Consider the following 72089-nt stretch of genomic DNA (forward strand, 5'->3'; position numbering starts at 1 on the left):
ATCCACATTCTTGCTTCTAGTACCTAAGTTTGGAATCCTTTTCCAAGGTCTCAAATCAAATCCTGTGCTTAATTCTAAGCTTTAGCTTACTGGCTCAAAGTTCTGAGAATTCCCTGTGTTTTGGATTCCAACAGCTGAGTTTGAGAGGTGTTGACCATGTATTTCATGTGTCTCTACTATTTGTTCAATTTGTTTAACCTTTGGTCTGGCAGTAGGGGCAGCCACACTTGCAGGATGAGCTCGCTCAGTGAGAATCACCCACTGATTCAGATCTCCCACGCCTCCTGAAGGTCTCCCTGGGCCAATCCTCACTGGTGACTGTGGCAGCCTAAGCAGCCTGCCTCATATGGGGCAGGCAGTAGCTGTGCCACCACTCAATGGCCACTTTGGTGGGCCAGTTCCATCAGGTTTTTGAGATGTATCTGATGGCAGTGAGGAGCATGAGGAGAAGGACTGCTCTGTGGAGAACTGGTAGAGGAGAAGCCTTGCAAAATGGTGCTTGGGTCAGGTGCTGGCTCAAAGAGCTGTGTTAAAGAAGCTGTACCCAGCTGTTTGATTTATCCTGTGCTCAAAGCAGCAGGGCTTCTTACATTTTTGTAAATAAACCAAACTGCATCAAAGAAGCTTTATTCCTAACTGAAGTAAGCTATTGGACACTGAGCTGGCCAACTGCCCAGTCTTCCTGCAGAAGGGAAACTGGCAGATGAAGGAGAATTAGGAATCTTGATTTTTTAAACTTTTGTCAGCTGTGCTAAAGTCATAGTAAAATTCTACTTTGAAATAGTCTTATCTGAAAATGTATTTTCTAATTTCTGTGCAACATCATCTTTCCAAAACAAACATGCCAAAGGAAAGTGGTAAAAATGTAATCTTCTTCCCTGAACAGTCTTGGTCCTTCATATTCTCTGCTATATTTCCTCATGTTAATGGCAAAATGAAGTTCCTGCTACAGTCTGCTTCAAGCACAGCTTCATAAAAACCATTTACTGAAGTTTTACTTCCGATGCAGTAGTATAGCTAAGAGCAACATGGCCTTGCAAAGCATCAGAAATAGTCATAAAGCAGGATGTCAGAAACACTTAGCACTTTGTATTAACCTTGTGTTAATAACGATGAACAAACACATATCCAAACGTGACATTCATATCTGAGGCCAAATTATAACTTTAGGGTCATGCAGATGTAAGTAATGCTTAGGTTTTGGCTGCAGGATGTTTATGACTGATAAACAAAACAGGCCAAGCTGGTTCTCCAGTTCCAGGCTGAGTTTGCACAGAGGGAAACAGAATACATTTGATTTAAAGAAGGGGGAAACTTCTAATTTTGGGCTTGGGATTGTTTGGTTTTGTTTTTTTTTTTTTTTTTGCAGAGCTATGTTTCAGAGTGGGACCATGCTTCCAGGATAAGGAGTGTTTTCTTTGCTTTGGCATAATGTCTGGTCCTGCTCTCTTGCTCTGAGCAGTGGGAGATCACCTTGCTGGGTTTCAGCCACAGGTGTGTTTTGACCATTAAGGCCAGTAAAAGCTTATGTCTTCTGCTCATGTATTTATTCTGCTTCTGCATTTGTTGCTTGGGTTGCAGTTTTCTAAAATTTCCTTTCTGAAGGGCTTAACTGTGTAGTAAACAGATGTTAATTAAAACCACTGTTTTATCCCTTAGCAAAGAGAATTAAGCTGGGTACCTAAGTAAATATTAGGGAAAGCACTTAGTGAGAAAAGGCCATACATACCAAAGTAGGACACCTTGATGCAGATGGCTGACTCATCAGTGTGACATAGTCTGTGTTAAATATGGAAAGCTCAGATGTCATTTGTTGTACCTCAGCAAGAGCAGAAAGGTGTATATATATATATAAATTTTTTCTTCCAAAGATGCCTTGTAAACCAGGCAGAGATCTTGATTTACTCTCTATGCGGGTGAAAACACTGATACACTGTGCAGCTCTTCTCACTTCTCTGCTGCAGCCAAGGGCCTCCCTCACGGATGCATTCCTGTTATTTGGAGGTTCCTGCACCACACCAGGGCCACCTTTTTAGGCTGCTGGATGTATTTTTATTACCAGTTATCAACTGAGTTTCTCCACTAAGATTTTGTTTCCAACTTCCATCTTAACTTGCAACCAGCGATAATTTAGCTGCAATCCTTTTCCATCTCTCCTCCCTGGGGAAGTCATTTGAGCCCTGAAGGTCTAATCCTGGCTTCACTGATGTAGCTTGTTGCTGTGAGCATCCCACTGCCCCAGGAGCTGCGGGAGGCAGATTTTTGGGAGGCTGTGTGCTGTGTAGCCAGCCCTGAAGCTGCACAGGAAAGTGATCTGAGGGTCACCTGCCACACGCTGCTGCTGCTCTAAGCCTGAGGCTCTGAGGCACAGATACCATTGTTCTGGCTTGGAGTTTTAATGTAAGTGGATTCAAGCTTCTTCTGGCCAGATCAAGGTAACATTTGCAAGAACTTAGTGCCTTTAGAAAAAAAATAAATATAATGATCCAGAAGTAAAAGGCCCTCCGTCTGACACCAGTGCACCAAACTGAACAAGTGATGCAAGCACTTTTTCACACTTCCTTTCCTTTTCCCCCTAGATACAAAAAAGAGTTTTGGGGAACCACTCTCTTGCCAAGTTTTTCAAGACTGTTTTTGTCAGGCTCAGTGCTGCTGCATGTCTGGGCATGCAGGGAAATGCACCAAGCTGCCAGCTCACTCTGCAGCCAGCGAGGCTTCTGGATGGAGAGTCCTCCTTCCCCGTACCAGCATCCCTAGAAAAAGAGTGAGTCCTGTAACCTTTCCAGCTTTGTTGTGTATTTCTGGTGTTGTTTTGGCTCTCTTTGCCTTCAACAGTGAAGTTTCCAGTTCCCTATCTTCTTTCTCAATCTAGTTTTCAGGGAGAGAAGAAGAAATACACTAACAGGCAGAAACATGAGCATTCTATGGAGGTACAAGGCTGATGGTAAAACCACATTTTTTTCTGAGTTTTCTGACTACTATTCAGATTTCTGCTCTAATTGAATTCACTGTGATAGCTACAAATGCTAATTTAAAAAAACAGGAGACATTCTAGAATTGCTTCACCCTGTGTCTCATAGTTAAATATTGTACTTCTCAATCCTGAGATGAGCTCAGTTGGTTAGAGCATGGTGCTAATAATGCCAAGGTTGTGGGTTTAATCTCCATGTGGGCCATTCTCTTGATGGTCCTTGTGGGTCCCTTCCAACACAGAATATCCTGTGATAATGTGATCTTTACTTAGTTCTGTAAATGTAGCCTTATGTTTGGTGCTATATTAGTACATAGCAGGAGTCCTCACACATTTGTAGCTCATTAATAAACTCTTAAATGCAATCAGGACTTATGAAAATGTACTATTCCACTGAACAGCAATAAATTTTTAATAACTGTCTAACCTTAGAAACAATGCTAAAATGCTCATGAATCTCTATTATGTAGTTAATGTCCTAAACAGCCTTGTTCCAACCATTCAAATTATCAGGCCAATTTTAATTAGGAATGTGGTCTGCAGTCTAGATTCACTTAAAAAATTCTTTGCAGATCCCCTATGAATATTTCTGTTTGAATAGCAGCTCTTTTGCAGCAGATTTATATATTTGCATAGATGGTTAAGTGCTTGCCAGTGAAATTGCTTTAAAAGCCATCCCATACAATGATATAGCAATAAAACCATTTTACAGTACAGAAGATAGATATGATGCAGCGCAGAATTAACCCCCCCAAAATATCAATCCATATTTGACTTGTTTTAATCCTTTGGGGATCAGTTCACAGGATAATACTCTGAAGCTCTCTACCTTGCAGTCAGCAGAGGCACCTGGATTACAGGTCAGCACAGGAAGGTGACAGTGCTGTGGGGTGCTCTGATGCTGAGCCTCACTTCTGAACTTCCCCAGCTAAGGGCAAGTACATCCCCTCCAAAAAACATCTGGAATTTTCTCCCATTCTCATAGTCAACCATGTGAGGCAGTTCACAGCAAGAGGGCGAGACAGAGTGCTCCCTAGGGCTTGACTTGGATTTTATTCTCCCACGTTTTCAAAGCTAACTTCAGCAAACTAATTAGACACACGTCCAGAGCTGCCGGTGTACTTAATCTACAAATGTTTATCAGTGTTTTCTGCTCCCTGGGTAGAAGGAACTACAGAAGGTACTGACATCTGTGCCAGACTTAAAAACCTTCTGGCATTCCCCGTGATCACAACCTCCTGTCTGCCATCAGGAATACAAACCACCCCACACAAGCAGGGTGTGCTACCTCTGCCAGGAGCAGCACAGAGAGTGCAATGCACTTGGCTGATTTCTCGGGAGAAAGGTAACTTGGAAATGCAGCCTTATCTCCCTTACAACAATTTTTATAGAGGCTCAGAGATGGCTGCAACCAAATGCTTCTAGATTTTTCCCCTATTTCCCAGCTGCTCACACACCTTTTCTGAGTTGATGTGACTACTAGTTCCTGGAATCTGTACTGTTCTCCCTCACTGACCCCATGGCTCTGTATTTACCTCATATTTACAGTTCTAAAATTACCACTCATTGTTTGACTCTCTCTGCATGGGTCTTTGGTCATAACCAGAGGGTGTAAACCTACCAAGAGCATTCGACATTTATTCTACGCACACACAAGTACTCTCTATTTAGACAACATGAATGCTGCTCTAATCACTATTTATCTTGTAAATTACAACTCCGTGGAAACATTTCCTTTGCGCCATCTGGCTTGATGTATTTTTTAATCAGTTGATGAGTATTTTTCTACATTGCAAGGAGCAGATAGTAAAGCATTTGTTGCATTAGGATGTGAAGTAAAGATTTTTTGAAGCTGAACTTGTAAAAAATTCACTGCATTAAACATTTTAAATTTTGCCGAAATACCAAAGACAGTTTTGGTGAAGGTTTCATAGGACTCAATGAATATGTCAAGAAAACTGCACATTTTTCCTAGGAATGCTGGTTGAACAGGACCCCTGTGTAGAAATGAAAAGACTTCTCAATTAAAAACAGCACTTTGACTAATAATTTTGTCATTATGACTTCACTACTGTAATTGTAATAGTAAAATAACTAGTACAGATCCTTGCTTCCAAAGAATTTCACTCAGATACAAGAAGGAAGATGCTATTACAATACAAAGATTTCAGGAACTAGCAATCATTTCAACTCTCCTGGAGATAAGAAAATTAGAGTATCTGGAAATACTCAAAATAAAGAATGCTTTTTAAACGAGCAAATGCACACAGCACCTTCTCATTTCTGCCTTGGTCTTCCTAAAATGCCAGTCATTCTTTTTCTAAAAATCCACAAGTTATTGTAATTGCAGATAAAAAACCTAAAAGCAGCATGTGCTGGTTTTTAACTCAAAGTTCTTTGAAGATAAATTTTATTACTAAGTGGCTGTATCTGATTTTATATGAGATCAGTGTTCAATACTGGCATTTATGCTGCTGAAAGTAGTAATTACATACACAAATTTCTGAGAAGCCTAGAACATTGTCCTTGAATCATCCTAAGGGAGAAACATAAAAAATGGGTATTGGAAAAGTTACACTGGCAAATTTTGACTTTATAAATTAACAATTTAAACAACTTCCAGGCAGTTGGGCATTTAAAGTGAAATTAGAGTTTGTTGTACAGCTCGAAACTGTAAGTAAGTGGTTTTTAACTTAGAATAATTTGCTGTTAGTGTTGGAAAACCCATTCCTAAAACCAAGAAGAAAAGCCCAGGTGGTCCACCCTGGCTACTGAAGGATTTATTTAGTAATGAAAACAACAGCAAAAGTAAAACAGGTGCAGCTGAAACTGAAAGAGACATATTACATGATCACTCTGTTCCAGACACAACTTCTATGGTCAGCAGACCATTGACTCTGGTTTCTTCCCACATACAGTATCACATGCAAGCCTGCTCACTTGTCTTTCTCTTATCTCTGATCTCCTTCTTTCATCACTCTGTACCTTTCAGCATCTTGATTCTTCTTGGCAGTGAAAATCCTGTTCTTGGAGATCACACTGATAATATTGGGTACAACAAATCTCTGACAACAGTTTGTTTCCAATTATTTGCTGGCACTAGCATCTAGTCTAGCACTCAAGAAGCATGCCTGTAATCAGCATGATATTGAAGACTTTTTGGCCTTAAGGAATTCCTATCACATTTGGTCCTGGTCCTTGGGTTTCCATATCTGTACTCCAGCACAGTGCTCCTTCAGCAATGATCCTGTGCCTATATATGAGACTGTCAATAGATCCCTGAAACCATACAGGGGAACATGGCCTTTTTCTTGGCTGTTGTTTTTAAGTCAGATCCTCACATGGATTCAGGCCATGGCTCCACCTGACACTTGCTTTTACTGGCCTAAGTGGGAGTGTCAAACTTTCACTGGGAGGGAATGGAAGATACAGACAGGAATGTAAACAAGCTTGACTGGTGAAACTGCTGGATAGTAAGAGCCATAACACAGTCAGCAGCCTTCTTCTGGAAAACAACTCCCGTTTTCTTGCTGTCAGCTTCAAAACATGCACATCCTATTAATCTAACTGTTCTTCAGGAGAAAATCTGCCCACCTATGTCTCGTGATAGTACTGTGGTAGGAGCAGTAGGATTCACCCTTTGCATCTGAAGCTCCAGAGCCTGGCACATCTGTTAAGCTGAGGTGTCTGCAATTTCTTGCTTCAACCAGCTGTGTGTCATGCTCCTGACATTCAAGCTGTGAAACATTTCCTTGTAGTTATGAGAATGTGAGCTCAGGTGTTAAATAAAGTTACTTTTTTGGGACCTGCTGTCCCAATACACACTTGGAATCAGTTTTCCACTCAGTTTTCCTGCTGACATCACTGAGGTAATCCCTGCTCCCATGGAGAAGCAAATCGTGGCAACTGCAACTAGCACAGCAGAAAGTAAGACTCTCAGATTCATGCCTTTGCATTTGTTTGAAATGACACTATTCAATTTCTGCAAACATCTGATTTTCTAGGTGAAAAAAGTGACTGTTAAGTATAAGGAACTTCACTGGACACCTCAACATAATAAAAACTAAACTGATCAACCAAAAATTATTAACCCATTAGTTATCCTAATTTGTTAGCTTTTGTAACAAAATACAGAAAAAAGGGCAAATCAATAATACGATTAGCGACTTTTTAAGAACTATTAGACCAACTATTTTAAAAGACTGATTTTCACAAAACTGAAGTAATGACGAGTCCTTTGAGGCCCTCCAGGAAAGGATAAAAAAAAAGACAAAAAAAAAAAAAAAGCTGAAAATGAACATTCCATTAGTTAACCTTTAAAATGCAATCAGGACAAAATGAAAATGTACTTAAATGCCACAGTAATCTAGTGGGAAAGTGAAAATAAGTGTAACAGCCCAAACAGTGCATTCTATTGATAAAAATGGAGATGATAAAATTGCTTTAAGATAGGAGTTAGAGAAAATGTAAGTTGTGCTTGAATGTGAATTGAATGTAGCCACAAGGCAAATTATACCAATGATATTACTAAAGTGAAATGTAAGAATTGTTAACATTCCTGTCAGAAAATGTTTAACAGATAGCTTTACATTCTGGGAGAATAGGCAAATATTATCAGGCTTGACAAAGATTAAATTCTTTCCAGTAACAGTACATGAAAAAAAAATTAAACAGCAGCACTACAGCTAAGTAATTTGTATCAGTAAGACAGGATAGCTTGCATACAGGTTTTTGAAATATCTTTTTGGAACCTCTTTTTGATCTCTAAATATGGCTCTCAATAAACCTTGTTTTTCTAAAGAACAGGAAAAAAGTTAATACCGTGACTATGTTAAAAGAAGGCAAAGGCAATGACCTAGGTTAATTACATGACTGTCATCTGGACTGTAATCCACAGGAAAATATCCAAGTTGCTCAGAGAGGACTAAATGAATAAACGTTTGAGTTTAATTACAACTCAGAAATGACATTTCCAGGAAACACATCTAGTAGTGCTATTGTTGTATCTCTTCTTTGAGCAAACGTTAATTTGATAAAAATAACAGTGATGCTATATCCTTCAGCTTTGGTTTGGCATTTGAGTTGGTACAGTGGGACATTTTAATTAACAAAAAACCCAGAAAGAAAAAAATAATCAGAATGTTGCACAGTAAATGAACTATGAATAATCAGCAGGCCTCAAAAAACCAGAAGAGGAACAATCAGCAAACATTTGTGTGAGTGATCCAGATCCTCTGGGGATCAGGACTGTCCATCTGCTATTCCTTCTTATGCTGCACCAAATTGTCATCAAGTCACAATAGGAAGGGGTGCAAGAACTGGGGGTGTGAAGAATAATGAAAGCTAAAGTCACTTTCAGAGTAACTCAGAGCTCTTGCTAAACAGGGTCCAGTAAGAAAAAAAAAAAATAAAAAAACCCCAACAAATTAAAATACCAAACAAACAACTCATTAAAACCAACACTCTGTTTATTAATGTATTTTATTGATACATTAAATACCTATTTTACATATCTTTATATTTATGTATCTCATAAATACAATATTGGTTAAATGCAATATTCTAACTGTGAACTAAAAAGTGTAAGCCATCCTCTTGCCAACAGCATGACCACATTTCTTCTGCAATAAATTACACTGCCTGAAAACTTACATGGGATTTATCCTTGATAGGAATTTTTTTACTTTTTGGTGTGCCACATGCAAAAGGGCTCAAGGTTTGAAAAGGTGCTCATCAACAGCGGAACTGAGGGACTCCATCTCCAAAATCTGAAGTGAAAACTGTTGAGAGCTCACGTGAGTTCACCTGACAGGTGTCTGTACCAAAGCGGCGCCGAGCCCCGCTCTCTCCCCGCCACCATGACTTCCCTGACACAGCACAGCTCCGGTACATGTATATATAGATTGAATCATGGAATCATGGCGTTTGGGTTGGAAGAGATCATCTCGTTCCAACCTCTGCTATGGACAGGGACACAGAATCATAGAATCAACCAGGCTGGGAAAGACCTCTGAGATCTTTGAGTCCAGCCTGTGACAGAACACCAGTGTTCTGTGTCAACCAGATCATGGCACTGAGTGCCACATCCAGTCTTTCCTCAGACACCTCCAGGGATGGTGACTCCCCCACCTCCTGGGCAGTCCAGTCTAATGTGTAATCACCCCTTCTGTGAAGAAATGCTTCCTAATGTTCAGCCTGAATCTTCTCTGGCACAGCTTGAGGCTGTATCCTCTTGTCCTGTCAAGAGGCCAAACCCCACCGGGCTACACCCTCCTTTCAGGGAGATTGCCAAGAGTGGCAAGGCTCCCCTTGAACCTCCTTTTCTCCAGACACCCCCAGCTGCTCCTTATCAGCCTTGTGCTCCAGACCCTTCCCCAACTCCATTGCCCTTCTCTAAACTCCTCAGTGTTTTGTGAGGGGCCCAGGACGGGACACTCCGAGTGTGGCCTCACCAGTGCCGAACCCACGGGTACGGTCACTGCCCCACTCGGTCCTGGGCCCCCACACCTTCCACAGCCCGGGCAGCTCACAGGTCGCCACATCCACCCCAGCAGTCGCACCCCGTTTTCTGGCTGAACTCGTATGCTCAGTCATGGGAACAGGCTGCCCCGGGACGTGATGGTGTCACTATTCCTGGGGGTCAAGAGCCTTCTGGATCCGGCGCCGGTGATGTGGTTTAGGGGTTACAGGGGCAGTTCTGGGCGGACGGTTGTACTGGATTGTCTCGAAGGTCTCTCCCAACTTTAATGATTGTATGAAACCAAACAGACTTGCGGCTGTGCAAACGAGGCACTCGTGGAAGGACACCCTGATCCCGAAGGCAGCGCAGTGCCCGCCCCGGGTCACGGCCGCGCTCCCTCAGCCGCGGGTCCCTTTCCGGCGCCGCCCCGCCCGGCGCTGCCACATCCTCCGCTGACATCAGCCCGCGCCGCCATATTGAGCCGCCGCCGCCGCCGCCGCCAGCGCGGCCGCCCCGGGACCGGCCCGCTCTCCATGACTGCCCCCGGCCGGGGCGCGTAGGGCGGAGCGGCTCCAGCCCAGCCCAGCCCGGCCCGTCCCCTCCCCGAGCCGCCGCCGAGCCCCGCTCTCTCCCCGCCGCCATGACTTCCCTGACCCAGCGCAGCTCCGGGCTGGTGCAGCGCCGGACCGAGGCCTCCCGCAGCGCCGCCGCCGATAAGGAGCGGGGCGCCGGCGGCGGCCCCGAGGATGAAGGGCGCCGGGACGAGTCCGGTGACGACGAGAAGGGCGATTCCAAGGAAACGCGGCTCACTCTCATGGAGGAGGTGCTGCTGCTGGGCCTCAAGGACCGTGAGGTGCGGCCGGGGGCGCTGGGCAGGAGGTGCCCGAGGGGACGCCGGCTTTTGGGGGTGCTGTGGGGAGCAGGAGCCTGGTGGTGGGATGGGGTCAAGGGCGCTGCAGAGTGAGTGTGGCTTGGGGCGTGGGGCAGAGGGAATGGGGGACGTGATGTGCCTGGAGCAGGCTTGGTGTTTTGGTGGAGGTGGGAAAAAGCTGCACGGATTTTGGGGAGGGGGAGCCCGGCAGAGTTTGTGGCGCTGCCGTTTGGTTGCGGGGTTCGCAGAGGGGCTGTCATATGAGTACACATGAGAGGGAATATAGAGGACCCGGGAGGACATGGATATGGGGGCCAGGGCTTCAGGCCAGCGTTGGACTTGAGGGCCTGGGTGAACCTGGCACATTTATCCTCCTTCAGCTTATCCGTGCCTCTGATGTGGGAGGGAGGTAGCTCTACTCCTGTGGGTTTTGTCACTCAGAACTCTGGTACTTGCGAGGTCCTCAAGTGCTCTAGGGTGCTGAGCAGCCCTTTTCTACTTAGACTTTGCAGAGTAATCCATGAGAAAAATATCTTAAAATTGGGGGGAGGGCTATATGACAGAAATGGCTGTGGGTAATGAGAAGCGTGTCAAAATGAAGAAATGGCATTATTATATAATTCTGTGTTTTTACTGATTTCATTGCTTAATAGTTTGCCATGATACTGTAAGTAAGTCATTGAGGAAGGTGTACTTTCTCCACTGTGTGGGATTTTTTTTTCATTTGAAAAAGGCAGTCAATATAGAAAGCACACGAACTGTGGAATGAGAGTTCTATCCGGGAAGCAGTTTAATTTGATGCGGTGTATTTGATTAAAGGGTGATACACCCTTATTTTAGATATGAGTGAGATACAGTATGGATTTGATTAAGCGACTAGCTTTTCTTTTTTTTTGTCAAGTAAACTTGCTTTTGTTTTTTAATTTGTGTGACAAGTAAATAATTTAATCCAGTTCACTGATTTGAATGGAAGTCTCTTGAAACTCTGCCTTTTCAGTATGGGAGAGAAGCTGGTAAGTTATATGTTCTTTGACAGGGCATTGCATCTGCCATAAATTTACTGGCTGATAGTGAATAAAGAGTGGTTTTCTTGATTAATGTTCACTTTTTAGCCCATATCACTGCACCAAAGCTGTCTGAGTTCAAGCAGCGTTTGGACAGTACTCTTGGGCACAGGGTGTGACTCTTGGGAATGATGCTGTGCAGGGCCAGGAGTTGGACTCAATGATCCTTGTGGGTCCCTTCCAACCCATCTTATTCTGTAACTCTGTGATCTCTGTATGTACCTGGTACAGGAGCATTGTGTTTCTCTCTCAGACTGTGTTTCAGAGCATATTCTTATACTCCCGTCATTTCAGGTGGACCTTGCCATGGTGTCCTGATAACGTCAGTAGATAGTGATCTCTGCTTCCACCTGAGAAATTGAGGGCTTGTTGAATTGAATGCATATGAGCATTTTTCTTTCTACATGCCTGAATAGTTGGGGGAAAGTAAGTTAGGAGTGGCAGGAGCAATTGCTGGCAGGACTGGCTTAGGATATACCTTATCTTGAAGAAGGCGGTATAAACTGGGTGATTTTTCAGCCCTGTTTTTTGACCAGGATTGTGTGCAAAATCTGCTGAATTAGTGGGCATTATGCTGTAAAGATCTCAGGGTAGGGCGCATTGTGTCTGCCAGGAGGAGTATGTGGCACAAGTCTTCGTGGTGCATCAGAGTTAATATTGGGTCTAAAAGTCTGCCTTTGCAATGGCGTGCATCAAAGTTATAAATTACCTGACTTTGCTAAGCACAGCAGTGACATACATTGAAAGGGATCTGTTATTCCTTCGTAGAGAAAAAGGAACTGAATGGTTACAGTGGCATGGATATCCCTGAGTCCCTTGAGATTTTGCAGTCGAGACATCAGACACAAAGAATTGTAATTTCAGCTCTAGGGCAGGGGGCTTAAATGCAGGAGCTGTAGCATACCCTCTTTGTGAACTTTGTTAGACGTGAAGCATTGGGGTTTAGACTTTGGTTTTGGGCCTGCTTGTGCCCTTGTGTACAGGGTACACCATTTAAACCATTTGTCATGTGTTTTCTTTCCAAAACTGGAAATAAAACTACAGGCTCATTTTCCAGTGTGAATGTTTTTTGTTCTCTGTTGTTCTAATGATAAGTAAGCAGAACCAGCTTACTTTACACATCTGGAATTGTTTTTTTACAAAGTCTTTACTTCCAGTAGAACTGATTTACTGTAGCATTTGAGTGAGACTTTCTTTAGAGAGCAAGCAAAGCAGAGCAACATAGAGTCTGTAAAGTGTAATTTTGAAACTATATGAAGTCTAAGGGACAGGCAAAGGCAAGTTTATGATATACAAGCTTGATTGAAAGTCTGTAAATTTAAAGCTGAGAATATCCTTCCTGTTTATTCCAACAGGAGAAAACAATTTAATGTTTACTTAAAAAAAATAAATACAAGAAGTAGACTGGATTGACCAAAGAACATATAAATAAAAAATATAAAAACAAGAACTCTGTTTTGGCCAAAGAACATATTTCCCTATAATTACATGCTTTCTCAGAACACTTACTGATACGTGTATTGATAACATAGCTTTCAGATTTTTAGGTAATTTTAAACAATAGTGATGTGACTTAATTTCATATGAACTGTATACAAAATAGCTTACATGTACAGAGCTACTTTTATAATTTCTAAGTGTACATGCAAGAGTCTTTGCTACTAGGAGACAGTTTTTAGTGATAGGAAGATATTTAGTGGTGCATTGATGAGTTCAGTGTTTCCAGGAGATTGTTAGATACTCATGTGAATCTTGTTTCTAAGGTGGTGTGAGGGTTGTAAACAACCACAGCAAGACTTTTGAGTTGTTGTCTGGTTGCTGCTGCAGTATGGATTCAGTGATGGGAATTTCTGGCAGCTGTAGAACAAACACACCACCCCTCAATCCTGTTCCTGACATCTGAACACAATTACCTGTATTTGTACATGCTTCTTGGACGTGGCCTTTTTGTTTGTTAATGTTGCATCCCCCACCAGCTTAGCCTAATTAAGTTGTACCTAATGCTTGTCTTCTGATTGCTCTCTTCCACCAACAGCTCTCCTTCAATCTGTATTTTCTGTGTACACATAACTATTTTTGTATTCCAAAGTCAAGATGGGTTATAAGGGATATGAGCTGAAATATGTGCATGCTTGCATAACATGACAGATGCGGTGTCCTTGGAGGAGCAGGTAATAAACTGGAAGAAAATACATTACTAAAATTTTTCAGGGAGCCATCACAACACCTGCATGTATTTGGAAATCCTTCAGAAACATATCTGGAAAAGAGAGTCAGGTTCATCCATTTAAAGCAGAGCAATAGCCAGTTGCTATAGGAATGAAAAACATGCACTGAAGTTAACCAGTGCTGAATTAGGTAAAAAACCAGTATTGTGATAGGATGGGTTAAAGCCACAGCAAAAGGGAGTTACAGTGTAGAACTACTGAAGCAAAGGAAGGGAGTAATAAATATTGGAAGTAATAATATAACTTATTTTAAAATGATAGCTAAGAGATGAGTACAGGGTAGCTGTTTCATGACAGGTCCTCCCGGCATCTTGTAATTCAGTCTCATAAAAACAGAGAGGTTGTGAGGTGGTCCTGCTATGTAACTTGCTCCACTAATTTCATCCTTGTAGAATTTCTTCTGGTTGTGGGTTTGGCTTGTCTTTTTTCCTCCTTTTTGAAATTTTCCTTTGGTAGTTGTTGGGAATCTAGTCAAATATAGCAGTGCACTCAGCTGCTTTTATCCTCTATACAATTGCCACAACTGAGCAAATTTAACTAGAGAGAGAGACCTAGCACCCACCAAGATAAAATATTTATTTGGTCTGTAACTAATTCCTCACTTGCTGAGAGAATACTCATGTTAAGTATGCTGAAAAATACCTGGCTACTGCAGTCTACTGCAACATTAAATATTTCTTAGATTTTTTACCCTTTCTTAGCTGAAGACTAAAGTGTCATTTGTGGGAATGAAGTAATGTTAAATCACTTCATTAGGTACAGAAATTTTCTTGGATCTTTGTTACTTATGTTTGGCCTTCAAAAATTTCATTCATTGCTGAAAATTGGTTTCACATCATAGCTTTGTGTCCAGATAGATCACATGAAGGTCTCCAGCTTATGATATTTTTCATTGTATTGAAGTAAGCTTTTAGGGAAGTAGTGTGCCTGCTTCAGATGGGCTATTTTGTATTGACCAGATTAGTATTAAAATGTAGGTTGCTTATTATTCTTACAAATATGAGTGTCTCAGTTGTAATATGAGTGTCTCAAAACTCAGTTCTGAATTTTATATTTTAATCCTAAAAGTACTTTTGTGAAAAGTGGCATAGGAATTTTGAAAACATTCAAAGCGTGGGTGGTGTTTTTCCTGCTCTTAAGATTTGACATAGTGAAATGGATACTGTGATGCAGAAGTCTTGGGAGGATTTGCCTTTGTAAGAAATTAACAGGTTTTAAAAAGTCTTCTTTGTATCCTTTTAGTCTTTTTTTGTCTCATGAAAACGGTTTCAGCAAGAGGCTGAATGTCAACTTGGAAGCGCCCAAGTTTTGCTGGAAAATTTCTGAGACAAACAAGTGTAACTCGAAGAGGCGTCCCCTGGGAATTCAATCGCATTGCAGTTGAAGAGTGATGTATGAATGTGTTGAAACCTGGACAAAGGCGTGCTTTTTCTCAAATGTTCAGGGCCTAATAACAACAAAGTGTGTAATGTCTGTGGTGAAAAGTTCTTTCTTTCATAGTTGCCTACCTTTTTGGTCTTTTTTATTTTTGTATTTCATGTCTATAGATAAATGACAGACTAGGAGAAGAAGATAGGAGGTGTGGGAGGAGGAGTATCCCAATTCTCTTTGCTACAAGATGAGTAAAGTGCCTCTTTACCATGCTGCTGAGTAAATCCTGCTTTTGGGCTCCTTTGAGGATATGCTGATTTTGAATCATTTGCATGCAGTTGGTGTGGTTATCCCTGCTTTGATAGCATGGTTAATCTGTAATTGATATTATTTTTCTGTGGATAACTTTGAGTGTGGAAAGTCCCTTTTTTATGACAAGGTGTCTGGTGTAGGGCAAAGACAAAAACATTGGGCATTTTTGGTAGTGCTTTCCAGTTTTTTAAGTGCTCTCAAACAGGGCTTTAACTTAAGTGCTCTTAAAAACATACCATATCTATTCTTCCTCTCCCTTTACCAAGCTGCTTTTATTAAACATTTTGCATAAAGTATATATATAAAAGAAAAGTTTGCTCTTTACTGCTAGAAGATAAATAATGATGAAACTGAAAATAATATTTTATATTAAAGAAGTACTGTTTTTTTCAGGTATTCTTTAATCCTAATGTAGCTAACATTTAGTGCTACATAAATAGCATTTATTTAAATTAGTCAAAGCCCATGTAATGGACTTATTTGTGAGGATAAATTGACCCGACTAAGTATTGTAAATAGTATATTTAAGAATTACTTTCTTACAGATCAAATAATTACTACAGCACATACTCATCTCTGTGTTGCATTACTGGAAAGAGGGGAAACTAGTCTGGAGTAAATGTGCTTGGTTTCCTCTGAACAACATTTTCAGTCCATTTTTTAATAATTTTTAGCAAAAGAAGAAAAGAATGTTAACTAGCCATGTGCCACTTTTAACTGTTTGGGTTTTTTTCTGGCTTTCAAGCAGGTCTTAGATCAATTTCAGTAACTTGCTTTTTCTCAGAAATATTGATAAAATGTTACTGCAGAATGATTTCACATGTGCTTTTCAGACATAAGAATTATGAGATTGCCCATAAAATAGTTCTCAACTACGCTTTTCCTCCAAGTACACTGTCTGTAAGCCTGGATGAGTAGAAGCACAAGTGAGTAGCAGCACAAAATCACTGCGCTGTTGCTCTGAGTGTGGGCCAGCATTGTGCATGCCAAGTCTTTCCCACCTCCCCCAGTAAAACCTGTACTAAACTACCATGTTTCACCCTTTTTTTTTCTTTTTTCTTCCCATGTTTGTGGTGGACTGTTGAGATAATACGCTCTATAAGCAAGGTCTTTATAAAGGGAGAGGAGTTATTTTCAAAGCTGTCTTTTTATTTGTGGATGTTACAGGATTTATTCATCACACTGGGAAATTAGTTGTCAGGGTTTTTGCATATCTTTCCGTGGCCGATACTCTTTTAAGCACTTGTAAGCTGCTTTTTGCTACATACTTTCCAGTCGTCTGCCTTTATGGTCTTACTAAATAGCACGATGTAGTTGTGTTATTTAGAGTCCTTGGCTGCCAGACTGTCTTTTGTACATGGTTTATACTGGGAGGTTTGTGTTTAGCTTGTTATTCTTGTACAGCACAGCACATTGCACTTCCATTTTTTTTGTTTCAATAGACACTTGATTTTACTGTGGCACTTCCACACTGGGCAGTCTCTACCACGAGAGAAGCATTCTGTATGTATTATGTTGTAATTTCAGTATTCTATCTCCTGCAGTGCACAGTGACCAGGCAAGTGTGTGACACCCATTGTGTAGCTTGAGGTAAATGTCAGGTGGATATTCTGTCAGTAGGAATCACTCAGGGAGGGCTAACTGCAGCTACACTGCTTGAGCTGGATATTTAAATGGAACTCCTGCTTTAGGAGCTTCTGCAAACTATGCCTGGGACTCTCAGTTAGTATATGTTAAATACTAAATGAAGGAACTTGTTCCTTTTAGTGTGAGACCAGTGCAGTGGGTGTACTTTTTATTTAACTTCATAACAAAGATGTTGACATGGCATTATTATGAGTTACTCTCTTTCTTGAAGATTGCTTGCACCTGGAGAAGTGAAACAAGTGAGGAACTAGAAGCTTCTTCTGAAAAGAACTGAAAGGAAGATGGATGATATTTAGACTAAGAATAGAAGGATCTCTCTCCATTATGTAAATGCTTTTTTAAGGACCCAAACACAACTCTAGAATTCCATCCACATTAATGACCAGATGGATATTAATAAAAATTAAGCATTGTGCACCTCCCCAGTTTGAAATAATACAGTGTTTTACACAGTGTTTTTCATTGTGGCTGCTGTAAAAGAAAAGGTAGAAGAGAGGGAGGTGTAGGTGTTTTATTTGGGTGCAGATACACTCTAAGTACTGAACTGTAATTTTAATAAATGTGGCCTGCTTAGTCAAAGTTAGTAAAACCTCCACCTCTTATTTAGTTGGCCTATAAGGGACCTGCTTTGTCTGTATCAGTAAGAATACTAGATGCAGGTTTTTCCTTTTGTTTTTAAGAGAAGTGTACTGGACCTGTCTGTGGTGGAGTTAATTTTCATCACAGCAGCCAATATGGTGCTATGGTTTTTGTTTTTGATCAAAACAATGTTGATAACAGAAAACAGTGGTGATAACACACACCCTGTGCTTTCTGTTGCTGAGCAGTGTTTGCACAGCGTCCAGGCCGCCTCTGTTTCTCACTGTGCCCTGCCCTTCATTGAGGGGGTGCAAGGGGCTGGGAGGGGGCACAGCCAGGACAGCAGACCCCAGCTGAGCAGAGGGGTACCTCAGGCTGTGCCGTGCCATGGTCAGCCATAAAAAGAGAGTGGAGAGAGCAGGTGGGTGGTCATAGCCAAGGGACCACCTGGGCATCAGTCTGCTTGTGGTAGATAGTAAGTGTTTGGCATCACTTACTTTTGTTTTTTCACTTGAGGTCTTCCTTATCTCTCCCCCCATGCCAAAGTGACTGAGGGGTTTTTATGGGAGTTTTATGGGACTTTGCTGCCACCCAGGCTCAGCCCAGCACTAGGGGACGCTAAATTCTAATTAAATATTTCTTTCATATAAATGTTAGATGTAATGTTCAGTGACAATAGGAGGTAGAGTAGAAATCAATTTTTTGAAATCAAAGGTTATTGAACAAACTAATTACATCTTAATTTTGCACCAGTATGGAGAATAGAGATTGGACACTGATGGAAGGTGGCTTTACAAGAGTCATGCAAATATTTGAAGTCATTATCTGCGTGTGTATACAGTTAATCATGAAGAAAGTTAGGCTTCTAAGTTTGTCTTTTCATTTCTAAATGAGCAGTCAGACTCTTAAATGTTGATTTAATCAGAGGTCTCATAAGGGTTCAGCAGTGTGTGTGTGTGCTAGTTGTCTGCTCTTTAGAAAATTTATGGGTTTTTTATTATCTCCATTTTAATGAGAGATGTGCCTGTGTAATGTGAGTGTGTACGTGCTTGAAAACATGGCAGTAACATCTGGCTTTAGTGCTTTCAGTGCCTGACAGCAGCTGCTGTGTGTTGCTTATTCCTAAATGCAGTGGCAGGTTAATCAAATACCTGACAAGTTACTTGTCAAGAATACTGTGCTTTGTAGTATATGTAAGCATGCTTTCCTAAAGTATTTCCATGTTTGACTGTCAGAACATTTCAGAGATTTCCCCCACTAACTTCTATTTATAACTAGAGTACAATTTATGTTCCAGTAAATGGCTAATGATTTCATTTGCATTAAAAGAGGTAATCAAGAGGGACTGGAGTAAAACATCAAAGTCCTTGCCTTGTAGTATTCCAGTAATAAGCACTCCTGCACTCTAGCTTGACTTCTCTTCTTAATTTTCAAAAGTTTCGTAGGTTAGGATGTACCATTAGATGTTCCTGCAAATTTCTGGGTTGAGAAGGTGGTGGCTTACTTGAAAGGTCAGACTGCAGGAAAGAGCTATCTAGTATAGGTTGAAAAAGAGCTAATGTAATGTGAAGAGGAATCCAGTTTATTTAAAGTGCACATGATTGAAGTTGGAATATTTTTCATTTGATGTATGAGAAAATCCAGAGTATTCCTATAAGTGTCTTACTTGAATATTTTTTTAATATTTACACATTTTGGCAGTCTTGTTTTTATCTTTTTAGTATTTTTACTATGTTTCCTGATGGCACCAACTTGAGAGGAGCTGTTGACCCCTTGAAGTCATAGAGGGCCAGCAGAGAGACCTTGACAAATGAGAGGGTTTGATACCACCAGCTGTGTGACGTTTAACGAGGGCAAGTGCCAGATTCTGCAGCTGGAATGGGGCAACCCCGGATGTGGGGAGGAGTGAGATTCTGGAGATGCCTCAGGCGTGTGGCAGGATTGTTTGGGGTGTCCTGTGCAGGGCCAGGAGTTGGGCTTGGTGATCTTTGTGATTCGCTTCCACCTAAGGTTATGGATACAGGATATGATAGATTATGATGCTGTGATTTCTGAGGGATGACTGGTAAAAGGGATTAATGTCTCCTAAAATTAGTTTGTTTTCAAAATGTCTTCAAAATTTTTTTTCCAGCTATTTCTTTTACTGTATCTGAAATTCCTTTGTTACCCATTTTAGGGATATCTGAAAAATGAAACTCATACTTTTGGTAATTAAATCTATTGTTTGTCTATATAATACGTGTAAAATAGCCTTCTCTGAATGCACCCATATCAAGTGAATCTGGGTCATGTATTTAACCAAATGTTTTAAAACAGGTTTGTCTGTAGAAACAGTGAAAATCAATATATGATAGACAGTAGGTGTAAAAACCATTTAGTAAGGAAAATAAAGGGTTAGTCTTTTAGAATTTGCTAATAATTAAGAATTTTATTGAAACATATTGTTGTCTGAACCAAAATTCAGTTTTGTGTTTCAGGATTGCTTAGTGTCTTGGAATCTAAGCAGGGGGGAAAAATAAATGTGTTCTCAGCTTAACTATCATTCTTGTATTCCAGAATTGTTTTGTGCAGGATGTTTTTTGTCTGTCCTTTTTGATAAGTCCATTGACGGGGGAAAAGATTGAAGCTATTATTGAAGAGTTGTTCAAGCAAGACACCCTAACCCTGAACATTTTATTTTATTTTGGGCTAAGCCATACAGCTCCTTGCCAAAAGAAATTGATTTGGAAGTTGCCAAAGAATGCTGCCAGAGAAGCTGGAATTGGTTTTCTGTTTAAATCTGTCTGCCATTGTGCAGTACTGTAGTGTCATGGAGTATGAGATTTTCTTAGAGGTAATAAGTTGATAGCTATTAAGAGCTAATAAACTGAAATATGTATTTTAATGTATATTAGAAAGTAAGAAGTGCTGGGTCATTAAAGCATATGCATAATTTGACTATGTCAGCTTGTATTGTTTGAGACTTACTGCCTGCTGCAGCTTCTGTGCTGTGATTACATTCAGGTTGAAATAAAGTACAGTAACCTGCATTGGAAAGAAAAGAACATATCTTTTTGGTTCCCTGAAGATGAAAATGGATCACTTCACATGAGATACCTTTGCTGACAGCAGTCTTCCTTTGCCTTGAGAATTCAATTTTGGACATTACAGCCTATATTCAACGAATGTTGCAATAGTTTTTCCTTTTCCTCATCTTCTGTAATTGTTTTCTGTTTTGCATTTTCCCCACATTCCAATAACTATGTTTAGTTAGAGTGGCAGAATGACTTTTAATTGGTTCTTGCTGGACTTTGAGGTGCTTTGTATGTTTATACCATCTAAGGCTTCTGAAGCTAAGTCAGAGGTTCACAGAGGTCTGTACAAGGACCTAGCTGAGGTGGAACAAATGGTGGCTGGCTGCAGAAGAGGAGTTCTAGCATTGACCAACATTTCTGTTTGTCATTGAAAACTTGGAAAAGTTTGTGGACTTTTTTGAATTTTGTGTTCTTGCATTCCAAGACCAGTTTGCCTCTATTAGGCTGTGAAGCTTATTGTAACAGCATGCTGGAAGGAAAGGCTTCCTTTTTTTTTTGTTTGCTTTTTAAAAGGGTTCCTTATTTCTAAGGGATAATCTAAAATTTATGTAATTGAAGTTTTTGACTGAAAAAGTCAGGTGTCAGATCTGTTGGACACTATAAAACACACTTGGGATTAAGTTAAGCATCTATAGCATCAGTCTTGCTGACTCTGACCCCATTCAAGAGATGCAAAACTGTATCAGTTGTTCCTTATAGAGTGATGACATTCCTAAATAAATTACTAACTTTTAACAGCTTTTAATAGCTAAAGAATGCGTAAACTTATTGCTGTTTTATTGCCCAGTAACTCAGTTACTGACTTTGATTTGCCTGAGGTTTCTTCTTGCCTTTGTGTTATCACAAAGAAGAGGTTTGCTTACCTGCAGCACTGTCAGACCATTTGTGTTTCTGCAATCAGCAGTTCCAGTCAGCAGTTTCACCTTCAGCTAGAAAGGATAGGAACAGAATCATGTACAGGTGTGAGAAGACAATGCTCCATACTGTTCTTTGTCCTCTCCTAGTGCTGTCAGATGGTATCTCCATTTAATCCAAGAGAACATAGTGTTTCTGTTATAGAAGAATGCTGGTGATAGATGCATTTGGAGTGCTTAAAATTAGGCTTTTGGGTCACCAGAATGAGTTGAAATTCTGTGCTAAAACATTATTTATAATAAACCAAGTGCTGTTGTTACCCTTTTTCTCTATGTTCTGCTTATATTTTAGACTTTGTCTATTTGGATTTGGGAGCAGCTCTAAGGAGATGTGTTGTAGAAGTTCTTCAGGGGATGTAACTGCTTTTGAAAATTCAAAGTAGTATTAGTAGTTGTTGAGAGACTACTTAAGGGAAACGGTGTATTAAGATGGTGGTTGTCTCTTTTGAGACTATGATAGCACAATGCCTTTCATTCCACTTGTACTCTTCATTAAAAATCAAAATACTTTTAGGCAGTGTTTGTTTCATAAGCAGTCATAGTTGTGAAGCAGATTAAAATTGTTAAGTTGCTTGTGACCAATTCTTACTTGGGAGATAGGATGTAGGGAGAAGGAAGCAGACATCTCTGACATGAAAATTGTTGCAGACCAAACTTCCTAATAACTCTTCACCTGCTGCAGGCCACCTGGACGGTGTGTGCTGTTAATCCTTTCCCTTCTTTTCTCCCCAGCTGTCTTTCTGTCATCACAAAACTACTACTTGAGGGAGGAACTTGTTGACTGAAGGAGTGAAAATTCTGTCACAATTGTGATTAAGTCCATTATGAAATACAACTTGCCACAGTTGTATTTCAAGATAAATTTTCTTTGCTTGTCTTTTGCAGTAGATTTCAAGTGGGTGACAGATGATGATTTTATTAATATTATTATGTTCTCTCTGTGCTTTGTGTTGGTTAATAATAGTCTAGTAGGTGCCTCTGAAAGAACTTGCTCTTTCTTCAGAGAATCAGAAAGGGATGCTATTGCTGCCTTGCCACATTTAAATAATGTAACTCCCAGTTTATGATCATCAGGGTAGTCATTGCTGAAGTCCAAATGGGGAGCTGCATGTTTTGTCTTTTCTGAGCATATTTTGGTCATAAGTGCCTTTAGCACAGGTATCCTAATAATAGATAATTTTTTTCCCTCTGTTCTTCATCCCAAAGACTAAGTTCTAGCTGAAACAATTCAGATTATAAAAGCTATTCAGGGTTTGAATGCAGTTCATCTATTGAAGTGTGGGTTGTCACGGAATGGGATGCTGTTACATTTTGCTGTCTGTCCCAACCACATTCTTTCCCTTCTCTGTGCTGTCTCTGAAGTTTGCTCACCTGCATGGTGAATCAGGTGAGGAGAATGTCAGTTAGCTCTCAGAAAGACCACTTGCTCATCTGGCTGACTACAAAAATGCTGCTGTGGGCTCGGGTGAGAGAACAGCATGGAGTGTGTGTCCATGGAGTGAGGAACTGCTTTTGTCTTCAACAGCAGTTCAGGCTTTGGACTTCTTCCTTGGTTTAGTCCTCAAATGGCTAAAAATGAAGATATGGGGAAGGACGTAGCTTCTCCAGTTACCTGCAAGGTTTTATGCCAGGCTAAAATGTGATGTGGTGGCATTGATTTGAAAGGTCAGTAAAACCAAAATTAATCTCTCCAAGGTAAAAAGTAGTGATTCACAAGGGTTGCTTGTGCTGGGGAAGTAATTGAACTCTGGGGTATCATTTTGTTCTGTTTCTTTTCCTGCTGTTTTTCCCCTGGTGTTTCTCCCTGCCACTCTTAGTACCTCTAAGAAAAGAAATCTGAATACACATATACATTTATATATATATAAATATAAAATATTAGTCTTTCTCAGAATTAACTACACACAGTGAGCATGCAGGTACATTTTTCTTCCATGACACTGCTGTATAAATGCTAGATGTAAGTAGACTCTTTGCTAATTGTGGTATTCAAAATGAAAACCAGCTCATATAAAATTTATACCAGCAGATGACTTAATTTACCTTTTCCAGTCCTACAGGTGATCTGAACTGACTTTGAGAAGTTTTTTTTTCCAAGTTCCACATTCACTTTAGATAGTCCATCTCAGGCTTAGATTTCTTGACGACTGTTTCCTCTTATGCTCATCTGAACGGTAGAACTGAACATTGTGGTTTTATCCGTCCCCAAACTATATATTTATTATTCTGGCATGTGCATTTGGCAAGAGCCCCTAATTGGACCTGCAAGTAATTTTCCAGTGTGTTTGTCATCTGTGATTTGTGAGAACATAAAAATAGTTTGCTGCACATTGGAAAGAATAGAAAGCAAAGAAGAAACACCTGTTTAGGAAAGCTCAACACTTGTTTGTATATAAACAAACCCACAGTTTTGTGTCTCAGAGCTTTTTTGTTGCTGCCCCCAACAGAGTGTTTGAGTGCCATCTATGCAGAGGGAAGGAAAGTAACAGCAAACTCCAGCAAGCTTGGGAAGTCTGATTTTTATTTTTTATAATCTAGGTAGAGTTTTTTGCAATTTTTTTTTGGCTGAAATACTATTCTAATAGAGAACAGGGTACCTGTAAATTCAGAATTTACCATTTACTAATGTGAAAAGTTTCTTTAACCTGGATTGTGCCTCCTAGCTGAGAAACCCAGAATCTAAGGATTTGATGTTTTCTGACAAGACTGGAAGGTGTATTACCTCAGAGCTGGGACTCCCAAACTCCTCAGGAGTTGTAGTTTTTCACTTCTGCTGTTAGTTGGCCAGCTTCCCTTCTGATTGAGCTGCCATGGCTGGAAAGAGTTTAATCAATATTTTATTTGTTTTGTCTGTACATGAAGTTTCAGAAATTGCATTGTTTACCAAATTTCAAAGTCTTTTTGTTTGTGTCTTTCATAATAGAAAAATTTGGAGTTTCTTGAGAACAGGAATTCAAGGGTTTGGGTAGCTGTAGTGGTGTTTCTCCTTTAGAAGGTTCCCTTGATTGTTTGGCTTATTTTGGTTATTTATTATAGATGTTTTAGTTTATATTTTCATAAAGGGTGCTAGGTGAGGGTCTAAGGAATACTATTTAGTTTGAATTTAAAATAAAAAGGCTTTTAGTAAGAGAAGTATAGACTGGGTGGTATTATGTGCATTATCCCAGAGAAACTTTTGTTGTGGTTCCTCATAAATGTAAATTGAGTCTGAGGCAGAGCCAAAACTTTGACCTAACACTGACCTGTGATAATAAATATGAGGCTGTGTGGATCTGAGGATAGGCCTGAGGGACCTGTTAAGTTAAAATAAAGAAATGCTTTATTTTTTTGGAGAGTAGGCGTTAGTAACCCACAATTTACCCTCACATACTGTTACATGACTTTATGATGCTTTTTTAAAAGCTGCTGATTTCCAATTGCAATGGCTCTGTGATCTGCAAAGTAATCTGCAATAGCTTGAGACTCTGTGGATTAGAATGCATTGGCAGCTGTGGTCTGTGTTCTGTAAACCGCTGCCCTTAACCACATCAGTTAAACACATCATATTTATTTATGTTACCATGTGTGTGTTTTGAAGCCTCAGAGTTGTAATTCTGCAAGCATTTTGCTTTCGTTCTCTTGAATCTGAGATATTTTCATGGATTTTTTGCTGTGCCCTGCTCCTTTCTTGTCTGTGCCGGGTATGGTAGAACTGCTGGTCACCTATTCCGAGTTACCTGAAGAAGTGAAGAAAGAATATATATTCTTGTAGTGGGAAGAGATTTTTAACAGCTCTGACAAATAAAAAAAAAATCTTGAGTAAAAGATTACCCAGTTCTTTCTGAGTCTTTTGTTCTATGTTGTATTAAGAAAGTTTTCTTTTTTTTTTTTTTAACTTTTTAATCCGTTAGGGAGTACTTCTACATAAACGTGAGATGACATCTACAGCTTAATTGCATTTTTTGCACTGTTACTGCTGGGTTACTTCAAATTGCACTTGGGAAACAGAAAATAGTGATGTTGATTCAGTGGGGTCTTTCTGTTTGGGTTTTTTTTTTAGTTATTTTTTATTTGTTTGTTTCAAATAGAGTTAGTGTGACAGTAGCCTGGAAGCTGTGAGAGTCGTTGATCTGTGAAGGTTGGCTGTTTTGTGCTTAAGTGAAATTATTTTGAAGTTTTGTGCAAGTCTTAAAGCAGCCTTAATTGTATAGAAATCACTAACATGGCACCAAGTATCTTGAGACACATATCTTGATCATTTTTTGTCTTCTCACTGATTTTTTTACATACTTACGAAATTATAGTGGTCCTGGGTGCAGTGCCCTGTTGGATCACAGATAAGGTGTTAGCAATCTTCTTTAAAGAAATGAAAAATTACAAACAACCTTATGAATTTTAAAATCTCGGGTAACAATGTCTCTAAAGAGACTAAGCAGAAGCAGGAAGTGGAAAGTAAGGTAGTTTTGGGAACTGGCCTCTGTTATACAATGGACTGTTTAATAGTTGGCAGTTACAAGTGATTAATAAAATCTAAGGGGAATACCTGTGTGAGCTAGAAGTTGGTAGAAGGCAAGTGAATAGGAGAAAGTGAATAAATGCCACAGGAGCTGGTGGGAAAGAAATGGCCTAATGAACATGGATTTTTAAATAACTTATTCTCAAAGTGGAAAGAGGATCTTAGTCTCAGCTCTGTGCTTTGCCATATCCTGGTGGAAAGTCGAACTTTCAAAGTTAGTATGGAAACAAGTATTTGATGTAAACTTTATTCTAATTTCCCTTTTTGCTTGTCTAGCAAAACTAGTTTTTAGCTGAAAGTTTCTAGGTCAGGTCTGACGAAAAATGCTTTTGTGCTGTGTTTGTGTAAATAAACATGACAGTTGTAAACAGTTTTTTGATCTTTGAGTCATTGTAGATTTAAAGTTTTGTCTTGCAAGCTATTCATAGCTTAAAGTGCTATTCTAGTGTGATTGCTGTCAGATAAAAATAATCTCCTGCTTTGTAAGTCCTACCCCCTGCTGCTTAGCAACTTTAATGAAATAAGTATTTCTTTGAGTTAGAGAGTTTGCAGGAAGAGGGATGAAATAAAAATACTTGGTATTGTATTTGTGAGAAAACTAGCATTGTTTAAGAGCATTAAATAATAGAATGAGTTGCATTTCTGCATAGTGGTGTTTGATCTTCAATCGAGTGTTTTGAGACTGCTAGGAATTGGAATAAATGAACAGTTTTAAAAACCATGTCCCTGTCTTGTTCTGTGTGCTGTAATGAGCAGTGGACAGGTTGCATTCAGGGAGAGGGTGGGAGGATGACAATTCCCCCAGTGAACATTGACTTCATCCTGGTCTCTGTGTGGTTTACAGATTGGTTGCTGTCTGTCAAACTTCATTATTGTTCTTGTTTTTTAAAGAAGTTTTAAAATTTCTTTTAAAACTTCTGCCTTCCTGTTAAAGCAATTGAGTGGAAAAACAGAAAAGAAATTGGGTCCTGACTCTTAATCTGTGAGCTAGCTTGGTTTATCATCTTTTAGCCCTTGTTTCCTTACAAATAGTGCACTTTTCTATTTTGCCATTCCCCCTCCCCATAAATTATTAATCTCCACCCCTTTGTTTCTCTTTTGAGCATCTTTTCTAGTTATGCTATATACCAATTAAAGTAGGTGTCAAGAGCATGTTTGGAATATCAAAGATAAGGGCTTCTCATTAATTTCTAGTTGCTCCAGGCAGACTGAGTTAATTTAAAGGATGATTTAGTTAGACTGTTGTGTGCTGAACTGATATTCTGTGAAAGTTCCTTCGATTGTCTGGTATCTTTGCATTAGGTGTCAAAACCAACTCATTCATCTACCAGAATGATCTGGAAAGATCAGTTAATTGGATTGAAAAGAATCCCTTTCCTGACTGTTAATAGGTGTACAATTTCTGTGTGTGGAAATATAATGTTCCTTCTCTAGAGGATCACCTGTGTGCTCTGAGTCTGGGAGGCAGAAGGAAAATAAGAAGTTGGTGACAACAGGATCCATTCTCATGGCTTCACTGTCATCTACCCCACCAAAACAAGCAGCTCCATTTGTGAAGGATGTAATATTTTTCAACTGGCTTTCAGGGCTAGTTGGTTAAAAACTTCTGGGTGGTTTTGCAGTCTCCATCCTTGGAGGCTTCTGAGACATGCTTAAATAGAGCTCTGAGCAACTCGACCTGACTTCATAGCTGAACCTGCTTGCAGCAGGAGGTTGGACTAGAGACTCAGGTGGTCATTTTTGACCTGACTTGTCTCATGAGTGAGCCTGCATTTCTCTGCAACCCTCAGCCTATGGCCATCCATGTTAACTACTGGAACAGAGGAGTTTACATCTGGTAATTGGTGCTGGGAGTGGTGAAAAGTCACTTCATTGAAAAATAGTAATTTAAAAAATAAATTCAGCTTTCATTGCTAAAAAAAGAGAACAAGCATCAGCACTTTAATTGTTTGCATAATAATCTGAAACTTTCTATGAATATAAAGAAGTGTAAATTTATTGTGCCTGTGAGTTTGTGCTGTAGATTTTTAGTTTGCGTATGTATTGTCTGACTTCAAAAATTATCATGTAAAGAGACTGACTGGAAATAGAATGTAGGAGTCATATCTCTTCCCGCTCAAGCAAATACTGCGCTTATCATGTGTGTTATTTGGCAAAAAACATGTGGTGCCAACCAAAATCTTAATTACAGAATGGCATTATATGAGTAGCTGATACCTGCAAAGTATCAGCTCTAGAGTAGAAGGCTGATTAGATAACTTCTCACATGCCTTTCCAAACTCATATGTATGGTGTTTTAAATAAATATATGGGACCTATTTTGGTAATTACCTTAGAGATTCAGGGCTTTTGTAATCTTTTCATAAGTATTGGTCATGTATGTAATACAGCTCTTGAAAGTACCTGAGTGCAAAATTGAAACAAGTATTCTCACATTCATGGAAAGCTGTAATTTATGTCATTAGTTAGGGACTGGTTTGTAAATTTAGTAGACTTAAAGTATATGCCCCTTATATCTTTATATGTTGGCAGCTTTCATCTGTAAAAATAATAAAATTGGCTTGCTCTTGTTTTAAGCTAGTCTTGGTTCTTGGTTCTGACAATTTTAAAAGCAGAGCATTCTTCTGCTCTTCCCCCACCTTGTCTTGTGTACAGCGTCTTTCTATAAAGTATCCCAAAGTTGGTATTTCCAGAAGTGCTTCACTAGAGGACATAAAGATCTTTCACTGGAAAGATCTTTATGAATCATATCAAACATTTCTCAGAACATTTCTCAATGATTTTACTTTTATCTTAGATACTCAAATATAAAAAAAATATGCAAGAACATTGTTGGCTACTCCATGTAAAATAATTACTTTTGTAAAATTTTTTTTGGTCATAATTGTTGAACAATGGAGTACAAAAGTCAATAGTTGTTTCTAGATACTGATGAGTAAATGTGTTGGGTCAAGTGGTCTGTTCTACCATTTAAGCAGACAGCTGTCAATGCAGAAGTATAGAGAAATCACAGTAGGTGAGATGTGCTTGGTGGAATAAATGTGGTTTGCAGTTTTGCAGTTTGTATAAGAACTATGCTTCAAGCTGTAAAAGCACATATTTTCAAGGGATTTAAATGACAAAGTAATAGCTGTTATAAATATTTATTTGAAAGCTTTTTTCTTTTAGTTTATTATGTTCAAGCCAAAATAATTTGTTCTGTGATTTGTGTTGATTGCCATGTTTATGTTTTCCAGTGTACTCCATAGTTAAAACTTAATATCCACTTTTAGTTTATTATTGCTTTCTCAGTGCTACATTGTTTATGCATGTAAAATCACATTAATGTTTCTTGGTCACTCATAAAGCCATGTGATGTCAGTAATGCCAAATGCTTGATGTCTTAAAGGTATCCTAAGTTTATTTTGACTGTGTATAAAACTACACTTTATACCTCACGGTTCTTGATATTGCTCTCTTTCATTCTGTATCATGTTCCTGAGGATTCCCAGTTCTTCAAAAGGCAGAGACTGAGTGTCAAAACTAACAGAGGATGGGACTGTTTCTCTTTCATGTTTTCGGGGCGGGAATGATAGTGACTAGTGACGCTACTTCAAAAGCAGGAGAACTGCTTAGCAGGAGAACACAGCAAGGCCCCTTTTCTGTTCTCTTTCAGGTGGAGATGGAGATATCTTACTGTCTTTCCTTCTTCACAGGGTTACACATCGTTCTGGAATGATTGCATCTCCTCGGGATTGCGTGGCTGTATGTTAATTGAATTGGCATTGCGGGGGCGTCTCCAGCTGGAGGCCTGTGGAATGAGGCGCAAAAGTCTGCTAACGAGAAAGGTAAGTGCAGGAGAATGGTCACATTCACTTGTCAGGCTCCACGCAATGCAGGAGCTGTAAATTACAGCCGGTTCTAAGAAAAAGCCTGGGGTTTTTTTTTCTTTATGTGAAGTTGATGATTCTGAGTAATGACCTAAGGCAGATGTGCTAAGTTAAAAGTTGTTTCCGTGATGAGATGAAGTGCCTTGGAACATCTGTGGTAGCTGTTCTGTGCCCGTGTTTTGTTCCCTGGATGTGTTTCTGGTGCTGTTGCTGAGCAGCCGTTGGCAGCGGCTCTGGCTGGGGCGTGGTGGCAGCAGTCACTGCCCGCCACCGTCTGCCAAAGGAGCTGGGTTTTGCAATGCCGGTGGGATGTGGGCTCACGCTGAAAGGAACGGATAACTGCCAGACATCAGATGTGTCCTGCAAGCCACCAGTTCACTTCTGGTGCACACAGTGTTGCAGTTTTGCTTGCATTGCATGGGAAGGAAACCATCATTGTTCTTGGGACCCCTGAGAAAATAAAACTGTCTAGTTTCAAGCATGAGGCTGGTGTGTTAAATTGGTTGTGCTCTCTGACCTTCAAGATGGCCACATCTCCACGGTCCTTTATAGAAGTGGGCTGAAGATTTGCGGGCTTAATTTTTTACTTTTACCACTGAATTTTCCCTTTGTACAAAATGTGCAAAGTCATGCCCTTGGAAGAATTTTTACTTCATGAGCGTTAGAGGACACTTGTAAAATAAGCCTATTGAAAACCTGGTCAAATGTTGTCTGTCCACCCCAAATAAATTCTCTTATGACACATTTCTCTGTCAATATTATCTTTTCTAAATTTTAAGGCAAGCTTGTGAATTCCCTAACCTTCTCCCAGCTCCCTTCACTTCAGAAAAATCGAACCTCTGTTCCAACAAACAGTCCCTACTTCTTTTAGCCTCGTTTAAGCATATTCAGCATTGATTAGTTCGCACATTTTTTTTCCTCCAGAGCTTTTGGCTCCTTAGGCATTCAGTAATCTTCTTAGGCATTCAGTCAGGAGTTATTTTCATTCTGTGAAAACCTTGTCAGTTCTGTGTACTTGAAATATTAACTGTGAGCTTGCTGGGTTTTTTAAGAAAATGGAAAAATAACCTCTATGTATATTCACTAAAGAATACAAGCAAAATTATTGGTCTGAGTTGTGATTGGGTTTTGTTTGATCGTGGTTGCGTGTTTTTTTTTAAATTTTATCATGTGGTTTGTTTAAAGTGATCTAAAATCTACGCAATTTAGAGGTTTTCTTATTCTGCTGTTGTAAGGTATTTGAGATACTTTTCAGTTTTCAGGCAGGAGGGTTCTATAAAAATAGACATTAATTTAAAATTTAGATGAAGGTTGTTTTCTGCTTAAGTACTTCCCTGCAAATAAAATCCCTAAACACAGCACCTCCATCAGTTTAGAAATCAGTCTTGTGAATGACTTGTGTTATTTTGCACCTTATTTGAAGTTTTCCATTAACACTAAAGTTCAGTTTTGTTTCTGTGTTGGCCAGATTTAAGTCTCTACTCTGTCAATTGTCCTCCTTGTCCTGCTTCTGCAGGCTTTGCTCCCCATGCCCTTAGCTTTGGCTGTGAAATAAATACTGTAACTAATAAGTGGAAAGAGCTGTCTAATAACACATCCAAGGTTGTAATTCTGGGGTGAAATAATTTACTTTGATCAGTTTAGTTTTTAATGGAACCACTCTCTTGATCTTGTCAGGTGGGGCACAAGTGATAAGGTGAGGTGAAGGGAGAGTAAACTCAAGTTTTTTGGGCAGTAGCACAGATTTATAACTAGCTAAGTGTGGCTTTAATATAATTAACTCGAAAGAATGATAGCTACTATGATTTTCACTTAAAGCCTTAAATCAGGTTGATCTCTTCTGATAGTATTTTGTACTTCAGAATGGGTCAAGATGCATTAAATCTATGATTGAATGCCCTAAAGAGTCAAATGAGACTGAGAAAAGAGTGGACAGGGACTTGATGGACCTTAGTGAGACTTTGTAAGTGGATATGGTGTGTTACACATGGCACCATCCTTGTAAATTTGGCTTAAGAATATGTAATTGTCACACCATTTTGGAGTTCTGTCTACTGGCATCAATATTAGAAACAAATAAATGAATTTTGATGTTTGTAAATGGTTATTGAGAATAGAAGATGGTACTCTACATTGCCTTACAGGCTCAGATGCAAACCAAATTGATAGTTATTAGAATCAAAAGGAATGCCAAAAAATCCTTGGCAGATTTTCTTCAGTATTTTATTGCTAACAATTCTGAGCAATTCATGCAAGAATGAATTTTTGTATTAAAACTAGAAAATGAAGTTTACTTAAAAATCTCTGCTTAATCTTTTAGCTTTGCTTAATTACAGAGCTGTATTCTGAAAAATGCAAATTAAATATTCTGTATAATTGAAATTTCCTTAGTTGATAAGTACCAGGCAAATCTAGTACCTGATTCATCACTGAAAAATTGGAATAAAGAATATTTTTTTACAATCAGGCTAAGGACCAGCATCTCTGAAGAAACAGGATGTTCCCTGAACTATGGAACAGTATGACATTTCCAGAACACCTTTCTGACTACTCCAAAGTGTTAAGAAAAATAAGAGCTTTCATTTCCTGTTGTTCATATGTATATATATATATATATATATATATATATATATATATATATATATATATATGTATGTATGGAATTGTGTTGATGTATTCATTTTTCTGTCAATCACCCGGTACTTTTCCCTGATGCTTGTAAAGTGCTAGTTTGTAAACTATTTAAATTGCCAGATATAATAGTAACAACAACAATAATAACAACTATTATTATTACTATTAACTGTAGTAGTATTATTATTAGCTGTAGTAATTATTCTATAAATAGAGATGGATTTTATTTAAACATAATAACTTGAGCTAGTTTAATCTGTAAGTTGTCATTTGGTGCTCTTGATTTTGTTTCCTGAAAAAAAATTGTATTTTTTTGCATGGTGTCTGTATCCACTTATACTGGTAAACAAGCAGTTATATTTTTGAATTTTATTATGTTCCTCTGAATCAGTTTTTTAGTTGTGCTTTCCTGAGTGAAGAACTCAAATAATTTTAGAAGTTAAATAAGAGACTTATATTGTATTGCATTTATTGTTGCATGTTAAGGGGTTTATTAGTACATATGTATTTTCCCTAGTACATGTGGTTTAACTGTAATTAAATGAAACTCTATTAGTCGGCAGTGTGTTCTTCAGAGCTGCAAAACTTCCAGATGTTGTCATGAACCTATTTTTATCTCTTCATATATTGAAGAAAACTAATTTTTATACCTTTTTTTGTTGTTATTTTCATGCAACCTTATTGTTCTACTCAGTATTTTGAATAAATTGACTTGAAGCAGAAAAATAGACTGTATTCAGAAACTGATTTAGTGCAATATATACTTTGTTCTTGAGAGGTAGTAATGGACCTAGCTAGATAAGTGAGTTACTTTCCTTCAAAATACAGCTTTTAATTTTAGCCCATTAAGGTTAATTTAAGTTACAGATTAACTTCAGACTTAAGGTATTTTGAATTAAAACACATACTGCTTTTTTTTGATAATGAAAATTTGCCTTTTTCAATGTTGCATATTCTTAAGAGAGAGTTTGTTATTTTTTAAAAAATTTATTTTGGTTTTCCTAACAGGTAGGTTTTTTATTGATGGGTGTGTTTGTCATATATGAATTATGTCAAAATACTGACTGTGTTTTATTCATTCTTAGGTGATTTGCAAGTCAGATGCTCCTACAGGGGATGTTCTGCTTGATGAAGCTCTGAAACACATAAAAGAGACCCAGCCTCCTGAAACAGTACAAAATTGGATTGAACTGCTTAGTGGTAAGCCTTGCACGTAACGTGTTTGCTTTTTTTACCCAAATAAAGCTAATTATCTGGCATCACTAGAGATTATATTGCAAGATTTTTTGAGAGAAAATATGCAAAAAAGTTAATTAGTCTGTCCTCTAGGGTAGTCTCTTGTTGATTGTAGCCTTTAATCAAATATAAGTAACTGTTGCTTTTGACTTAACTTGGTACGGAAAGGATCTGTATGGAAGTGTCAGAGGACATCTCAGCTCAGTGGAAGAGGTGCCTTCTGCTGACTCTGAAGTAAATCAGGACTGCATCCTGGAGATGTGACTGCCTTTCCCTGTGTTTGGAAATGATGGTTGGAAATGATGGTTGGTGGAAGTTTGGAGCGTGTGCACTGAGAATTCAGATCTTTCAGTAAAGAAAGGAGGTGAAGAGCTCATAGCTCTCACATAAAACTTGAGGGTGATTTGGCCATTAATCATAAAGAAAAAATAAAGTGTTAGGAGTTTTATTTTTTCATTAACTGAAGAAACATAATAAATATTTTTAAATGTTAGATACTTCTTGTTGATCAAAACAAAATCCTGAAGAGGATGAGTACTTTGCACACAGCTTTCCCTGTAAAGCTAGTAAATAGTTGAGAAAGAATGAAGTGTCAGTGATCATAGAATTTTGAACAGGTTTGGGTGGAAGGGACTTTCACAAGCCATCTAGTCCAACCCCTCTGCAGTCACCTGGGACACCTTCCACTGGACCATCCAGCTGGACATTGGATGCTTCCAGGGACAAGGCATCCACCACCTCTCTGGGCAATCTATTCTGGTGTCTGATTGTGAAAAACTTCTTCCTTGTATCCAATGTCAGCCAGCTCTCCTTCACTTTGAAACCATTATTCATGTCCCAGGCTCTGCTAAAGTGTCTGACCCCATCTTTTCTGCGGTCCCCCTTTAAGCCTAGAAAGGCTGCAGCAAGATTTCCTTAGAGCCTTCTCCTCTCCAGGCTGAGCTGCAGACAGAATTGATCACTAGCCTTCGTCTGTTTTCACAAAGCACATAAATGCAGCTTTCTTGGAGTAGATCAGAGCTGTGCTTCATTTGTGCAAACAGCACAGGAAAAAACCCTGCACTGTTGACCCTCATTGTCAACAATGTGGCTGTGAGGTTGGGGGTAATGAGATTTGGAAGTTGCCTGTGTAAAATCTGCTACTTCTTAAAACTGATAAGTTGCAGAAATGAGCAAAATCTTTGCCTTTCTCTGCTTTCCTGTTTTCTTTGTTCTTGCCATTCATTCTGCACCACCTTAAACAGCCTTCCTCGCACACCATTCATTCTCAGGTCCTTGCCATCCCCCCTCTCCTGCTCCTTGGCTGTCGGGCAGGGGGGAGGCTGCACTACATGTCAGGGGGGGCACGGCTGCTGCAGTTCAGTTCTCACTCAGCTCCCCTTGCCTCTTACAGCTGGCAAAAACAATTCATTTTTCTTGTCCCAAATACATAATTTGTGCTGACATTTCACCTCCTTTCCCAGTGCAGTGCACATCAAGTTAGGACTGGCTCAAAAAGGGTCAGCTAATGAATGAACTAGTGTTGTAGGTTTTCTTTGAGTTAAGCTAAGGCTTTCCTGACCCTGCTGAGCTTTGGCTCTGTGAAGATAGTTATCATCAGGGCTGTGGCTAAGGCTTGAATCAATAATTTTTACTAACATATGTTTATTAATTACTAATTCTTGGATGGCATTAGTGTTCTTTGGTTCCCGTGGTTTAGAGATCTGTCCTTACGAAGAAAAATATTTCAGTGGGTCTTGGTGGGGGTTTTTATTTTTATTGGTTGACTGGTTTTGCTTTATTTTGCTTTATTTTGCTTTATTTAATAAATTCATAAACTCTGTTAGAATTGTGCCTTTGGGGACCAGGTCGATCCTGGAAAAAAAATCTACTCATGGTTGTCAATGATGCAGAGTGCTGCTTGGAGTTACAGTACATGTGAGTTCAGAGCCGTCATGTGAATAAATATGTGGACATGTAAGGTGATGTTTCCAGGCTGATGTTTATAAGGTAGCCTCTAAAGAAAGCAAAGGTAGGGAATATAGACGTTTGGAGCAAAATGTCAGGTTTCCTGCAGATGTAGCAAACATCTCCGTGTCTGTGTAATTGAAGAGCTTGGTCACAAGGTGTCACCACAGCACTGACTTTCAGCCGCATGGCAACTGCACAAAAATCTAGGAAGTAGCCTTTGCCCGGTAGAAGGTGATAAGGAAACCACTTTTTTGTGTTTGTGTGATAGTTTCATTTATGATCAAACTGGGGAATCGCATTCAGTGATGTGTAGTTGGACTTGTGTAGTTGAGGCCTGGTTGGGTTTTCTGCCTTTCACTCTGCAGTGGGAGTCACCTCATTTGTTTGCTTATCTTGACTGTTACTTGGATACAGTGTGTGTCACCCTCCATCACAGTGGGAGAAACCTCAAAGTCACCTGTGGCTTACAGTTGTTGTTATTATTTTATGCTCATCAATAAATTTTTTAAAGTTTGGTACAGAAATTCTCATATCATTTATGGAAAACCTCCATCTATTTAAGAAATACTTAAAGCTTTTCCTTTTCTTGCCCCTTAAAATGCATAGGTCCTTGACATCAGGAGGAGATTATGATAAATTCTTAAGTAAGCTGGAATTAAAATTTTTAGCCTGTTAAATAAGCTCTTAAGCAAAGGTAGAATTTTCAGTGGTAAACAGTTTTAGTTGGAGCTGTTGATGCTGATTTTGTCCTTTGTCAGTTTCCTCTATGCATACAGTCACACGCTCTGAAGGGCCCAGTTCTGCTGCTGTAACAAAAGGCATTAGAAATAATTTATACAGCAGCATTAAAGACTCTGTCTAATACATGGTTCATGTGGGCACACCTGTGCCCCACACACACTCACAGTGCATGGTCACTGTTTCATATGGTGGAGACAGGAAGGGGGAGAGGAGTGGAAACCTGCAGAAATAAAGAAATACACTAGGTGACTATGCATTAGCTTGTCTCTGTGGCAGAAGAAAAGCAGTAACGCTTCTCCTGGTCTCTGACATGGTAAAAGACTGTAGAAAGGTGCTTAATTTTACTTTATTTTTATTGTTATTTAAATAAATACTGCATAACTGATTTTTTTTTTGTTATTTTACAATACAAGGTTTTTGTTTATTTTTTGTATCTGTAATCGAGACATGGCTTAGCTATCGTTTCATCCAAACTGTCAGTGTACCCCAGAGCTGCTCCAAGGAGGTTCTCCTGGTCTCTGCCTCCATGGCAGGGATCAGAGAAATGCTGACAGGAGCACAGTGTCTTGTAGTCTGCTCTGTGATTTTGACAGCTCATTCTGCACCACAGAGGGGGGAAAAAAAATCATTGCAGCCCTGCAGCTTAAACTTTGTCTGACTGCTGTGTGGTTTTCTTGCTGTTTTAGGTGAAACATGGAACCCACTCAAGTTGCACTACCAACTACGAAATGTCCGCGAGCGGCTAGCTAAAAATCTAGTGGAAAAAGGTGTACTGACAACAGAGAAACAGAACTTCCTTCTTTTTGACATGACCACGCACCCTCTCACCAACAACAACATCAAACAGCGCCTCATCAAGAAGGTCCAGGAGGCAGTTCTTGACAAGTGGGTGAACGACCCCCACCGCATGGACAAGCGCTTGCTGGCGCTCGTGTACTTAGCCCACGCCTCAGACGTCCTGGAGAACGCTTTTGCCCCCCTCCTGGATGAGCAGTATGATTTAGCCACAAAGAGAGTGCGGCAGCTCCTGGATTTAGACCCTGAGGTTGAATGTATGAAAACCAACACGAATGAGGTTCTGTGGGCTGTTGTAGCAGCTTTCACAAAGTAACTGCATTCAGACTGAAGCGTTCTCTCTTCTTTCATGTAAACCAGTTTTCTCTCTTTTATTGACTATTCATGTTTTCTGTAATTTGTACCTTCTCACATGATGAATCGGCTTTTGTTTAATGGGAATTATAAGTGGTGTATTCCCTACTTCTCTATCTGTATACAGGATTTTGCTGGTACAAGAGACTTTCCTGTTTAAAACAACAGAAGAAGGGTGAACTGCCATATTGGCATTCCATTTCCTATTCAGTTTGAGTTACCTTAAATACTTTGTTTAATTTTTCACCTCATTGTTATTGAAGTGGTTTGTCACCAAAGCTCCATGTTGAAGTGTCTGTCAGGACATTTTATACACAGATATTTTCAATTACATATAACAAAATTACTTAAAAAGCAGAAATGCCATTAAGCAGCTTTGTCAATAGTTCCTGTAAAATGCCCCATAAATTTTAATTTTCATGCAGGTCTCTTGTGTACTTATATTTTCATTAGAATGATAGCTGAGTCATAACACTAGTTTAGAAAGGTCCAATTGTTTCATAAACCAGTTTTGGGAGGGGATACATTCCATTATATTGTGTATATATAGTTCAAATTGTATATTAACAACTGCCCCATCTTAGTATTTTGCAAGATCTACTTACTTGTACACCTGGTGCCCCTTATTTGCTGTCAGCCATTGCCATCTGATGCAAAGAAAGGCCTCCTGCAGAGGTCCTGTGTGTGAAAGCTGTTTGTTTCCAGAGTGTCTGGAGTTTGCCATCCAGGTATTTTCAGTCTATGCATTGCCTTTAAAAATTAGTGAATGGAAAGAGACTGCTTTCTATCATTGGTACTTTTTTCTTTCCCTCCACTTCTGTATGGAAAAGACTCATGACCAGTACAATTCTTGAGTGTGTTTTTTTTGTTTTGTACACAAATGAATGTTTGTCTCATAAACCTTGAACTATTTGACACTTCAAAAACAAAAAGTCCTAGCAGGTGTTGCATGTAAATGGTTAGCAAGTAATGGCAGCAGTTCAGAGAATTCAGATATCTGTAATGGGATGCTCTGCTATATTTTAATTTTTATATATACAATTATGCTGATTAGCACACTAGTGTAAAAAAACCCAAAACCTATATAAAACCCTGGCTTTTTAAAATTTATTGCCTCTTTGCCGCTGCTTGTTATTTCCCATTGATTTCTCAGTGTAAATATTATGCATTGAAAGAATTAAGCATTGATTTCTATACTTTTTTCATCATACCAATGCAGATTTATAGTGGGGCTTACAGGTGTTTAGAAACCTTTTGGTTAATATTCAGAACAAGAATACTAGATGGTGTATAACTGTAGAGTTGAAATTTAAGAAATCCCTTAATCTGTATACTAGCTTTTTACCTACAGTAAATAAACTATGATCTTGAAAGTGCCTGAAACAGAGTAAGCATGTCACTTATACTTTTTTGTTGCTAATTAGAAAGGTTTTATTGCCTAACTGAAAGCTTTAGTTTATATCCTTCTTATTAGAAAGGGAGAATTTATATTAAGTAGTTCAAACTGACTTAATCAGTGGTGTTGCTCAGATCTGCAGGATTCATTGCTGGGACAGGCTGAATTAATGTGGGGAGTGTGCAACTGTGCCTGCCCTAGGTAGACCTCTTCAGTCTTGAGCACAGCTCTACAGCCTCATCTGTGACTGGACTTCCAATTTTGCACTTCATTTTCAATCATTGATATGCTTGAGTAGTTGACTGTAAAATGCAACTTAAATTCATCGTACCTCTAGAACCTTTTTTAAGAAAGGTTTTTAAAAATACGGTCCTTGACATTTAATGGCACACTGTTCTTTCAGTTCTTAATGCTATTTCTTTAGACAAATGAAATTAAAAGTATATTGTAAAGTATTTCAAACTCTGGTTTACAAATAAAAAGACAAACAGTATTCTCTCACTTGTAAGATGCTGTGTTGAAAACGTTGAGTGGCTTGGGCATGAACTTGGGACATCATCTTTTAAACGTTTCAAGCTGTGATTGCTTTTAAGTGGAAGCAAAATGAAAATTGCTGTGTTGCTTTTATATTTGACAGCTTATGGAATACTTTCTGTATACTTGCTAGTACATGCAGCTCACAGCTTTCATTGTCTCATGTGATCTGTTTTCTCATTTTCTTTTGCTCTTTGAGAGGAGGAGAAAGTAATTAGGCAGAAAGGTCAGAAAAATGGTGGAGTGTGCAGGAGCAAGTTATGTGCACAAAACTTTTTAAATGGCTTTGAAAATCTAAGCTACTTGAAGCATGCTTCAGACTGGAAGTATCCTTCACAGTCCTTTTTCTGGCCTCTCTTCATCCTGTGAGTATTTTCCATTTTCGTGCTGGTTTCATGTTTGGTTGTGGGGGATATTGGAGTTTTATCACCCTTATAGTCTACATGGTTTAGAAGAAATCTATGGTTTAGAATCCTTTTTTAATCCCCTCCTTGAAAGATTATTTGGGGTTTTTTGGTTGGGTTTTTTTTTTCCCCACAGAGGATAACTGCACACAGTATTTATCAGCTTTATTTTGCTCAGATAGGACCTCTGACCATGATGGGCAGAGTCTGTGCTGGCCATGTCAAAGAAATTGGATGTAAGTGAGGAAGGGTTTGGGAAGAACAACAGTGTCTTTTGCTGGACCACCTCGTGTAAGCCTGGATGTGCAGGGGAAATAGATGAGCTTTTGGAGTCCTGAGTCCTAAAATTGTGCTTCCAAAAGCCCAAAACCCTCCAGCAAGGTAAGTTTGGTAGGTTAACAGGAACTGATTTGGCTGACATCGTTGCATTTGTTGCTATTTCAGGATTTAAAAAATGGCTAAACATGGGAGACTGTGTTGATGAGATTCAGGTCCCCTTCTACCTGTGGGCTGCTACTGCAGCTCACGGAGACCTCCCTGGTCTCCAGACAGTTCTGTCTGCTCCAAACCCTCGGCTCTCAGTGGCTGCTTCAAGTGAAGACTCTTATCCAAAGCCTGAGCTTGAACACGTGCCTCAAGGAACAGCATGTATTATTCAGGGACACATTCTTTTAAAACAAGCTTTCAAGTGTACACACACACACACACACACACACATTTTCACAGTCTTGAAATTGACATTGTCCTCTCCTGTGTTTCTAGAGCTGGCATTACAGTGCTGTTACATGGACTGGTAGTGAAACGTGTGTACCATAAATTATGCTTTTGAGGCAAAATTTGCATAAGTGGCGGTAAAAGGCTGCTGACTGTGTGCTCGTGTGTTCATGCCCATTTCTCCTACAAGGTGAAGATATGTATTAACTGATGTGTTCTCTGTGAACTGGACTGAATCTGTACTGTAACAAAATAAAGCACTCTTTCATGCTATCAGCTGCAGGTGGTTACTGCGTATCACATGCATGCAATACCTAAATTACATTTTTTTTTTTTCATTTGGTCAGTAATTTCCAGTCTTTCCTCAGGCTGCATTATTCACCAGTTTAAGAAACACCTTTTTTTAAAGGTTTTCATCAAAGTCTTAGCTCTCCTTCAGCTGGGCTCTAGGCAATTCAGGCAGCCAAATTCTGTTATGTCCCAGTTATCCCTATTTTAAAAGTCCACCTTTTTCTGTGGAGGAGGGGTTTCCAGCTTCAGAGAAGTATGAATTTTTTTATAAAGTAATTTATTTTTGAAAAGAATTTTGGAAAAAGTAAGTTTATTCTGTGGAAATGCTTAATGCATTTAACAATTTAATTACTTAGGAAATAGATGCTGTCAGGTGCTTTGTAAGTATTAAATATAAAGTGAGATCTCAGGTGTGTGTATGGGGTGACTGCCTTGGGGCAGTGGTTGGGAAGAAGCCTGGTTGAAGCTGCTGTCCTTGTTAATCTCTGAATAAGATCTGGAGTTTCCTCATTGTGGGTCTTGCTTTCTCCTGCCCACAGAACAGCAGCATGAAGCCTGTGGAAAGCTGATGGTAAGAAATGTCTTCTGACCCTGAAGAAAGCTGCTGTAGAAACACAGGAAAACCTGGCTCCCAGGACAGCAGACAAAACTAGGGAAAGAAATGCTGATAAATAGTAGCCTTTGGCTTTCTCCCTAACCTCCACCTTTCTGTTCTTCCAGATAATTTGCTGTTTCAACTTTTTTCTCCCCTGACTCTGGGCTCTGGTTTTTGTTGCTTGTCTTGTTGCTTGGTGACTTCAGCAAGTGTGGCCAGAAGGACCAGGGCAGTGATTGTCCCCCTGTACTCAGCCCTGGTGAAACCACACCTGGAGTTGTGTGTCCAGTTCTGGACCCTGTAGTTCAGTGGGGCCATTTGAGGTGCTGGAGTGTGTCCAGAGGAGGGGAACACAGCTGGGGAAGCGTCTGGGACATAAATTCTCTGAGGGAGCTGGGGAGGTTTATCCTGGAGAAGAGGAGGCTCAGGGGGGACCTTGTCACTCTCTGCAACTCCCTGAAAGGAGAGTGTAGCCAGGTGGGCGTCAGGCTCTTCTCCCAGGGAAAAAGTGACAGAACAAGGGGAAATGGCCTCAAGTTGTGCCACGGGAGGTTCAAGTTGGACATCAGGAAGAATTTTTTTATTGAAAGGGTGGTTAAGCACTGGAATGGGCTGCCTGGGAGGTGGTGGAGTCACCATTCCTGGAAGTTTTCAGGAAACAACTGGATGTGGCACTTAGTCCTGTGTTTTGGGTTCATAGTGAGTTGCAAGCTCATTGGTGTGCGTTAGAGGCCTGATGGTTAGGGCATATAGCTGTTAGCTATAGTGTCATGGGATCAAAGCCCATCTGTCTAGTAAATTGGAAGGTCCTAGCTTAATTAAAGGACCTGAGTTGATTGCCCATCAAAGCCTCAAGGAGCCTCCTCTTTTTCAGCAAATGAGTTTGTCAAAAAGCCTTGATGGCTGAACAGGAGCAGCTGGTGGCCTGCTACAACTCATAACACCTGGTTTGTTAAGGTGAGCACAACCTCGTGCTAATTTACCTTGGAACTTCTCTTTGCCAGCTTCTAAAGCGAGTTATAGTCCATGCAGCAGGGAGAACTTGCAGCTGAGAATAATGATTTTACTAGTTCTCTAATATAAGTAGATTTTGTGAGCCAGCGCTTCAAGGACTTGCTATCTCTCACTCAAGCTTTTTCTACAGTGAGAGTATTCTATACAATGGTAATTCTCTCTTTTGGGCTCTCTGCTTGTTAAAAGAGTTGAGTGTGTGCTGCAGGGCAAAGAAGCAGCTCTGTTTGGGTATTTATTTTTCCAAAGGTGTAGACACACATTATTTACAAGGTTACTTTATGTGTATATTATGTGATTAAAAGGGTTAAGTGGGAGAAGAAAAAGGTATAATTACACTAACAGTATGGTGGAATGAGTCATTTCTGTGGTACAACGAATTGAAATATTTTGGTCTTTCATTTGTTTTCTTGATTACCAATTCATCATTCAGTTAACTCTCATCTAGTGAATCTGGTATCTGCTCAAAAAGGGTTTGCCATCATCTAATGCACTAGTCCTTCAAGATTTGTATTCTGCTGCCCCTTTCTTTTTTACATTTATTCAAATCTCGGCTTTTTGTCCCTTTGACATGGGATTGATCTTGAAGGTAGATGTTAAAGAAGGCTTTGGTGGTTGTAAAGTGCAATGACAGGCAGTTTATAAGCTTTCTTTGCTACTGCCTGGACATCTTTATAGGTCTTTCTTTGTTTCCTGACTGTTCAAATGAAACCAAATCATGTCTCAATCAGTTTTTGGAATCCCGCTTTGACACCTTAAACTTCTCAGGACTTCAGACACTTCTGAAAAATACGCTTTAAGTCATGAATAGGTTTTGCAGTGCTAAACAGAGCAACTTCTGCACACTATTAAAAATCTCAAACCTTATGTTTTCTGAGAACTTGCAGAAGAAATTTATCAAAGCCAGATCATTTTTCCAAGCAGGAATCTTATGGTAACCCACTCAGCAGTGACAGTAAGCCAAGTCCTTTGCGGAGAAGTCACACTGTTAACTGAACAAAAATTGGTCCAAGGGAGCTTCCTGTCCTGGAAAGATTCAGGATTCCTCTGGTCATTACCCTCCCTCAGTGTTCCTAAGATCTTGCATGGATACATGCTTCATTTCTCATCACTCTCAGTGCATTTGGTGTTGGCTGTGGGCCAGAGGCTGGGAGCACTCTCTCAGGTGATGTGGCAGCTGGTCTCCATCCAGGCAGGCCGTGAGCTGCACATCCGTGGCAGACCTGAGCATCCTCCCCTGGAGCCTGCTCCCGCAGCGGTCCCACTCCGTGTGCCAGGGAGACATCTGCAGCAGGGGTTTATCCTGGAGCACAGCAGAGGAGGCGGGAGAGCCGTGCAGTGAGAGTGTGGCTGTGCCCACCAGTGAGTGTGCTGCAGATGTGTCTGGGGCTGCGCCTGTGCCTGCGTGGGAGGGAGCAGCAGCTGCTCACCAAGGTCCCACGCAGCCCGGAAAGCGCCGCGCCACGCGGGCGAGTGGCTCTGCCTGAAACAAGGGAGTGCACGTGACCTTCCCCAACCTGGAATACGTACAAATAAAACAGGCCTGAAATAAAATGCAATTATAAACACGTAATAACAGCTGGGGTCTGTTAGTTGGATACTTTGCAAACAGGAAACGGAGCTAAATTCGCTGCGTTAGTTGATGCCTCGCTGCAAGGATGTTGCCTGATGTTAGGCTCTAGCTATTGAGAGCTTCCTTCTGAGTTCCAGCTGAAGATTTGCACACATTTTAATATACCCAAATCTGAGATGCTCATCAAAAAACATCAGAATGTACAAGCAGTACTGATATGCAAAGAAATTTGCACACAGCATTTGAACCACCTTCTAGCATTATCTTTTAAGAGGAGACAAAGTTGTCTTTTGATTGTACTGAAGTATCCTTTTTTAAAAAATTTAAGTTTTTTCTTCTTGGATAGGACTTTCTGCCAAGATCACATATGGCTGACAGTCACCACAAGGGTTAAGGATTTGTGAGCCACACACAGCAGATACGTCTGGCACATTTTCAATTTCTCTGCACAGCGATAGAGAGAAGCAGCAGCCTTAATTGAAGTATGTCCTCTGAAGGTAATTGCTTCAGAGATAACTAGAGGTACAAGCAGTTTGGTGACTGTGCTCCTCTTGGTGTGTCTTGCAGGCTCTGTTCATCAGCAGCACAGAAAGGAGTTCAGAAAGCCTGTGGGGTTGCAGTAATGAATGAGGTTTAGTTCTGCTTGGTCCTCAGCTCTTCGCTTATACAGTCAAATGAGTCCCAGCTCTCCCATGTCAATGTCTCTGAGCTGCCCAGGGCTCTGCAGATTTGCCACTTGCCTGTTTCAGATCTGCAGCCAACTGTCAAGGCTGCCGTGGGAGCTACTCTGCTCCCAGGCTCTTCCTCTCTCCAAGACTAGAAGCCTCATGTCCCTGGGCTTCCATCTTGCAGCCTTGGGGATCTGTCAGGTTCACAAGGCAGCACCACGTGTGGTGTTCCCAGATGAGGCAGCCCATAGTGAGCACTATGAGTCTGAAAGTGAGGGAGACAACCAAATGGCATGAGAGATGAGGAAACGCTGATGTGTGCTCTCCTCTGCCTGCCCCAGAGCTCAGGGTGTGCCCCAAGAGCTTGGGATGGATGCGGGCAGCCAGCATCAGGGACTGCTCAGGGAGGCTGGGTGTACAGATCCATGCAGCTGGATGGGATTCACCCCAAGGAGCTGACAGCGATGGACAGATTCAGCTGGGAATAACCAGAGTTATTCCAGGGGAATTTATATTATATTATATTAATATTATATTATATTATATTATATTATATTATATTATATTATATTATATTATATTATATTATATTATATTATATTATATTATATTATATTATATTATATTATATTATATTATATTATATTATATTATATTATATTATATTATATTATATTATATTATATTATATTATATTATATTATATATTATAACCAGGGGACTGGGCCAGTGTTGTGCCTGTCTCTGAGGTGAAGAGCAGGTTACAGTCAGCCTTATCTCAAATCCTGTGGAGATGCAGGTAATGCAGCTTCTTGAGGCCACTCCAAAAATGTAATAGGGCAGGAAGGCACTCAGGAATGGTCCAAGATTCATTAAATCCAGCTTGGCCTGACTGACAAAATTGCCTTTTGTGATGAAATGCCTCTTGTGTGGACTGGGAGAGGAGTAACAATGGAGGTTTGGCTTCAGAGAGGCTTTCAACACCATCTCATCATTTTTTGGAAGGAAGTTGTGGAAGAGCTTATCAACATTAGCAATCCCATGTGAGGTGTGGCTTGGGGTACCCTGGTTCAGAAAGAAAATTGCGGAAGTAAGGTCCAGCAAGGGGCAGTCAGGATGATCCTGGGCCTGGGGGACATGGTTACAAGAAGAGGTAGAAAGAGCTGGGATATTTTAGTCTAGGGAAGAGAAGGACTAGGGGTCCACAACTAGTAGTAGCAGCAGATAATACACTAGTGGGTGATAACATCAAACTGCACTTTTAGAGTTTCAGATTGAACTTCAGGAAAATTTCCTCCCTGGGAGGGTGCTACAGCCCTGAAATAGACTAACCAGAGGCGCTGTGGTGGCTCCATCCTTGGAGGTCTTGTGCACTGGTCTAGACAAAGCCACAGCTGATCGGATCCAGTGCTGGCAAAAACCCTTCTCCAAGTGGGAGGTTGAGCTGGATGACCTCCAAAGGTCCTTCTCAGCTAATATTTCTGTAATCCTGTGATCAGTTTCATTGCTTGGACTGTGGCTGCTGAGTTGGATACTCCAACAAGCTTCCTGCTCAAAAGGTTGGTCAGATAGCAGGGAAACAGAGGGTGGTCTGCTCATTTTCTTAGAGCAGCAGAAATTCAGTCCTCACAATATTATTCAGCTTTGTCCTGAATGCCCCAATTTTTCACATGTGCCAGAAGCTTTGCTCAGTTCTTTCATGGGACTGGATTTAGATGTAGATTTTCAATGTCTAATTTGACAGATAAGCTGGAGTTATTGCCAGCTAAACTGCCACAATAAATACTTCTTTTGCAAGATGGTGACAGCATCAGGCAAGTAATGCACCAAGAGGTCTCATCCAGGCAGCAAACCCCAAGGAAGGCACCTGACTGTAGTTCGGCATGAAGTATGTGGGGAGAGGCAGAAACGCTGCACCTCTGCCCACTACTGTCAGAATAGCAGAGCTGAGAAGTTTTTTGAGCTTTTGCAATGTCCTTCAAATCCATGGGTGTTGTTTATAGTTATTTTCACTTCTTCATGAAGAAAATTGTTGTGGATACTTCTGTTAAATAAAGGGAGGTGAGAAACTATTTTTCAAAACATGAATTTCTGGAATATTTTCAGCAAATACATGCACCTATTGCTTTCTTCAAAGACAGAATAGCATATCTGCACTGGTGAAATACTTTTCTTTCCTAATTAATGCACTCATTGCATTTCTTTCCTAATTAATGCATTCATTTCTATGAATGAATATCAAGGAATTTAGTGGTGTAGCATGAACTTGTATTCCCTGCAGGGATCACTCCTGCTGTTCTGCTCTGCACAGTAAGAGACTCTTTCATTTACAGCATAATGTTCAGCACAGGTTCTTGTAGTCTCCTGTTTTCCAATTCAACATAATTTAAGTCCAATAAGCAAATTGCCACCTCCATCCAACCTGCCTCAGGAAGAGAAAAAGTCTAATGCCACTTCAGAAATTAGCAGCCAGAGCACCTGTCCTAACAAACTTTTATTATTCTATAAGGAGAAACATCAGCCAGGATCACTTACACTCAAAAACAACAACAAAAAAAGAAGACAAAAAGCAAACTCAGCTGCAATTCTGGTTTGCTAAACAGTTGTACTCATATCATAAATTGTGGTAATTGTTTTTTAATTAAATTAAGAGTGCACATAGCTATATAATTAAAAAGCATGTAGGCATTCCAGATTTCTTTAGAAGCTACCCACCACTTTCAGTCTTACTGTCTGCTTTAAGCCACAGGGCATGTGAACCAACTTTTCCAAATCTTTGGGAAAAGGAAGGGGAAGTTTTAAAACAGGTGCTCCAAGTTTTCAAAAAGAGTGTTTTACAGCAGCCACTGGAAACTGGATCCCTGGCTACACAGTGGGATGTGCCAGAGACAGGATGGAACAGAAAGGAAGGGGTAGAGCTTTGAACTGAACTCACTGGAAGCACAGGCTGAGCCCAGTGCCCAGGGAAATCAGTGGCTCTGAAAGCATTTGTTGCCTTTGGAAGACAGTGTGTTCTGTGTGACTGTAAAAATGTTACACCATGACAATTCTTGTTCTTGTTGCCTCTATTTGTAAGGGATTGTAAAAATGTTATATTGGTTCAATTCTTGTCCTTGTTGCCTCTGTTTATGTGGATGTGATGTCTCCAGCTTTTATCACAGGACAGACCATGTGGATGTTTCAGTAAACACCCAACATTTAAGTTTCTGCGTTCTCTAATGCATGAGCTGAACTTCTCAAATTTTTACATTAAATGCACCTTACTTAGGTGCTTCTTACTTTTGGGACTGAAGGGACAATTCTTAGTCTCCACTCTGTTTTCTCTAAATGAGTCACTTTGCTTTCTTGTTAGCTTTCCTTCATGATCTGCTGTATCACATGGTTCCTAAAAACCCGACCCAAACCAAAGTAAAATGCACAGTATTCCACACAAGTCAGGTACTCCAAGTTGTAAAGAGTCACTACATATCTACATCATCAGTCGGCATGCTCTGAAATGGATAAGCCTCTCATTGAAGCTCCAGGAGCTTGTGCCATGGCTGTTAAGAATGTTACTTTGAAGGTGAGGAGAGACTGTCAGTAAATCAAGTCCCATCTCCTCACCAAACCCTGTATCTGTTAGCCACTGTGTATCATGGGTCTTGGCTACATCAGATTTTCTGGTGAGACATCCTGCCGTGAGCTAAGGAGATGGCTGGAGACTGAGAGCCTTACACTTCTTTTTCATGCTTCACTAACTTCATTTGGATTAGATTATTGTGGTGCTGATACTGTGCAAGGGCTCTACATTTCCAAGGCAAGTATCCTGACTGTAACTTCCAGCCATTATATTGAGATATTTTCCCTCTGAAGACGCACTGACATTGAAATGAAGTAAATTCAGAACATCTTCAAAGACAGACTGAACTGCTTAAGAACATGTCTGTGCAGAAGAGCACACACATTCTCCTGGCACAATTATACCAGTAAAATAAAGTGCTATGCACCAACCCAGCTCCCCACAAGGGCACTGTTGTTTTGGAGTAGAAATAGGCTTTCTTTTCCTTTTCTTTTAAACTCCTTCCAAAGTGATCTTGGAAGCTCTCCCAGGGCTCTCTTCTGCCTGGGGGAAGATTTGGAGGTAGGTGAGGAGCACCTGAGCCTTTGCCATGGCTTCACCCCAAATGCCACAGGTAAATCAGGAGATGCCCTGGGACCGTAGATCCTCTTGGATGTGAGAAATGAGTTTTTACAAGGGCTGACAAAAGCTCATGACAGTCCCTGCCACTAGTTATCCTTCTAGAAAAGCCCAACACCCCAAGACCTGCTGGGACCCCACTTCACTGTCACAGCCCAAGAGACACACAGGTTGAACACTTTTACAACCACTTATACAGAAGAGCCACTTCTGATTTATACCTCAAAGATAGTTGCCTCAGAGGTTGGTTTAGGTTGTTGGGTTGTTGTTGGTTTTGCGTGGGTTTTTTTTGTTTGTTTTGGGTTTTTTTTTTTTGAGGTAAGTTAAGAGCAATAGGAATATAAAAGCATGAAAGTTCACTAGAGCCTGTTTCAGCCTGTAAGTGGGTCACAAGACACAAGTGCTGAGTGAAATAACACCCACACAAATCAAATAAAAGAGTAGCTAACCTGTATTTAAAAAGAATAATCTTTCTGGATGCCTTAGTCATAGATGTCTTACCCATGAAAAATTCAACACACCAAGCACTTAGTGGAGAGCCAGCCACAGAGTATGCCTCCAAACCCAGGTAGAAAATTATCAGACTGACATTAGTAGTTAAATCACCTCCTCCCAATGCTCCAGGGACCTGGGATGCATGCAGTTTCCATCAGAAATAATGAAATTCACGAGTGTGAACCTTGGAAGTGGCGCCTAGTGAGAGTTTTATGGGAGAAAATCTTGCCAAAGTACCTCATTTGGAAGTTAGCCTCAAGAGAAAACAGAAAGAAAAATTCAACAAACAAAGCACCTGAAGAATGAGAGAGCAGGTAGCTCTGCACGAATCCCTGCACGGACACCAGCTGACATTGCTGAAAGAGGGATGTTGCTGCACAGAGCCCTGAGCTGAGTGGGGTTATCTTCCAAGCTGCTCTGAGAGCCTGCACTGAGGTTTTATCTCTGCTGCCGGCAATTGCAGCACAGGCCCAACCAGCCCCACCGTTTGCTGTAATTACCGTGGAAGGTTTGTGTTCTAGTGGCTGTGTCTGGCTGCTGGGAGGCTGTGGGCAGACACAGCCATGGGTGTGCAGGACTGGGCAGCGCTGCAGGGATGGGGCTTGTCCCTGGAGCAGCCCTGCAGGAGCAGGGCTCCAGTGAGGAGAATGCCTGCTGGAACTCTGACTCCTGGTGTTCCAACAGGAATGCCTGCTGGAACTCTGACTCCTGGTGTTCCAACACCTGCCTGGGAAGGGGGACATAGGAGCACCATCCTGAATGCCGGGCTAATAAGCCAAAAGACCCCTCAGGCTGCTCCTTGCTGGGCTGGCAGTCAGGGAGCTCCGCCATTTGTGGGCCAGGCCTTGGGCCCACGCTGGCCTGTCCATACTGGGGTGTTTCCACTGGTGTGTTTGCATCCCAGTGTGTTTCCACTGGTGTGTTTGCATCCCAGTGTGTTTCCATCGGTGTGTTTGCATCCCAGTGTGTTTCCATTGGTGTGTTTCTACTGGTGTGTTTGCATCCTGGTGTGTCTCCATCGGTGTTTGCCTGGCCATGCTGCCCAGGGCCAGGCCCGGCCTGCCTCCGGCTGCTCTGCACAGCTGCTGGGCTGGGCTCCCCTGGGCTGCTGCTCTGGGCTTTTCCCACAGGCACCCGACCAAGCCCCAGTCTCTGGCTGCCACGCTAGCCTGAGGTGAGCTCCCCTGCCAAATCCGTCTGGGTTTTGCTGAGCAGATCTGCCCAGCTCCTGTTTGCCCGTGCGGCAGCGGCTTGGATGAAGGGCAGCGGCAGCGGGAGGTGAATCAGAGCCATGAGTCACTTGGTTGTAACTTACCTCTGCTTCTCTTCTGGGAATCGGAGATAACTGCAGATAATGCAGTTACTCTCCAGCTCTGGGCTTGCCCTCTCATCATCCTGTGCTTTCATGGTGAAAGGGAAGAGAGCAGGGCATTTCTCCTCCTGCACAATCACATGATACCCAGACATGTCTACAGACTTCTGTCCTCCCATCAACAATACCTCTGTTTTATTTTCTTTAAATTCACACTAAGAACCAGAACGGGATAATTTCACAGCGAAAATGGTAACGGCTCACATATAAGACAGCAGGAATATAAGGCTGTTTGCACCTATCATGATGATCTGTATGCAATATCCTGGCAGCAACAATGGACCTTCCTCAGACAGGTGGTTTTTCCCCCAGCTATTCAAGCCTGAGTTTCAGCGTGCCCTGATGCAGCAGCCCATGAGCAAACCAAGGCGAGGGCCTCTGTCCCTGCAGCATCGAGTCCAGAGCCCCCCACATTATGGTATAAATACCAGGGTACAGACTAGCTAAGGTGAGGATTCTAGGCAGCCAAATTCTGGGGCATCGGAGAGAAATTCAACAACACACCAGAGAAATGTTTTCTGTATTTGTTAAGATAGCCTCATGTTTGTCAATCTTTTTACAGTCAATGCTTTCATGGTCCCACAGTTCACGAAGGATGGGTGACTCCAGAAGTGCAATTAGTGGGGCTTTTCTTATCAAGCTGTAGTTCAGCTGTTTTTGGATGATGATGAGAACAAAAAATACTTCTATTGCCTATAAATACAGACCCTGAAATTGGTGGGAAGTTCCCTTTACCAGTTGAAAACCCACTTTAGAAAGAAAACTAAAAGTCTTGACCTTGAAATAGCTTCTAGATTCTAAAAGCAGCACATCTAGCTGCCTGTTACAGACATTAATCACTGCCGTATTTTTCACAGCATGTAAAATTTAAGTAATAGAATCACTGTCCCCATTGCCATTCTTGCAACTAAAAGCTGATAAATAGAAGCACTGACCTCAGCTGGTTGATTTAACCTGATGAGTCATGGTCTTGAGGCCTCATATGCTTCCTCTCCTCTGCTAGTATTCTTCTTCCTATTTATTTTTTTAAAGTGTGCTGGCATGCTGCGTACCATAGAATAGCTTCTCTAATGGGCAATTCCAGAAATAGAAATATCCCACTGGTTCCCTCTCCTTTGTCAGGGCTTCACAGTCCCCACTTAGTCTACACAGAGCTGCAGCAGCTCAAAGAAATGCCAGCAGAAACAGACGATGAGTAGTGCTCGGCTGTCAAGCTGTGAATTCCTATTGAAGTTCTCTGTCCAAGAAGCAACATGGCATATTCTTCCTTTCTGCATTACAGGGAGCTCAGCTGTAGAGAAAAGTGAAGCAGATGTGGGCTCCTCCACTTCAGCTGGGAAGCCTTGTACCTGCCACAGCAGGTGGGTTCTGCCCCCAGCAATAGCTTTGGTGCTGCTCTCAATGAGATTTTTCTCAGCAAAAGCCTCACTTTTTCATGACAGCGGAACAAGAGTTCTGAATCACAGTTGGGTTGGCATTTCAGTCAGGATGGTGGCCCATAGCAGGCTCCTTGCCTTGGTGCCTTGTCCTCTATGTCTGGGCACCATGCAGAAATGCAGAGTGGAAAACCCTTATTGATCTCCTAGACAGATGTGGTTTGCAGCTCTGTGACTTTGGAAGTTTACACTCACAGGTACAATATTTAATGACTGGTTGTGGCACTTGGTGCTTGGTTGGTGTGATGGTGTTTGCCAAAGGCTGTCTTTGATGACACCGGAGGTCTTTCCAACCCTAATGATTCTGTGGTGCTGTGAATGAATGCCAGCTGTCCTCATTGCTGTACTTGTGTTGATCTAAGCTGGTGAACCATGGTCCTGGGGCTGTGTGAGCTTTCCCCACCACCATCCAGATGGGTACAGGCAGGAGTTTCTGCACAGGAAAAGGATGAGATGAGGTTGGGCAGATACGTGTGCTCAGCAGCCCCAGCCACACAGGTGCCCCAGAGCAGATAGGATGCCAGGCCAGGAGGGGATGTGAAGGACTCTGGCACTTGGGCTAGGGAGGAATATAAAAGTGACTGATGGAAGTTGTCAGAAGGAGGTCTACCAGTATGTAATCTGGCACCATCAGAAATGGCATTTGCTCAATGACCTTCCACCAGACCTGTGATTACAACGTGGAAAAGACTGCAATCAATATTATTTTTAAAAGTTGTATCTGTACTCAGACATGGCCCATGGTCCAGTGGTCTCCATGCAGACAGGAACCTGTCTGGTTTGTAGGACAGAAACTTGGCAGAGCCCAGACTGTCATGCAAGACCCCAGAGGCCAAGGCTGTAGGTGCTCCCAAGCAGGCCTGGCCCCTTGAAATAAAGACCTGATGGGAACTATTTCTCTGCTGGCCTCCAACTGGGAGACCAAGTGAGATGCAGAAGGCTCCTGTGCCTCTGCTCCATTCCCAGCTTGCAGACTGGGTACATGGGACATAAACTGGGAGTTACCAACACGTTGCTGTGCTGCCTCTTCCTCCTCTGTGGGCAGATCTGTGGTGCTGCAGCTCCCTGAAGGAGTGGGGCAGGAACAGCTGCTCACTGAGCTGCTGTGGGGAGTGATGGCTTTGTACCTGGGTGTCCCTGGATCCCTTTGGCACCAGGTACTTGCTCAGATTGACATTGGCAAGGAAGTCTTAAAAAAAAAAAAAAAAAAGAAATGAGCTGATGCAAGACCTTTGGCTGCCTGCATAACAGCCACCTGGATCACACAAGTGTCACTTAGACCCCTTTGATAACCATGGTGTTTATGGCACTTATGCTCCTTTACTCCAAGCAAATTAACTCAAAATCAGTCTAAGCCTTCCATTAAACCTGGCAGATTCGTGATAAGGACAAGGCTCGTTCATTTCCCACTCTCAGAAAGAAATAGGCATATAAACATCTTTTGTGCTGATTCATTTCCATGTGGGAATTCACCAGGCTGGCGAGCCTAATGTGCTGCTGATTCTGGCCCACAGCTGGACCCGTCTCTGTTCAGGCATATCTTCACTCCACCCTTCTCTGGATGGTAATTCTCTGCCTTCTGACTCTTTAATGTGACTGAAATGAGATTTGTATGGGGAATATTTAGCAATATTGCATTAGTATTTGACATTTCATCTCTTGGAAGTTTTTTGATGACGTTATTTGCAAGGACATTTTTCATCACTGCAAATTGCACTCCTTCAGGAGCAGTGTAGCAGTTTAATTTTCTAGGGCTGTCTTTTTGTCTCTTCCTCTCTACCAGGATTTCTGCAGATTTATTTGATTCACAGGTCCTTTGGATTTCTTATGCTTGTTACAACGCACCTGTGTCCCAATGGCACAGAAAAACATTTATTTGAAGTAACAGCTCTGGCTTGAAGGGCTTTGGATATGATACAAAAATAGAACTGTATAGAAAACATTTTTTATTAACTTTTTCAGAATGCTAGACCCCAGGTAGTTCAAGCTGAATAACAACATGTTTGACCCCAAAAAAGGAAACCAAATATTGGTTGCTAGAAATGACCACTGAGGGAAGATCTGGGAGCTCTGAGAGATTTTTGCTGCTTCACAGGTCTCCATATCATATGCTCTGAGGACTACAGAACTCTGACATGCAGTTTTTTTCATTAGCCAGTTAGTATTTTGCTAGCCTTGGATCTCTCTTTTTTCCCCCTGTGTTTATTTTTAGGGATTTTGTTTGTTTGTTTGTTTTTTAACAATGACGTAGAATAAATACAAAAGCAAAATGTTATGGTGCAAATGCCTCAATTAAAAGATATTCAGAAAGGTTGCTGTGCCTGTGCAATGGGAGTCTGATAAATACTAATGCAGCCCACGCAGTTAGTGATATTCTTGCTCTTCTGGGTGTTTTGTATTGTTTCTTTCCCAGAAAAGTTTTGTGATGAAGGATTTTTAACTGTAACTAATGAAATTTGGGGACAAACCTGTAGGAACAAAAAATATAAACAAAAAAGGAAACTGCATATACTATACTGTTAAAAACTGACAGATTAAACTAAAAAGTCTCTCGTGAATATTGAACATCTATATGCAGTATTACAGAGACCTTCCTGATCCACTCAGACATTCTGACAGTGCACCTAATTTCTGCCTTGCCCTCATTTAACAAGATGATTTTTCCTTTCTTCAACACTTTACATCTGAGATTCCAAATGCCTTGGACAGGCATCTGCCATATGGACCCTGGGGATGAAGATGTAATTTTTTGTCCTTATTTGACATGGTAGAATATGAAAACATATAGATATGGAGAACTCAAAAAAACCTGTTGAGTGAGAGCTGCCTTTGGAAATGGTACATCCCTTTCAGATCTGCTTGAATTTCCAGAAAAATCACTGCTGTTATGAGCAAAGGCTTTAAAATATCTCTTCCTTTCTTATTTTTTTCCAAGTTTAGAAAAATAGTTACTGGCAGATGGCCTGCAGTGCTCAGCACTCATTCAAACAGCACTGAAATATTAGGAATTTCTATCCATGTGTCCAGGCACACAGAGACCCACATGCATGAGCAGAGACAATTCTAGGCTGGGTTTTAATGTGATTTTTCAAATCAAAGCATACTTGGAGGCAGATGTCAGACCAGATTCAAGCTAAATTTGTAGGCTGAGCTCATCAGAAGAATGGTACTATCTGACTGCAAAGGATTATAATGATGAACATGTGTGACAAGCATTTTATTGAACAACGGGCAGACTGTTTAAGGGATTTGTCTGCAGCAAGTGCTTCCTGCAAGGAGAGGACATCAGACTGGTTGTTTGTGTTATGAAATCAGGATGATCCCTTTGGTTCTGGTGGACTGTGGCCCGTGTTGGATAAAGCAGGGGGAAAGCAGGAGCAGTGCCAATACCCAGGAGCCGGGAAGTGCTGGCAGCTGGGTACCCTTGGGGCACTGCCTCTCCAGAACTCCTTAATCTCTTGAAACACTTCTCTTTGCACAGCCCCTGATTAATGTGATACTGACTAGGCACTGCCTCTGCTATTTGTGCATTAAGGCTGTGGACATTCCCTGCTGACGGATTGCTTTGGAAATGTTTAAGCAAGGCTTGGTATCTATTGCAGAGTTATTTGATAACTCCTTGGTGCCGGAGCTCTGCAGAAAGGCTTCAATCAGGGCTTTTCTTATCATCCTGTCGAGACAGCACACACTCAACTATTGTAAATAAAACATTCTGGTTTCTCCTATAGGTATGAGCAGATAAAGATTTTTGTGCAAAGATGAAGTTCAAATTGAAGAAGGTGCTTTTGAAATGGTAAATGGTTTTATATATGTGACCATATATTTAACCATGAAATCTAATGAATTCTGTGACACACAGAGGCATTGCTGTAGGCAAAGGGAGGAATTGATTACCTAATAACAGAAATCAAAGAAAAACAAACACAGTGTCACAGCAGACTTGATAAACACTGCACCATACAAAGAGGGGCATGACTAATTTGCTGAAGGAATTAGCAAAAAGTCTTACCTTGATGAGAAGCTCTAAGATCTCTAGTGACTGATTTATTTTAACCTTAGGATTTATCTATTTCTTTGGTCTCTTGTCTACTGTCAAGATCATCCAGTGGGTTCTTTTGTCCTCTGAACATGAAGAAGTATTGGTCTTGGAATTCCATGGAAGAAGGTCTTTAGAGAACTATGTCTTATGTATACCAAAATAATCTAAGGCTTTTACCCTCAGGGGCTTGGAAAAATAATATTTCTATGAAAAGTTGTAGCTGCATGTTTGAATCTGAGACTCTCCGAGTAGTAATATTGACTTTGGTCCCTTAAAGTATTTATATAGAATACATATCTTAGAGTTTTGCAGAAAATGAAAATTTAATGTATGATATCCACAAACAATATATAGCAAGTGTATCTAGTGTATATTTTCCCATTTAAAATTTTAAAGCTTGTTGATAATGGCCCTTTTGCTTCCTGCCTTTACCTCTCCATCCCATATGTTCAGGACAGTTATGCTTTTGTTTCACACTAATCAAAACTAAATACTTCTTAGGGGTTGACCACTTTTGTGCTGTGAGGGAAACTCATTGTATCTGCAGAATTTTACATCCTAGTTAGGCTTGTGGTTTGTCTATGAAAACCCAGGGGAGGCATAAATGGAGAGAAATCCCTGCTGATGGATTCACAGCTCTTTGCTTGTTTTTCCTCCTTGCTGTAAAGATGTTGGGTTTCAGAAAGGAGTGAAAAAATTTTGGAGCAGGATCCTTGTTTTTTCATTATTGCTGTTCCTGTTTGTGGTTGATAATCCAAATCAAAGCTGGAACAAAGTGGAATGTCACTGCTACAAGTGACACAAGGCTGTGCAGAGCCAAATTGTGACTGTGGCTCCCAGCCTGGTGTGACTCTTCATTTTCTGTGCAAGGCTCTATCCAACTTCCAAGATTTCTCTTTTTCAGCCCTTTTAGTCTCATATTTACTCCAGCACATTATGGAGGAGACATATGTAATGTGTTCCCTCTCTTGGGCTTTGCTTATGCAAAGAAAATCACTGTCACTGCTGCTGCAGAGGAAGCAGCACGGATACATTCCTTCAAAGTAAGACAGCATCCTGGAAAAATTGCTCTGCTTTTGAAGCAATTATTTCCAAATAAAATTGGAACAGTGTGCCCTCCTGAGGACCATGATAACTCTGGGTTATTACTGTAATCATGCTGGTTAATTTTTCTGTGTAGAATAGTTCATTTCAGCCTCCTTGTGAATGGAATTTACAATAGCACAGCCAGTGGTGGCTCATCCTTGGTCTATTTCATACCAGCTATGTCCATGGGGGAGTCTGTGTAAAGGGCAGATATAAGATGAGAGAGAATATTATTATATCATAATAAAAATGAAGGGTACCAGTTTTGTTCCATAAACACAGCAAACCCAAGTCTTGCCAGTGGAGCTCACAATGTGTCAGGACTCATGCTGAGGTTTTTAAATCACAGCCTGAAATTTGGAAGCTGCTGGGGGAAAGTCATAATTCAGGTTAATCAGTCCCAGATACTTATTGCCCCACTTTTTGCTGTCAGTAGTGGCAGCATTATGTACACCCTACCTGGATATGATGATGCTGTGCTTTTTCATTTACACCTTATTCTGTACCTACTGCTAGACAGTCTGTCCCCAAGCCTCTAGAAAAGCCCTATCAAGTCAGCCACAGGAAAACTTCAGAATAATGTAAACCCCTCACATCTGGGGACTTCAGGGAGAGCTGAGGGCAGGTCACAGCTCAGCTGATCTGCCTGAATTGCTGGATGCTGTCCAGCCATCCCCAGAGCTTGGCAGAAGATGGACACTGCCAGGGTGGCATGGGTCAGGGCAGAAAAATTCTGTTTACTCTTGGAAAACGTGACAAAATTACAGATTGCTGAAGATGGCATTGGGATAAAATGTTGTTAGGATGACAAAATTTTGCTGTGTAGCCACTCTGAAAGTACTCCATGTTTCTGAAAATATGCTACTGAAGTTTAGTCCTGCTGATACAGCCACACAACCTTATATGATCTCAGGATCATTTGGATCTCAAAAGCTGAATATTACTCAATTGGCCTAATCTGATCTTACTCTCTGCTTTCTAGGTTCTCTCTTTTTCCTTGGGCTCTAGAACCTCTTTAGGTTCCTCTGGCTTCCAGATAACTGTTTTACTTTCAGCATTCTTCCCTTATCTAAAGCAATTCAAAATGAGACTTTGGGCACTCTCTAGGGGGTGAAGCATGAAAGACATTGAGGGATATATTAAATCTCTACTCAGCTGGTGTCTGAGAAGAACACAGAATGCTACTGATGCTATCAACATCTGACCAGGCTGCAAAATACAATTACTGCAATTCTTATATATCAGCGTAGGGAGATCCATACTCCTGAAACCCCATTTAATTAGTATTTTGATGCTTATATTGCATAAGAGGTGCATAACCTTCAGGAAGAGCAGCAGGAAAAGCAGTGTTTCTCAGAGGTATAACAGGAGAATGTAAAATATTGCTGTCAGCCTCCAGAATGACTGATTCTGGTGGTAGATAAAGCTGACCTTTCCATAGAGATCTGCAGAATAAACCTAACACATATAGCACAATATCTTTTTCCACCTTTCGGCCTGAAATCAGAAGATGTAAGCGGTGATTGATTTACATCACAAAGCCAAAGGCCAACAGCTGCCTATGAAAGCTTAGTAAAAGACATTGTTTATGAGCATTAGCTTTGACTCCAGTGTGTAATCCTGCCAGAGGCCAAATGCTCTGCAGCAGGAGCACCCAGCCTTCAGTGCTTTATATTGTTGTTTTGTAATTGATGCAGAAAATGGGGAAAACGGACACAACTGACTTTAGAGAGATTTAAATGATACTGTTATATGGGAGGAAAGAAAGATAAAGCAGTCCCTTTCCATGCCATTTCTCTATTGGTGTAACCCCTGAAATGAACAGAATTCCTCTGATTGAATAAGAAGTGATTCAGGCATAATCTGCTCTTTTGCCTTAGTGAGCTGTACAAACAGGCTGGACTTGTGTATCTTTAAAAAATGAAGATAATGAGTCATCAGAATTTAGTGCATGTGTATATTGGTGATCCTGATCCATACACTGCTGATAAAGTTAATCATAACATTTGCATGGCTACTGGATATTATTTTGCAGAAGAACTGATCACAAGGAAAAGTTGTACTCTGAAATAAGGGGTCAGCACTCTGGCTGCCACGGGCCCTCTGGGAATTTTTCATGTCCCACTGGGATATAATCACAGTTTTGGACTGGAGAGCCAAAAGGTACAATTCTCAGAGTTACCCTCCTTCACCTCACCATCCATCTTGCTGTTGTGAGCCAACACCATTTCCAGAGAGCTACCTGGCAGCACAGAGGAGTGATTTGCAAGCATGTCTGTTCTCATGGGGATAAAAAATGAACTGAGCATCATTCAGAGGCAGGTTCCTAAAAACAGGGAGGAAAAGTCACAAATGGGGGCTGAATTAGTTTCCTGTTACAGTGCTTTTAGAGAGGCCTTCATACCCTGTGACTTTGCACTGGCAGGGGCACAAGGCAGCATTAACCACATGGGGTCTTGGGCAGTGGCAGAATTTGTTGCAGCCCCAAATCTGTTGCTGCTGTAATTTCATTGAATTGTGTGCAGGATTAGCCCTGGCCCCACAGGGAACCACCTAATGGGCTCACACTGCAGAGGGGAGACGCAGGGGAAAACCAGGGTGGGACGAAGTCCTCCTGAGTGCTGTGGGTTAGTGGGGTCTGGCGAGGTGTCAGCCTGTTTGCCAGCAGTGCAGGTGGGAAATCCTCCCCTCGCTGGGAGCTGCTCTGCCGCCAGTCCCAGCAGTTATTGCTCGCTCCCGTGCCTGGGATTCCCTCGCACAGGAATCACACACCTGGTGTTTTGCGCCTCATCCTGGAGTTCATCCGTGTCAGAGGGGATGGGTTTCTTCTCTCTCTGCGCGCCATGGGCTCGGCGCCACCAGGCAAAGCTCGCTGCTCCGCACGGAGGGTGCTCGGGGTGTGCTCTGCAGTATTGTTCTGTTTGCATGGAAGCATTATGCATTCACAGGACAATTCTGCTCAGCTCGCAGCGTCCTTCCCGGGCTGAAGAGTCCTAAGGCACTGCCTGGTATCTTGTGGTGAGCCTGTCACTGCAACAAGTGCCTGTAGACAACCCTCTGCTCTAAACGCTGAGCTTGATTTAGTTATCAGCCCAGACATTGCCATCACGAGCAATCATCTTCAAAGAAGTGATAGACAGAGCATCTGGGCCAAATTGTAACGTGATTACCTGACAGAGTCTTTAATAAAGACAATACTTTAGAGACACTTTGGTTGATCTGAATTCTTCTCTTTTTTTTTTGTTTTTCCAAATTTAATTTTAGAACAGCAGTGATAGAAACACACTCCCTGAGCCTTGTACAGGGCCATGAGTCAGGAGAGGATTCTGGCTTGAAAGAAAGCAGAGACACTGACCATTCCCTTTTGCAGTGCTTAAGGAACGCGAACCTGAAAAAGCAACTAAACACTTTAGAATGTAGTTTCATTTGGGTAATCTTGAGGTTTCTACTAAGGGAAAAAAAAAGAACTTTATTAAAAATATTAGAAAGGATCAGCTTAGATTTAAAAAAAAAAAAAAAGTGAATTCACTCTTCATTTAAATCATCCTTGGAACTAGCACTGCCCGCTGAGCGAGAACCGAAGATAAAAGCGATACAAGGAAAACGTTTAAAAGACTTGAAAAAAATCCCGATGTGCCCTAAAACATTAAAACCCTGGCAGAGAGCAACGCCTGCTCGGCGGGGGCCGCAGATGCCGGGCAGCTCCCGCAGCTCCGTGCCCGGCCCGGGTGTCCCGCGCGGGGCGGGCGGGCGGAGGAGCCCCGCGGGCGGGCAGAGGGAGCCCCGCCCGCCCCGTCGGGCCGCCCCTCGCGGCATCCCCCGCTCCCGCCCCGCCGGGGCCGCCCCCGCGCTCCGCGGGCCGGGCCGGGCGCTCCACGGGCGAGGCAGCGGCGCCGGGCCGGGAGCGCCTGTCCCGGGCACGCCGGGCAGGTGTCGGGCCCCGTCCCGCCGAGGTGAGTGGGGAGCGCGGCGCGGGGGCGGCGGGGGCGGCGGGGGCGGCGGGGCCGGGGCTGCCCCGGCGGCGGCTTCGCTCCCGCGGGGCCGGGCCGGGCCGGGCTGGGCTGGGCTGGGCGCTCCCCCCGCGCTGCCGCAGCGGGACGCGGAGGCTGCATCGCCCGGCGGTCGCTGTGGTCATCCCGGCATCGGCACCGGGGGCTGCGTGCCCCGGCGGACCGTGAGGTGCAGCCTCCTCGGCGCTGCCACCGGGGCTGCGTCTGCCGGGGATCGTGGGTGCCTGCCCCGGTTGCGTGGGGGCTCTGTGTCCTGCGGGAGGGCAAGGTGCATCTCCCCACCCCGGGGCTGAGGCTCTTCATCTTACCCAGAGTTGTTTGTGCGGGTTAGCAGCCCCTCCTCCGTGTGTCAGTGGGATGCCTCCCCCGTGATCCCTGGGGCTCTATGCCCAGGGGGGCTGAGGGTCGCATCCCCTCGGGAATGCACACCCCGTCATGCTGGGGGCTCCATCCCCAGGGGGCCGGTGAGTTGCTGGAGTCCATGCCCAGGGCCTCTGGGGGGCATCGCTCTGCAGGTCAATGGGACAGGTGTTGACAGAGTCCATCCTGCCGGGGTTGGTGGGGTTTCATTCCTCGGGGGGTCAGTGGGCCATATCCCCTGAGCTGGGGGTGCTTGTAGGGTCTCTGACCAGCCCTCGCTCTGCTATTCCCGACTTGCCTGCCCTGGGGGGGCGAGGGGCAGCTCCATCGCCTGCTGTGACACTTTGTCCTATCTCCCGGCGTGGATTAGGTCATGTTGTGACAGTGCCTGTTACTGTCTTGCAGTGCACAGGACCCGGGGATGTGAGGAAGAGGGGCTGCTGTTGCAGAAAAAGCAGCAACCACCCCCCACTTCCATGTACAGAGCAGTTTAATAAAATCAGACAGCATGAAGCATGTAGCCGATTTTTTCCCCCCCAATCATCAGAAGGTGGTTCTCTGTGCCATTACATACTCCTGTTGGCACAAAGCGGGCTGTGATATATGCAGTATTGTAAGCCGGGGAGCAGTTGAGGATGAGATGTGTAACAGGAAAACATCAAGAGCTGACCTCAAACTCTGAAGTTAACTGTGCTGCCTCTCCTTCGGGTGGCCTGGGGTACTCTATTAAACCTGTCTCCGTTTGTAACTATCTGACCATTCCACGTGGCCGTAAAAAGCTCTGATGCCCCTTTGAAGGCGCCATAAAGCTGCAAATGCGCTTAATATAGCCTATCCCGTTAACCTCAGTGCTTTCCCTCGGTATCCTTTTAGTGAACAGCAATGCTCGTGAATTTCTCTCAACGGGCTGTCAAACCTTCTCCGCTTCTGGCTGGGAAAGAGCGCTGTGGAGCCTTGGGAGAGGAATGGTCCCAGAACCGCCTTCAGTCCCTCCTCCCCGGTGCTGCGGGACTTTGTGGGGCACGGGCACAAGATGCTGGTGCGCTCTGGCCAGAGCAGGGGCAGCACGTTCAAGCACTGTCCCTGCTCCAGCCTCATGGTTTTAGTGGAGACATCAGGGCTGGGGGTCCGTTTTACTGCTGGCAGAGTGGCTGTGAGCAGGTGTAACCAGAGTGCTCAGCCGCCTCGGTGCAGGTTCCTCTGCCTTCATTTTAAGGCACGCTGCAATGCCTGTACACCCTCTGTAGCTCTCACCTTCGTGTGCAGGGTGCCTGTCCTTGCAAATGCCGTGCTAAGCCCTTGTGATGACTCACAAACTTTTGTAGAGGGCTTTCTCCCTCTCTTGCATGATGGGTCTTTGCACTCGATGAATTATCTGGGTAGCCAAAGCTCATGCCAAGTGAAGAACAGCCTGTGATATTACCGATATTACTGAGTTAATAATTTTCTGAAAAACAAAATGCCTGAATGCAAATAGAATGGAAAATGTGTCTTTGAAGTCTTTCTTTTTTCTTTAAAATTATTCAGTGCCTAACCTGGAGGAAACCTATTTTTTAAACTTTTATAAAACTTACAGAAGTGGGAAGGATTTATTTTTCTTTTCTTTTCTTTTTTTATTTTTTTTTTTAAGTATTTTGGTTTTCATGACATGAGGTCTTTTCTGTGTTCCCTCTGAAATGTTGACAGGGGAATGCTGGTCTTAAAATCTTGATGCGTGAGTAGATGTTTAGTCTGGTGTACCAGCTCCTGAGCTGGCAAATGCAGCTGCCAGCAGCTCTGCCAGCAGCACAGCAGAGCTGGGTCCAGCCAGGGATGCCCAGGTTTCCCAGGGTGGAAATCAAGGCACTGATTGTCTCAAAGGAGTTGGAAGTGGGGAGAGAAGGTGGGAGTCTAAGTGGTATTGCAAAGGATTTCCTAGGAATGTGGAGAGCTGCAGCTGTCTTGCGTGGCAGGTATCCGCTGCAGGGTTGTTTGGCAATGCTGGTGACATCAAACCTTAATGTTGTAAGGGTCAAATTTAAAAGCTATTGCATATCTTCATGCTATTGCCATGGGTGTTTTACTAGCTTTTCAGTAGCTTTGTGAAATAGGGAACATCTCTGGGCAGGATTTTGGCTGGGTGCAAGAGTGCACGCTTGTGTTGGGAGGTAGGGAAGGCTTTAATATGAGGTCCATCTGCCTTAGCTCATCTGCACACGCATTGGGAAATGCTTCCTGCCTTTAAAATCCAAGTCATTACATCTGTGGAGAAAAACTCTTTAAAAAAAAAATTATAGTTCTTGTACACTGCACACTTTGTGTCCTGAAAGGACAGCTGAGTTGCCCTAAATTAAAAGGTCTGGGTTTCACCGCAGTAATGTGTGAAAAGGTCTTACAGTGCAGACACATTTCTAAACTGCTCTGAATGTTGTTGCTAAAAGTAGCTTCTTTACTATATTTGTACACGTTTCTATAATAGCTATTATTTCTGTATATCATTATTGCCTCCAGTATGGAACTTGCTCTCTTGCTGGGTTTCCTGCAGGTGTTTCTGAGTGCTCTATGTAGCATTCCTACCTGAAATGAATTCCAAGCCCTCATAAACTCCATTAGACAAGTGTAGAATTTAAAAAACAAAAAAGAAAAAAAGTAGTTTTAACTTGGCCATGTTAAGTCAGGAAATACAGAGGCTGAGGCTCCAGCAGCAATATTAACTTGGCTGCAGTACACATCCTGTAAGCTCTTTCAAGACATACACCTCATAATGTAAACAGGAATAAACACGTAGATTAACGTATGCAGAGAAGGAGTGCTTTTATGAAAAGAAAAGAGTGTTTTTATGGATTTGCCCCCCTTGTCCCTGTGACAGCTGGGTCTTGCACAGAGCCTGGGACAGCCTGGCACTGCCTCACACCAGGCTGGGCAGCATGTCCATCGCTGACTCAGGCATACCCGACTGCTGCTGGGGTGAGAATAGCAGCAGCAAATGAGTAATTTGGGGTCTGTTTCTGTCAAAACAATAGCAGGGTAATGAACTGCATTTTGTTCTTTAAGGTCTGAGTTGCAGCATGTATGATGCTTGAGCGTTCCCCTTGTGCCTCTCCCCACTGGCGTGCCTGGCCCTGCTGAGGCTGCTGTGATTGTAATGGATGCAGTGGCTTTGCTTTGGTGAGCCTCAGCTTTCTGCTTCTATTACCCACGTGTTATAGTAACAGCTCTCCCGGCTAATTTTAACTAGATCATGTACCAAAGTGATTAAATGAATATTGTACTTTAATACAGATCTGCAATGGACCAAGCAGTATTGCTCTTTCTATGATGTTGTCTTAATTAAAGACTGTGTTATTAATATATTTCACTGAATTGATAAATTTAGCCTGAAGGTCAAATAGTCTAATATGACCTTCACCATGTCACAAGACATTATATCTTGTGCAGTTACCACTGCTCTGAGCTGGAGATTTGCATGCGATGCAGTGTCATCTAGGGCAGAGTCTGTGGTCCTTCAGCAGCAGCTTCCAGCAATGACAGAGGTGGTCTGGGTGAATAAAATTAATTTACAGGTCCTCTCCAGGAGAAAACAATTATCCTTTTCTGTCTAAAAAGGGCTCCTAATCAGTATCAGCGCACTGATATTGCTGCCTTGCTGTGACATTTTAAAGCTCTGCAAGGGAGGTGGGAGCAGCTGTAATGCTGCAATCCAATACTTCTCCTCTGATACCTGCCTAATGGCACCTTCTCTTCAGTGCAGCCTCCCAAGGATGCTGCTGGAGTGCTGTCGTAAGCCATGCTGTTGAGCTTTAATTTCATTATTGTTCTATTTGGCCAGCATTTTATTCACTTTCTCTGCAGTGTTAGACAATTTGCAAAGGGAGTTAGTATCTGGGTGGGTAACAGCACTCACTGTGTGCACTTAATCTAAATTTCTCTCAAAATGGAATTGTATTAAAGTAATTCAGTAAAACTTTGAAATTACAGGCTGCTTTTGATAATTGAGTCATCCCATCCCCCCCCCCCCCCCCCCCCGCAACTAACTGTGTTTATTAAAATTGTCATGACCTCACACAGAACGGTTCAAATCAAACAGTGTCTGGATCCTACTGGGTTTCGGTTCTGACCATTTTTGCTGTGTGAGAGGTGAAGGTAGGCACTGCTTTGGGGCCTCATCATGGTGGATGGCCAGCTGTCCCCTGTCAGCTCTCACAAGTGGAACAGTACCTGCCAGGATTTGTGCTGGGGGACTTGTCAGAAAGAACAGCATTGAAAAATGAGAAAACCATGGAAAATGGTCTCTTAACTACATTAAACACTTGTGAAACTTCTGTCATGCTGCAAAAAAACCCTGTAATTTTTACACAGTGGAGCTGTCCTCCCTGACTCAGAGAGGGAAAAAGACCTATTCAATGTTACATTTTAATCATATACAACACAAAGACTTTTGCTGTGCTGTTTAAAATCCAGCTTTCTTTCAGGCTGTGTTCTGCCGGGATGTTTTCATCCAAAACGGACTGCTGAGGCTGACAGGAACAGTCTGAAAAAGCAGCTCTAACCTTCCTTCCTGACACTTCAATAGTGACACCCACTGTGGGAAACTAGGGCATAAATGCATTAACACTTGTCACTGGGAAGAAAATCTTCTCCATGATGGGGACCAGAAGAGAGTGATTCCTAGATTCATGATACAAATTTGTTCATTATTTATTTCAATCAAAGTCTGTAGGTGCTGCTACAATGAAAAATTAACGTGCACTTTACAGAATACACGAGCTGACACCCTGCCAAACCCGAAGCCTTCCTGACCTACAAAACGAAGGAGACCTTTGATGCTTCCTCCACTCTTTGCAAATTCTCAGACAAACAGGCTTTGTCCAGAATTTCGACAGAGGTAGGACCTCCTGATGCTGATGCCAAACCCACTGTGTTCACTGTTACCTTCCAGGGAAAACATCCTGCTTTTGCCTCCTGGTATTACAGATCTGCATGAGAGCAGCCCAGCTGCTTGGTCTCCTGTAAGTGCTTTGGACTTCCCTAGGTGTCCTCTCACCCGTGCCACCATCCTGTTGTCTGTAAGTTCAGCCATGCTCTCCTCCTCCCAGATTGGTGGAAAACAGCTTGTTTCCTGCTGGAGCAGGGCTTTTCCACTCCCCCAGCTGTATGCAAATGCAACACCTCTATAAATCACTAACTGTGATATGACTGAAGAAACACACTCCTGCTTCTCTCTCTGCTTACGGGGCAAAAGCAATTGCCTGGTGGTGTGGGGAAAGTCTGGCTTTAATACTGAGCTGTGTCTTTTACTGATAGTATCATAGAATGGCCAGGTTTGGAAGGAACCTTAAAGGTCATGGAATTCCAACCTGCCTACTATGGACAGGGACATCTTTCACTAGATCAGGTTGCTCCCAATTCCATCCAACCTGGCCCTGAACACAGCTTCTCTGGGCAAACTGTTCTAGTGCCTTGCCAACCTCACAGCAAAGAATTTTTTCCTAATACGTAATCTAAATCTTTTCTCTTTCAGTTTGATGGAATTCCCCCTTGTCCTGTCACTACAGGATACCACTGAAGTCTCACTCAATCTTTCTTGCAGGCTCCCTTCAGGTCCTGGAAGGCCACAATTAGGTCCCACCCCAAAGCCTTCTCTTTCCCAGGCTGAACAATTCCAAGTCTTTCTGTCTTTCCTTGTAGGACAGCTGTTCCATCCCTTTGATCACCTTGGTGGCTCCTCTGTGCTGGCTCCAGCAGGTCCCTGTGGTTCCTGTGCTGGGAGCCCAGGGCTGGATGCAGGGCTCCAGGTGGGTCTCAGCAGAGCAGAGCAGAGGGGCAGAATCCCCTCCCTGCCCTGCTGCCCACGGGGCTCTGGGTGCAGCCCAGGACACGTTTGGCTCTCTGGGCTGGGAGTGCCATGGCTGGGCCATGTGCAGCCTCTCACCCACAGCACCCCCGAGCCCTTCTGGGCACGGCTGCTCTGGGGCTGCTCATGCCCAGCCTGGGCTGGTACCAGGGGCTGTCCCAGCCCAGGGGCAGCACCAGCACTTGGCCTTGTTAAACCCCATGATGTTCCCATGGGCCACTCCTTGAGTGTGTCTGGGTCCCTCTGGATGGCATCCTGTCCTTCAGGTGTGTCAAACACCTCAGCTTGGTGTCATCTGCAAACTTGGTGAGGATGTACTTGATCGCTTCATCTGTGTGATATATAAAGATAATAAATCACACTGGTCCCAGTACAGACCACTGAGGGACTCCGCTTGTCACTGATGTTCATCAGGACTCTGAGCCACTGACCAATACTCTCTGGATGCAACCTTTTAACCAGCTTATCCATCTAACAGTCCACTCATCAACCCATGTCTCTCCAATTTAAAGAGCTTGGGGATGTTGGGGGGGATCATGTCAAAGGCTTTCCAGAAGTCCAGATAAATGACATCTGTAGTCCTTCCCTTTTCTGCTGATGTGGTCATTCCATCACAGAAGGTCACTGGGCTGGTCAGGCAGGACTTACCCTTGGTGAAGCTGTGCTGTGTCCCAAATCATCTCCGTGTCCTCCAAGTGTCTTGGCACAGTCTCCGGGAGAATGTCTTCCATGATCTTCCCAGGCACAGAGGTGAGGGTGGCAGGTGATTCCTGCAGTTCTCTTTTCTTCCCCTTTTAAAGATGGGTACAATGTTTCCTCTTTCCCTGTCACCGGGGATTTCACCTGGCTGCCATGACTTTTCAAATATCATGGAGAGTGTCTTGCAAACCACATCAGTCAACTCTCTCAGGGATGCACCTCACTGCTCCTGTGAGCTTACACATGTGGTGCTGCCTTATTTACATTATGTATTCAGGTGGTCATAGACCTGATTTCTACTTAGAGTGGGAGTGTGTTTGGTCCCCCACAGTCTCCATCCTGCTGTCCGTCCACTTGAGGGATGTGGGAAGATAAGTTGCCAATGAAAACTGATGACTGCGGTCTGTTGGGGTGTGCATTTCTCAATACAAAGATCGAAGAGACACTTGGCATCCATGGATTTTGAGAAAGCTTCTGCCCAGAGTCTGCAGCAGAGCACAAACCCCAAAGGCTCTGCTTTCTTGATGCCACCCCAATGCTCTGAGGCACACGGTGCAGCTCCTCTGTGTCCCCTGTGCTGGGGAGGAGGGAGGATGGGACCCTGGCAGCCACCTCTGCTCATTGTTGTGCCTGGCTGTCGGCACGTCAGCTTTAATCAAGGCTGGCAGGAGCCTCAGTGGCAGCTGACCTCATGTTGAAGAGTAAAGTCCCTGTCTCATCTGAACTCACTTCCCTTCATGAAGGATTTCAGATGACAAGTGGTGCAGGTATTAAACTTTAACCAGCTGTTCATCTTTAAAATATTAATCCTGTTCTTATGCTCTTACCTGTTTTCCCAGTGTGCCTGGGTTTGAAGGAGTTTCACAGGTGATGACTGCCTGTCTTGTGGTCATCCCAGATCTGCAGTGTCAGTTTCCAATTTTCAAGCCTTCCTCACAGGTGTTTCTGCTGGAAACATGCTCACCATGTTTATCTGGTAATACAAATATGCTGAATTCAAGCCAGCTTTCAGTTTTCTTCCCAGGCTCTCAGCAGCATAGATTATATTCCCCTTCTCTTAATCATCTTCCCCACCCTTTATTGTTCTGTACCACAGAGGAACCTTCCTCCATATGGGTTTTATTTCAATCTTCCACATCTTGGGTTGAGGAACTGAGCAGAGAAATGTCTTCATTGCTATGATGGAGTTTGGGCTGCAAGATGACATGTGACACGTCCTATTCCAGCAGGAATCCATTATGGAGTAGAAAACATCCTCCTGTTTATCTTCTGAATAAAACTACGAGCATTCCTGTATGGGAAAATGAGCTATGTCTTGTAGCTCAGCTGGAAATTAATAAATGCAGCAAACAAATGGGTGGCACCATTCCAGAATGCACAGTTATTCAGGTTGGTGTGCCGTGGCTGCTGAGAGGTGTGGGCTCTGGGGAGCAGGCTGTGATGGGCTCAGCTTGGCCTGCAGCCTTGTCTTTCAGGCCACGTCCACATGCTCATCAAAGGATTTAAATCTCTGTGCTGTGAGTAGTCTGAAGTGTGGTGAATCACAGCTCCTGGAGGTGTAGGGTGGAAAGGACCTGCTGGGTCACCTGTGCTTTACTTTCAGGAGGATCCTTCCTAATTAAAGCTGACTTGTGATGCAAGGTGTCTTATTTGGGTGGTTGAATAAATTGCTGTCCTCTCTGTGAGATGTGAAAGTGTATTTACTAATGTGCCTGTAAATGTCTCAGCTGTGAGGCTGTTATTTACTGCACTATTGTAATGCAAATGTTTGTGGTTATGTTTGCATTGATCACACAGAGAGTGCACACAAATTTTATTTCTTGCGGTATTTAGGCTTGCTGTTTTTTTTACTTCCTCCTGTATCTGTTCTGTTAGACACTATATCATAGAAATTGCTTAAAGTGTAATTGCCTGTCACTCAAGTGCCATTTTACAATATAGAGCTGTATCAATTAAAAGATTCTTCCTCCTCCAATTAATTTTGATTCTTAGGGGTAGGTAGCATTGTTTGTCTGCAGAGCATCCCAGTAAATTATTTGGTACTTTGTACATTTATTTACATTTAAATGTATTCCATGTGAAAGGTAATGGCCTGTAGTTACAGTTGCAGAGAGAACATTCGTTGTCAGAGTCTTTTGGCTGGCTGTGGCGCTCCCAGCATGGAGGCAGCCTGAGTGCTCCAGTCTGTCCTACGTGACTTTTGTGGGTGTGGGCAAGCATCAGAAATGGTAGCTCAGCTTGAGAAACATGGGGAAGCTGTTCAGAATTGGTGTTTCTTGTTTGGAGTGATCCTCTAAGGGAAGAGCTTTTCAGTACATACAGACACTGGAAAAATGGAGCCTGTGAGTAGGAAGCCTTGACTGGAGAAAGCCTGCTTTGAGATTAATGATTTTATCTGTGGCCTTTTAATACCTCCTGTAGATGGGAGGATAGCTCAGGACTGATCCCTCTGATGGGAGGCAGGAGGTCCTGCTGTTTAGAAGGCATGATATGACATCTTTAATGCCTCCCTTCAGTGTTCATAGGGGCTAATCCTACCTTGGGGTTAGGGACGGCCTTAAATTTGATGGAGCTTGGATTAGATGACAACTGATTTAGGTATCTAATCTATAATGAGTAAAACTATTAGTCTGAGTCATGTAGGTATGCAAGGAAATATATTTTGAACTTTATGTACTATTTGATAGTCCAGACAGTGGACATTACATTAGCTATTGGCAATGTTACTGCCATGGGCTCATACTCATAGGGATCTCTGGATCCATTGTTTTTTTGTTGTGGGGAGGAGGAAGGTGGCTCTTCCAAGGCCTACTGTAAGCTGCTAAAACTGATTACAGTATTATTTTTTTATTTTTAACAAACTAGTTAGTCTGTTAAAACTGAACTTGAGGTTTTCTATGGAAAACCTAATACTTGCCTTAAAATCACAGAATCACAGAATCACAGAAATTCTAGGGTTCACCAGGTTTCATTTTGGTCTGTAATTGCCTGGAGTTCGCCTGGCTGCCCTGACTGCTGAAAATGGTTGGTATTTCAAGCCTATTGTGTGGGCTCTGAGTGTCAGTGAACGTAGGTTGTGTCAAGAGTCAATGTCCCTTATTTGGGGGCAGGGGGGAATGAAGACCCATTGGGGCCCATTTCTTATAAAGCCAGAGCAATCCTGAAGCAAAACCCCATGTCTTTTGCAGTCATCTTTTCCTTTCAGCTCCCACTTCCATTTATTTCATGATGCTGTTGGCGCTGCAGGGACAGTTTGCTCTTCCTCAGCTGCACTCGGAAACTTTCTGTTTGCTGCGAGGTGCCCTTGGCAGTTTGCATTGGGGGGCAAGCTGTGATTTCAGTTTAAATGAACACTGCTTCTCTTAAATAAGAACTTGTTTAAATAAAGTCAGGTTTAAAACCAACTAAGAGTCTTTATGGAAGAGCTTCCAGTTTAAACATGGTCTGGCAGGGACATGCACAAACCTGCCAGCATTTCAGAGGGGTGACCCCTTACAGCAGTGTCCCTGTCTCCTTGTTGAAGGTGTTCAGGAAAGAGCAGGTTCTCAATTTCCCTTCAATATCACCAAATTTTTTGAAGGGCTAGTGAGAAAAATGGCCTATCTTGTGTTGATAAAAAGTGAATGCAGATTTTTTTCAGAAACCTGCTTGTTCCAGTGAAGAGTGTGTAGGAATAGTCATATTCCTGGTGTGTTGGGAAAGGCTTATAAAGATATTCAGGACAATAAGCAGCTGCTTATTCTGGGTGCTGGCATGCTTTTTTCTGACTGCCTGGAGTGTCAGGTGTAATCTGCTGCTCAGTCCAGGCCACTGTCTGAAGTGGTGTCCCAG

At 42.0% G+C, this 72089-nt stretch overlaps 1 protein-coding gene across 1 annotated transcript; it reads left to right on the top strand.

Annotated features, from left to right (window-relative positions):
* The first annotated feature begins 9973 nt into the window (after positions 1–9973).
* Positions 9974–39465, top strand: GOLPH3 (golgi phosphoprotein 3). The gene is made up of 4 exons (XM_058044332.1): positions 9974–10284; positions 29682–29813; positions 33575–33689; positions 37103–39465. The coding sequence occupies exons 1-4, from the start codon at positions 10072–10074 to the stop codon at positions 37525–37527; spliced, it is 885 nt and encodes a 294-aa protein (XP_057900315.1). The 5' UTR covers positions 9974–10071; the 3' UTR covers positions 37528–39465.
* Positions 39466–72089: the final 32624 nt, after the last annotated feature.

The sequence above is a fragment of the Melospiza georgiana genome, chromosome Z, assembly GCF_028018845.1.
Source record: "Melospiza georgiana isolate bMelGeo1 chromosome Z, bMelGeo1.pri, whole genome shotgun sequence".
NCBI classification, from domain to species: Eukaryota; Metazoa; Chordata; class Aves; order Passeriformes; family Passerellidae; genus Melospiza; species Melospiza georgiana.

Excerpts from the sequence above, each read along its gene's own strand:
- GOLPH3 (XM_058044332.1), top strand. The coding sequence starts at position 10,072 with ATGACTTCCCTGACCCAGCGCAGCTCCGGGCTGGTGCAGCGCCGGACC. Across the intron at positions 10,285-29,681 it reads TGGGCCTCAAGGACCGTGAG|GGTTACACATCGTTCTGGAA; the intron begins GTGCGGCCGGGG and ends CCTTCTTCACAG. Across the intron at positions 33,690-37,102 it reads TTGGATTGAACTGCTTAGTG|GTGAAACATGGAACCCACTC; the intron begins GTAAGCCTTGCA and ends TTGCTGTTTTAG.